Source organism: Lygodium microphyllum, chromosome 7, assembly GCF_053477565.2.
Source record: "Lygodium microphyllum isolate KBCC chromosome 7, Lygodium_microphyllum_v1.1.10, whole genome shotgun sequence".
NCBI lineage: Eukaryota > Viridiplantae > Streptophyta > Polypodiopsida > Schizaeales > Lygodiaceae > Lygodium > Lygodium microphyllum.
This window is the reverse complement of record NC_141141.1, coordinates 157,525,253-157,597,341: the sequence shown is the minus strand read 5'-3', so window position 1 is coordinate 157,597,341 and position 72,089 is coordinate 157,525,253. Positions and strand designations below refer to the sequence as shown.

Here is a 72,089-nt window from a genome sequence, read left to right as displayed (position 1 = left end):
AGCATGAGCAAGCGAAACCAATGGAGGAGTCAGCTATAGCAGATGAAGCAAGAGAGCAAGAGAGAGAGACTCAAGATGTGGAAAGTCCAATAGTCACAATGGGTGACTAGCATTCTCTTATTCAAATATCACTAAAAGAATAAAGAATGAAGTGATAGTGATGGGCGGCCACCACCTGGAATGTATAGGTATGTAGGTATTGTTAGTGTAGTAATACATAAGCAACGTAGGCGCAAGCGCCTTTACCCTAACAGTCGTTGGCCAGGTGTCGCCACATAATGAGTCACAACTCCCACTGCAAATGCTATGTCAAGTCTAGTGGCTATCATGGCATACATTAAGTTTCCCACATGGATACATATGAGATCTTGGCCATCTCAACCTTCTCATTATCTGACTGGGGACTAACTGGGGACAATTGACTTGACTTACCTTCACATGAGAAGGTAATGTGTAGAAACGCTATATATGGAATTTTTGGATAAGTAGAGCAATCCTTTAGAGCAATTGTGTGTAATCTACATACCAACTGTGTCAGACACATGCTCCATGCCCTTTATCTCAAAGCTTTTCTTGAGGTAAGTCTTCAAAGCATCTAGCTGAGCATGAGCACTCCGAGCAATTGGCATATCAACAATAAAGAGTACCAAAATGACAAGGCTACCATCACATGCCTTCTTCATATAAAGAAATGCATCTATAGTGTTGTAGGAATAACCTTACAAATGCATAGAAGCATGAATCAAATCAGCACACTAAGCAACAACTACATCTAGATAGCATCTTGAGAGCATAGACATAACTCAATCGAGTCCCACGGTCTCACTGAAGTAGGCTCAGCTGCATAAACCCAAAGCTATGCTCAAATGCAAAATAGCTAAGTAGCTTGAACGAATCCCATTAGAACAAAATTGAATGCCAATTGAGCAAGACAAGCTCAGTATATCATAGATATGACATCCGAGCATCCAAGATACATAAAGCATAAGCTATGAGTATAAATCCCACTAGAATCTTCAAGCTTGTAATTGTGTAAGTGATAGAAGTAATTGAAGCATAAAGCCTAAGTGCTAAAGCATCCAATGTAGCTCAAAATGAAGCCTCAAATGTCACCATAAACATTTCCAAGCCCATACATTAGTGCCAAGTAGTCACATAAGCATATGTCATACTCGAGAAGAATATAAGCCTTTAATGCATGTCTTCAAGTTAAATACTTACTGCTCATTGTGTATACATAAAAGAATCCTACTTCAAACTAAGGAAAGCAAGCTCAAACCTATCCAAGAAGCACCTCAAGACATGTACCAAGCATCCCAACGTCAATATATAAGCATATAAGCATCAATGGAGCTCAAATAATGAAGCGATGGTTGTCCTTGTTTATATTACAACAAAGTATTCTAAATGTGTAGGCAATGGTTGAGGTATAGACTTGCAAAGGATGCTCCAATAGGTCCCAAACAATGAAAGGGGAGTTGCCAAAGCTTGTTCAAGTGCTCGAGGAGCCACATGGGGTGCCAATGTTTGCAAGATTTCCAAGAGCAGAGGGTTGTAAACATGTGCAAATCACACTGGTAGACCATTGGTTTCTATTGTGGTTGTTGCTTAGTGTTGAGCCTTGGACAATGATAAACAAGGTGTCTCGAACTCCTAGAGTAGGCCTCATTGGGTGGAAATAAGTAGGGAAGAAGTGGGAGCAGGTTTCATACCTCAAGAAGAAGAGGGTTGTGAGCTGCCATCGAACCTTCAAGCTATAGCTTTGTCTCTCGAGTTGAAGTTAATGATGGGAAAGCTTTTCAAACTGATGCTTTGATACTAGTTGAAGGAAAAAGACTGAGTTAGAGCATGAGCAAGCGAAACCAATGGAGGAGTGAGCTATAGTAGATGAAGCAAGAAAGCAAGAGAGAGAGAGAGAGAGAGAGAGAGAGAGAGAGAGAGAGAGAGAGAGAGAGAGAGAGAGAGAGAGAGAGAGAGAGAGAGAGAGAGAGAGACTCAAGATGTGGAAAGTCCAATAGTCACACTGGGTGACTAGCCAATTTCCTCAGAGAGAGTCTCTATGGAATTAAGTAGACCCTATTCCTTAGGTGCCTACTTAATTCTATAGAGACTCCCAACTTGCACACCAAGTATTCCCTACCCTTTTCCACAAAGCCCTTAGGCTACATATAAATATCCTCATGGAAGTCCTTATGTAAGAAGGCATCTTCATATCCATTTGGTAAAGCTCCAGATCTAACTATGCAACCAAGGTTAAAACCAAGTACAATGTAGTCATCTTGAACATTGGTGAGAAGATCTCATTAAATTTAACTCCATTTTCGTATTTAAAAACATTTGTAATTAAACGAGCATGTATGCTAGCTTAGGGTGACCAAGGGTGCTCTTCAACTTATACATCCACTTACATGGCAATGCATTTTACCATCTAGCAAGGAAACCGAGTTCCATGTATGATTTTTTTGTAGTGAATCAAACTGAAACTATATGGCCCTCTCCCAAGAGTGACTATCACCTCTATGCATAGTCTCCTTATAAGTAAGGCCCCTCATTAGAATTTCTCACCAAGATATAATGCACAAAGGGATCAAAACAAGTAGGAGGATGTGAGGCTCTAATAGGGCATCTCAAAATCATATGTGGGACCTGTACTACATGTTCTATCTATCTAATGTCATGATCCTATACAACAAGTAGATTGTGAGCCACTATATTATGAGTAGCTATAGGTTGCCTGATTAGGGCTGCTTATACTATAATAGGAGGCTCCTCTTGAAAGATCACCATGTGCATCTCAACCACCTACTTTGATCTCATATGCATCTTATCCACATAAAACACAATATCATGACTGCGGATAACATTTTGAGCCTATGGATCCCAAAGGTAATAACCCATCTCACATGCATCACTATATCTAAGAAAGATGCATTTGACAGAGATCCAACTTGTTGCATTTATCTTTGGGCATATGGCAGAAAAGCCTCACATCCAAAGACTCACAAATGTGCATATGAGGGGGGAAATTTTAGCAGACCATACCTCCTCTAAAACTCTAACACCAAAAGTAGTGCATGGGGATCTATTAAACAAATAAACTATAGTATGAATTGCCTCAGCCCAAAATGTTGTGCTAAGCCTGCTTGATAAAGCATATTTCAAACTCTTTCCTTAATAGTTCTATTCATGCACTTTGCAACACCATTTTGGGGTGGGGTATAAGGGGTGATCAATTGGCACTTAATATCCCTCTTGTCACAAAACTTCTCAAATGTCTTAGTGACATGTTCACCCCATTGTCAGATCATATGCATTTTAGCCTTTTCCCAACAACCATAGTAAGAAAGCATTGAAACTAGACAAACTTCTGACTTCTGCTTTATGGGATAGGCCAGACCTTATGTGACTAATCATCAATGGATATAACAAAATAATTTGCACCATCTAATGGCTGACAAGACATGGGACCACAAACTTCTAAATGCACAAGAGCCAATGGCTCACCCGTACACATAGAACTAGAGCCAATTGAATCATGTGAGTTATGAGTCTGCTTGCCATATAAATAATGATCACATGAATCAAAACATGAGTACTCAAGAGACAGTAAATATTGCAAAACGAGTCAAGACTTTCATTCCTTTGAGGGACATATGCTCAAGGTAATGATGCCTAAAGAGATACATGTGGAAGATTGTAACGTGCCCACTTGTCTGCTTGCGGGACACGTCTTAGCAGCCCATCGGGAGGAGTGTCTAGAAGGCTCCGCCTGGCACTCATAGGGAATGACATAGGGTTTGCGATCTAGGTCTTCCCGAGTCTGCCCTGAGTAGAAGTGTCTAGCCGTTCCCACTTGGGATCGACATGGGGTCAGGGTTCCTTTCCTATCAGCAAAGTCTCTAGGAAGGAGCTAGCGTCGAGCTCCAGATGTACCACTTTGCATAGGAACAACAGAGTCGAAGCGGATTCATGCTGCACTTGGTTCATGGAGAATGGGAAATGAGAGGGATGCGAAGCTCAACCTCTCTGCCGTATGACATAGTCCCATTCCTTTCACCTAAAACAGAATAAATCAAAAATTCTACATCTACTGATACTAGGTCTCATTGTCTTATTATCTCATCATTTGAGAAAAGTTCCCATCTAACCAGGACTACCCTTCTGTAGGACGGACCTAAGTCATGTCCACCGCACTTTCCTCAGTTTGCTTTAGTTATCTAATTACCTAACACATTACATTTTGACATGCAAAATCAACTTCCTTAATTAAACGAATTAATCATGGGTTCCTTCACGTAACTTAGGCACTGATACAAAAACAATGCCAAGCAAGTTCCTTTTTCTCTAATAACTGCTCTTTATTTATAAAAATCCTGGAGTACATCCAATAAAATGCTCGAAGGCTATCCCAGCAATCTATAGGATTGCTGCTCCAAGTTCCACCCGTTGACTAGTACAAGGGCCTCGAGATCCCATCTCGAGTCACGTCGGCCTCTTGTGCGGGATCCGGAGGCAAGGGATTTACAGCCAGAGCCTCCTCTGGCACCCAAGCATCCTCCTGCTCCAAGTAGCACCCACGGAGAGACCTCTCGTGGCGAGGCTATCAACCCCCTTGGATAGGGCCAGGCAGACAGTCGGAGGTAACTGTCCCTGCCTCTCCCTCTAGGCTTTCAACCTGAAGCATTAAGTGTTTTCTTTGAATTAGTTCATTGAGCAGAGAGATCAAATAATGTACCTAAGTACAAGCACGAACATTTCGGAGGTCGTTTGTACGACTGACTGCTAAGGTGTGACTCCTTTTTCCCCTACATGCTCCCAGCATCTGATCTTGGGTCTTTTCGCGACTTGGCGAGATCCCAATACTTTCAAACAAGATATGCAAGCAAATGGTCCTGGTAACTTGACTTATACTTGCCCTTTTCCCTTGGGTTTTACCTTAGGGTATCTTAGTCCCTAACTCAAGCATTAGCTGGTTAGTCAAAGCAATGGACATGCATTATTTGCAACCCAACCAAGGATCTTTTAATCTCTAATTCCAACCAAGCTCAGTTAACACACATGGCAACACATGATTCTTCGTTTAGACTTTCAAGATGTAGTCTAGATGCATGCGATCCTTCCAATTCTCATAGTGTTGTTCTATGTAGGATTTCCCCAATCGGTCTTAACCATCATGCACATTGTGCGTTTAGTATAGTTGTACCTCCTAACAACTTTTATCTCTCTTTAATCCTGGCAACGAGTACTTATTTCTAATGCACCAGATCACATGTGACTTGTTTATATGAAAGTCTAGGGTTTTGTCTAACGATGCAAGTGTATCTCATGAACAGAAATTAACATTTCATGTGTTTCTTTTAACCATGATTGCGAAACGTGAATTCTAAATGACTATTCATGTACTGAACTGGTCAAAAAGCTATCATCTTATGTGAATTAAGGCGATCATTTTATATGTGTAAAAGCTATCATTTCATGTGAGGTAAAGCGATAACCTTATCATTTTATGTGAGTAAAAGCTATCATTTCATGTGAGGTAAGGTGATAACCTTATCATTTTATGTATAAAATCTTATGCGAATTCCAAAATCTACCGTTTCGTGCATGCAACTTAGTACTTAGAGTAAACAAAACCCTAAGACTCGTTCTTGTTCTATGCACGTCACAACCCATTTCATCTCTTCCACGAGAAATAATACCTAATTAATTTTAAAGCTTAGAACCTGGGTTTGATTCGTGTGTGCTGCATTGGTCATTCCGCTCGCCCCTCCAGCATTACCGGTGGCCTGCGCGCCTACACTTCCCGTGACTTTCTTCTTGGGAGCCATTCATCTCACGGAGAATGGGCAGTCCGGACCTTGATAGTTTTCGGGTTGACAGGTTTGGTAGAAAAGACCGCTGGATGGGGGTCCTTCGTCGAGAGGGTGGTTTGGGCGTGGCTCCTTGCAGTTACCAACTCTCACTTCTTCCTTTCTCCCTTCTCCCTTCTTCTTTCTCTTCTCTCCTTCTCCTTCTCTCCCTCTTCTTCCCTTCTCTCTCTCCCTCCTTCTTTCTCTTCTCTCCTTCTCCTTCTCTCCCTCTTCTTCCCTTCTCCCTCTCCCTTCTTCTTTCTCTTCTCTCCTTCTCCTTCTCTTCCTCTTCTTCCCTTCTCTTTCTCCCTCCTTCTTTCTCTTCTCTCCTTCTCCTTCTCTCCCTCTTCTTCCCTTCTCTCTCTCCCTCCTTTTTTCTCTTCTCTCCTTCTCCTTCTCTCCCTCTTCTTCCCTTCTCCCTCTCCCTTCTTCTTTCTCTTCTCTCCTTCTCTCCCACTTCTTCCCTTCTCTTCCCCACTCCTTCTTCTTCTCTCTCTCCTCACTCCTTCTCTTCTCACGAGCCGAATTGGATGGCGCTCACGGGAGGAGACAGCTTGTTTGGAGGTCCCAGGGAGGGTCCCACAGCATCAGCAAATAGGGGGGGTTGACTATAGCCAAAGGCCCAGGGCGCGATTTAGTAGAGCGACCGGGGGGGGGAACGCCTAGTCGAAAGGCCCAGGGAGGAGTATGCAGCGCCTGACGTACCAGGCGGTGGGGGGTGGCGTAAGGAAGGGGGCCGTAGCCTCAAACTGCCGTCAAGCGAGGAGGGAGAAGAGACTACAGTCGGAGGCCCCAACGCCCTTCGCACTAGCTGATGGGGGAGGGTGGCGATCGCAGCAGCTGATGGGGGGTGGAGAATGGCGACGTAGCCTCCTGTCCCTTTTTTTTTGGGAGGGGAGAAGCCTCCCCTTATATAGGGGAGGGGAGGAGGTAGTTTGCATAGCCACCCCTCCCACTTGGGGGCTGCATGCCCCCCACCACCATCACTCCCTCTCTCTCTCTCCTCGACGTGCTGTCGGTGGGGAGAGAGGGGAGAAAAAATTTTTGAACTTATGATATATTTTTTTTCATTTTCTTTTTAAATTCCAGGGGGAGGGTTCCTATGGCCCGTTACATTCTCTCCCCCTTAGAGGAATCGAGATGTCCTCATCTCGAGAGGACCTGGTTGAGAGTACCTTTGTCCATCCAGGTGGCATCCTCTTCGGGACAATTTTTCCACTGGACGAGGTATTCTCTCAAGGTCCTTGACCTCAAATGCTTCTCCCTGACATCTAGGACTTTATTATGCCATAGCTCAAGGACTCCTTGACTAGGCATTACAATTTGCTGATAATCAAGTACATGATTCAGATTAGGTAGATACTTTTTCAATAGGCTAACATGGAATACATTATGAACCTTTAGGGTTGTAGGCAGCTGTAGTCTGTAAGCATTAGGTCCTAGGCACTTAGTGATCTTATAAGGTCCACAATACCTTGGACTTAGCTTCTTGTATTCTCCCAAGGACAGTGAACTCTTTTTAGGGCATACGCAGATAAAGACCATATCACCTTCAACGAAGGATTTGTCTTGCCATTTCAAGTCCGCATAAGCCTTCTATCTATCCTTGGCGGCTTGGATGTCTTGTCTTATTGATTTGATTTGATCATCAAAGTCTTCCAGCATCTGCCTTGAAGCTTCTACCCTCATAGTTGAATCTGAGAAGCTCAAAGGGGTACGACAGTTGTGTCAAGATTGTGGGAGAGAAGGAAGGAGCCTCACTTGTAGCTTTCTTGCTTGCACAATGGGGGAATACACACAAGGGTGGAGGCTGAAAACAGTTTTCCTCTTCTTAGTTGTGTAAGCCAAAAGAACTCTGGTACATAGAAATAGAAGAACGCTATATATGGGTCTCAAACCAAACTCAACTAACTAAGATGGCATACTAACTGAGCCACGAACTAGAGTAGATAAGGATAGCTGTCATCTAGCTATTATTCATGGGTGGTGTACCAACTGCATCTGTAACTGACAAGTCGGTGACATAAATGCACAACGGTCACCCTAGCATATCACGAGTGGAGCTCGATATCTCAACACTCCCCCTCGAGCTCAATCCCAATTCCTGCACACCAAGCAGGCCTCTGAACTTGCGCAGCTTCTCGGTGCCTAATGCCTTCGTGAATATGTCAGCTACTACTGATCCTCTGTGCTGACATAAACTAGATCAATAAGACCTAGTAAAACCCTCTCCCGCACATAGTGATAATGCACCTCAATGTGCTTTGTTCTAGCATGATAGACTGGGTTATTTGCCAAGTGTATACTACTCGTGGTGTCACAATAAATGACAACTGGCCCATCTGTAGACTAATGCATATCATAAAGTAGCTTATGCAACCAAGCTACCTCACATGCAGCCTGCCTATGTACGGCTTGACACATGTACTAGTAGCTATCTATGAAAGTTTGGGACATGTATGACATGTATACCACTCAGTTTTGGGCTTGAAACCACTGCTGGTCACTCACAGAATTACAATTTTTAGACTGCATGTATGTACCCTGGCAATGAGGTTGCAGGAGTTCAAACCGAAGTAAATACATAGCATTTGGACTGACTGTTTTAGCCACAGGTTAAGCCACTTGTTTGTGGGTTGTTTTGGGTTGTCAGTGGGCTGAAATACCCTGGTTTTTTATTGCAGTTAATTGCAGAAAACTGTCATAAACAGTTTCAGGCTGAAATTGAACTGTTAAGAAGATCTTGGTTTGCAGGTTGTCAGGCAAGGTCTACAACATGGCAAATGCTGATAGAACTGATAATGTAACCCAGATTGTGGGAGAAAAGCTTGATAGCAACAATTATGCAATATGGAAGTTCCGCATGGAGAACTTTCTGATAGGCAAAGGATACTGGGACTTAGTGACAGGTGTTGAGGCTGAACCTGAAGTTCCAGAAAGGAATCCTATAGCTAATCAAAGACGAGCGCATCGAGCTTGGACGGAAAGAGCTCGCAAGGTTTTACATTGGTTGTCATTATCTATCTCGGATGCTATGGTGATGTAGATCATGAACTGTAAATCCCCAGCAGATGCATGGAATATATTGGTCAAATACTATGGCACAACCACAAGTGCTAGGAAGATACAATTGAAGTAGAAATCCAATAACATGGAGAGGAAGAACAGATCCATACAAGATTATGTCACAGAGGTTAAGACCATAGTAGATCAGCTGGCATCTATTGGTTCATAGGTTGAAGATGAAGATATGGTTGCAATGACTTTGAATGGCTTGGGTCCTGAATACAAGTCTTTTGGCACTTCAGTGTCAGTGCGGGCTAAAATGCCTGACTTTAATGAGCTGGTTGCATTATTGATTCATGAAGAGGTGAAGCTTGGCTTAGCTATAGGGTCAAGCAGTTCAAAGAATAAGGATGCAGTTTTTTACTCGAATCAGCGTGGCCGTGGCAGCTGTGGTAGGGGTTATGGATCTGGCAGAGGAGGCCAGCAGAATGCATCCTATGGTAATAGCAATCAGCCGTCATCAAATGCAAGAGGTAGTGGAAACTTTCGAGGCAGGGGGAGATCTAACTCCCGTGGTAGAGGCTCATGGCAGCAGCAGCGTCAGTCAGACAATCCAAATAAGGATAAGGATTGTCACTACTGCGGAAAGTATGGGCATATTACGAAGGACTGCTGGAAGAAGCAGGGAAACCAGAAGAGCAAGCAGCATGGACACTATGCTACGTCCAGTCAAGCAGATGACTCTGGTGATAGACTGTTTGCCATGCAATATGTCAAAGATAAGGCTGTTGAAAAATCATCTGATGATGCAGTGTGGTACATTGACTCAGGGGCATTGAATCACATGACCCCTCATGGTGACTGATTCACTGATATGGTGGTTGAAAAGCATGGCTATGTATGCACAGGTGATGACATGCAACATAGCATCGAGCATAAAGGCAAAGTGCCTCTTGTGGTTCATGATGGCAAGAAGAAAAATTTGCATGATGTATTGCATGTCCCTTCAATTATGAAGAACTTATTGTCTGTCGGCCGGAGCAGAACTTGTAGGTTAGATTTAATAAACATTGCTGCTTTATTGAAGAGTTTGGCAATGGATGCAAGTTGATAGCTCGTGGTCACAGGAATGGCCAAATGTTTACTCTTGATGCTTCTTTGCCAGAGCTGAATTCAGCTATGTTTGCTCATGGTTCTGGCAAGCACTGTTAGGGATTTGGAAATATGGCACAAGAGAGTGGGGCATGTCAATTTGCAAAGGCTGCAAATTAGGCAGAAAAAACAGCTGGTTATAGGTTTACCCAAGTTCCAATATTCAGATATTGGTCATGTATGCGATGCTTGCCAGTTCGGTAAGCAATCTAGATTGCCGTTTGTCAGGCATGTAAGGCAGAGCACACGTCCATTGTAGTTAGTGCACTCTGATGTTTGGGGGCCAGCTCATAATGCATCTATGGGAGGTTCCAGATATTATGTATCTTTCATTGATGACTACAGTCGCCACACCTGGCTTTAAATATTGAAAACAAAAGATGAGGTCTTTGCTGTTTTTCAACAATTTAAAGCATAGGTTGAGAAGGAGTTTCAATGCTACATCTCTTGCTTGAGATCTGACAATGGTGGGGAGTATGTATCAAATGAATTTGATGATTTCTTGGCTAGAAATGGCATTCGTAGGCAGCTAACCTGCAGCTACACTCCGAAGCAGAACAGAGTAGCTGAAAGAAAGAACAGGGTTCTGATGGAAGCTGCTAGGGCCATGATGAATGAAAAGCATATGCCGCTTTACTATTGGGCAGAGGCTCTTATGACAGCCGTATACATTCTGAACAGGACTCCCACTACAGGTATTCATGAGATGACACCGTTTGAGAAGCTGTATGGCTATAAGCCGGATGTAAGTCACATGAAAGTCTTTGGCTGTCTTGCTTATGTGCATATTCCAGATGAGAAAAGGAAGAAGCTGGATCCCAAAGCGCATAAGTGTGTTTTCATTGGATATTCGCAGGAGAAGAAGGCATACAAATGCTATGATCCCTCTACCAGGGAGACTTTGGTAAGCACGGATGTTATCTTTGATGAGATGGGCTCTTGGTATGTATCACCAGTGCAATGCCATCGGATATGCCTTCCACTCATGTCTCTACAGTTGATTTACAGCAGAGCACTGCTATGGTGGGACCTCGTAGTCAGACAGTATCCCCATGGACAGGGAGATTGAGGAGCTCGCCGTCCACTGACACCAGTATGTCAGTGAGGGGAAGACATGATGTCTTGGACAACAAAGGAAAAGAGAAAGTTATTGAGGATGCATCTGGTATGATGACACCTAGCAGAATGACTTCTGGCTATGAGTCTGCTGATACTTTAGACAGCGAACTTGGTATTCCGATTGTCTATACGCCTGGCACAAGGCAGAGCAGGTATATTCCGCCTCATGAGAGAGGGGAATCGAGTAGTGCACCATAGCTTAGATGCTCGCAGAGGGTCAGATACCCTGTTGACAGGTTGACATACAGTGGCTACTTCGCAAAGCATTATGCTTACATGACAAAAGTGATGGAGGTCAAAGAACCAGGTACATATGCTGAAGCAGTGAAAGATGAGAAGTGGTGTGTAGCCATGGATGAAGAAATGAATGCCTTGGCTGAAAATAAGACATGGGATTTAGTGCCACTGTCTGAAGGGAAAAAGACCATTGGTTGCAAATGGGTCTACAAAATCAAATGCAAGTCAGATGGCAGTGTGGAGAGATACAAAGCCATGCTGGTCGCAAAGGGGTATGCCCAAGAATATGGACTTGATTATGAGGAAACATTCAGACCTGTTGCCAAGATGGCAACCATTCGCACTGTGATTGCCTTGGCTGCTGCTAAAGGTTGGAAATTGCAACAGATGGACGTTAAGAATGCATTTCTTAACGGTGACCTAGTAGAGGATGTTTATATAGTTCAACCGGAAGGGTATGTTCACCCTGATTTTCAGTATTATGTATGCAGGCTGAAAAATGCATTGTACGGGCTGAAGTAGGCTCCGAGAGCTTGGCATGCTAGGATCAGTAACTACTTGCAAAGATTGGGTTTTGCTGTTGGCAGGGCTGATCACAGCCTATTTACAAAGAAGACTGACAGTGGCTTGGTAGTGCTGGTCATATATGTTGATGATTTGATAATCACTGGTGGTGATGACTTGGGCATACAGCATGTAATGAAGATGCTGAAATCTGAATTTGACATGAAAGACCTAGGAGAACTGAAGTATTTCTTGGGCATTGAGGTAGTTCCAGCTGACAATGGGTTATGGCTAATGCAGAAGCACTATGCCATGGAGATGCTGAAGAAGTATGGCATGGCTGAATGCAAACCGTTGGATACACCTCTTGATTAGAATGTCAAGCTAGACATGAACACTAGGGCTAAAGTAGAGGATGTGACTATGTACAGGTAGATGGTTGGTAGCTTGATTTACTTGACCATCACTAGGCCTGACTTGAGCTATGCTGTAGGGCTCATAAGCCAGTTTATGCAGAAGCCTAGAAAGCCGCATGGGTTGTTCTATGTCAGAGATAAGCCCTTGACATTGATTGGATACACGGATGCAGATTAGGCAGGTTGCTCATATGACCGTAGATATACGAGTGGATATGCATTTGGATTTGGTAGCGGCATGATTAGCTGGAGCAGCAAGAAGCAGCCTACGGTTGCTTTGTCGAGTACTGAGGCAGAGTACAGGGGTGCTGCATTGGCAGCATGTGAGATTTCATGGCTGCTCAAGCTTATGGCTGATTTGGACATACAGGTAGATGCTCCAGTGAAGTTACTATGTGATAATCTGAGTAGTGTACTCCTGGCTATGAATCTAGTCTATCATGCAGGACGAAACACATAGAGGTACACTACCATTTCATCAGAGAGATGATTCTTGCAGGACGAGTTGATATTATGCATGTAAAGACAAATGAACAGGTTGCGAATATCTTTACCAAGTCCTTGGATAAAGATAAGTTCTGTGGTTTTAGGTAGATGCTTGGAGTACAGATGCTGTCTTGAGCTTGAGGGGGAGTGTTAGAATATCAAGCTCTTTCATATGTGTTTGACCGGAGCTGGACACAGCTAGTCTAGCTATATTAGTCAAGTATATTAAATAAGTCGGTACTCTAGTCCTTATGGTTGGTGTGAATGGTCCTTTTGGACTTGTAAATACTTGACCTATGTCTTTTCAGAAAAATGAGTAGAAGAGAGAGGAAGCATGTTGCTTCATTCTATGTGTTGCTCTCTATTTGCATCCATGAAAGCTAACACCCAGGCGTCCCCAGATGCACACATAAATACATATACATAATACTAATGCACTTCCTCTTCTTAGAACTTAGTCCATCTTCATTTATGTGTAACTCCTTGGTTCTTGTGTACACTCTTACACTTGGCAGACACTTCTTTCCCCCTTCATAACTTGTATTGCCTGTACCAGATATCCTCGTCACAGTGCTCTGATCATCCCATTAAGTGATGCATTAGGAATATTGGTCTCTAAATGGTTCATGGCCATGCTAGATCATCATCAACACTTAAAGAAAAGCGAGTCATTAATTTATTGACATGAATTCATTAAATAGAGAATGTGTAATAATTAGCAATCAATTTAGTGACAATGATGGGGGAAAGTTTTGAGATATTTAGGAGCCCCCATAGGGTTAGCAATCATAGGCAAACAAAAGATAAAAATGGTCAATGAAGAAGATACACTAGAAGATGACAATTTATTCCAAGATTCCCTTGTCCTTCATAGACAAGGTATTGATAATTAACAAGGTGTTGATGCTAGCAATGATGTTTGTTGAAACTATTACCTTTTGTTTGAATATAGGAGGGAAGGTAGGGGAAGACACTAATAAAAGCTTTCTATGGTCATATGGATTAGAGGAGAAGTGGAATTCCATCTCTTAGAGCATGATAACCGAAGCCTTGGCTAATTGAGGCCTCGACATTACATCTCTTGGAGCATGATAACTAAATCCTTGGCTAATGGAAGCCTTGGGCTAGAAAAAATTGTAGACGGAACTAATCAAAGGGTTGAATAGGAAGAGCCATGGACGATCGTTACAAGAGGTTGTTAGCAAGGCAAAACTATAGGGCTATGAATGGGGTGAGCTAACATGGGAAGACAAGATCCTTGCATCTACTGGTAAGTTAGTAGTGAAGGGCTATGATATTTGTTAAAGGCTTCATAAGAGGCTTGAAAGAGGTCATAAAAGATATGCTCTGGAGGGAAGAGAAACCAAGGAGAGGGGATGGGACTCTTCTTCAATGGATTTGGACTTTCCCACATGCCTTTATGGATAATTTCTTGCCTATCAATAGCTGCCCCAAATTGGCCAAGAAAATAGCCAAGAAGAGACTACTAAGATGGAAAGATTTATGGAATATGCATCAAGAAGGTATTGCATGATAAAAGGGACACTTGGCTCCCATCTACTAAATTTGGTCCGATGAAAGTTTAGGGGTAAATCAATTGCCAAAATGAAAGGAAGGCAATATTTTCAAAAGGAGAGACTAGAGATTGCTCAAGAAAATCATGACAAGTGGAAACTCAATTACCCCCCATATGAGTCTGAGTACTTGGAGGATAAGACTTGCTAGAGCTTGGAGAGCTACTCCAAGTAGATAGCTTAACCTCATGCTTTGGAAAGTAGTTGCAAGAAAACTCCCTACCAAGGATAGAGTGGGCAGGCTGATGAGAATAAATGCAAATTGTATTTTTTGTGCCATGTAGAGGGAATGTGAAGCACCTCTTTTGGACCTCTAGGGAAACCATAGTCATATGGTTCAAAGCAACTGACCTCAATGAGATAGTGGGGATGACGACTGCCCTATTTAGGGAACTTGGCAAACTCGATGAAGCTTTGGAACATTGCCAGGGCTGTTCTCATCAAGCGTGTGTGGAGCTATAGAAACAAAGTCCTTATGAAGAAGGAGAATAGAAAACAATATTTATCAAGCAATTAGAAAAGACTATTTAGCCATATTTAGATTTTTGAGAAAGAAAGGGCAGGCCTTTAAGATGGGAGATAAGTGGCTTGCTAGATGTGGCTAAAGGTTTAGGTTAAAATGTTTTATGGTCTAGTGCTTGTGAGGTGTAAATATCCATGTAAAATTTTATTCTACTTTAATAAATTAGCACATTATTAAAAAAAGATTGGAATGAAGCACGATCAAACATTTCAAAAAATTGTTGCATTAAGAAAAAAAGTTTAGCTGCCGCCTTTTGGCAGTCCCACATGTGACAGAACCATTCTCGTGCTGGGAATCCCCCCCCCCTTCCCCCCCTCTCAACTGAGGCACACACACAACAGGAATCTCCACTAGAAATTTGAATGATAAATGATGAACATGTGCACCTCATCAACGACAACAAATAATGCCGTTTCCTGGTGTGGTGTCCGCCGCCGGGTTTTAGGTACCCCAAGCACAGTTTCTTAATACTTATAATATATGATAATATATATATATTCCGATTTTTGGAAGCGAAGGAAAAGATATATCAACGTCTCTTTTACGAAGGAGGCGTCGATTTACACCAGCCCTAGCAAGGTAGCTGGCAGGCGCTGTTCTCCTTTACTAGACCCGCCCTCCCCTTGCATTTAAACACCCGTACTCATCGTTGTGGAAGTGTTGTCTTTAACAGCAACACTTCGCTATAGCCTTCTTCTCCCTTTCATCAGCAGGTGTAGTGGTAGCTACCTTACCTGCGTAGTGGATGTGGCACGCCCAAGAAGTGAGAGAGAGAGAGAGAGAGAGAGACAGAGCGTAGGTACGCACCAGCAGCTCGGCTCCTTGTTCAGCAGCCAAGCTGAGTCGTGTTGTCGTTCCTGTTAGTCGGTTGCTTGAGCGAAAGAATTGTGGCGAAGTGGAGCTGGACAGTGCCAAAATCTCAGTCTAGCCTGGTGCAGGTGGATCTTCCTTCTACGATTTGAAGTAGAGGGGAAGCCGAGAGCAGCCAGACGATGGACAAGATGAACGTGCAGATATTGAACGAGATGTCGACGTTTCTGTGCTGCGTGCTGTTGTTGATGGGGGGCGGTGATAGTGTAGCTGTGATGGGCCAACCCATTCCGCCACCCATGGCAGGAGGGGACGAAGGCGGTGCATTCCCGCCAACAACAGCCAACCCTCCAGCAGTCGTTATAAGCACCCCACCTTCTACTACTGCATCTAGACCGGCCTCTCCTCCTCAGTCCACGCCGTCTGTTAGTTCTCCTCCTCCTACCAGTTTCAGCCCCGCCGCTACTCCCAGTTCTCCTAGTAACGATGGCGCACTCGTCCCCGCCGTCAGTCCACCGACAGCCCCGGCCTCCGCAGGTCCGTCTTCTGGGATTTCGTTCCCCCCTGCTACAAGCTCTGGTGTTCCTCCCAAGTCTTCTGGGATGTCCCCCTCTCCCACGAGTAGGTCTGGCATTCCTCCTTCCATGTCCGCCACTCCCCCTTCTGCAGCTGTATCACCCGCCAGTTCCCCTTCTTTCTCATCCCCTCCTCTGTCATCCGCTGCCGGTTCCCCTGTTTCTTTCTCACCTCATTCCTCAGTCGCTGCACCTCCTACAGCATCCCAGCCACCCGCTCGGTCTGCCTCACCTCCGGCTGCAGTAACTACTCCATCACCTCCTCCCAGCTCCAGCAAGACCTCCCCGGTCTCAGCCCCAGTTCCATCCACTGTAATGACGCCTCCTCCTACTTCCGCTTCTACGCCCACGCCTTCTGCTACTGTCCTTTCTCCCTCAACAGTTGTGATACCTCCCTCCCCTGCCGTCGCTCCTCACACCCCCCCTGCTACTACTCCTATCTCGACTCCCACTAGTGCTCCCAGAGCTCCTTCCCCATCGCCATCTCCGCCGTCTTCGTCTCCAGCGCCTTCTCCGTCCCTCGCTGGCCCTATTGCTAGCCCGCCTGCCCCGCCCTCTGGGGCTTCTCCATCGCAGTCCGTGGTGCCCGCACCGGTCCCAGCGTCTCCGGTAACACTGATTAACTCGATTCTGTTTGTTTTTTTTAAAAGCTTACATGTTTCATGTGCTTCTAATCTTACATCGTTGTGCCTCGTTAACGTGTAGAACGGAGCGGCTCGCCTGCCTGTCAAAGTTACCGCATCAGTTGTGGTTGCCCTTCTTGCTTTTGCAATTCTGTGAGTCTCGACTCTCTACGTATATTCACGTCAGATCCCCCTGCGGCCTTCATTATTTGAACCATATGATGTAATCACTTGATACTATTCTTTGACCTTGCTTTTCTCACTGAAGTGCGGAGTAGGAGGCTGGAGCTTGCCTGTCGTGGTTTCCTGGCACCGGGAAAATTGCCTTGTCCGCTAGCTGTTTTCCTCTTTTCTTTATTATTAATATTTGAAGTATCGGCTTTTCGAGAGCCTCGGAAGTCTCTATATTTCTCGCTAGCGGCGCTAGGGCGCCTTGCAAGTTGCAGCTTGTCGATAGATTGTTAGGTTATCTTTTAGATTGTTTTAAGTTATCCGCGGTTTAAAAACCTGTTTAAATGGATCGTCATCTAGCGGGAAAAATTGGAATATGTTATCAGTTTAAGCACGCGATTAGGACTATACTTTTTTAGAATTGGGGGCATTCTTCGGAATGCGACGAAATGCGCTCATCAGGAAGTGTACAATTGCTTGTTTTCAACTATATCCAGCAATAGTCCAATCGTTCGTCGCCATTTATAGGAGGTCGATGCATATTGAACCGATCCTAGTAATGCATTACTCAAAGTTTTTAGGTGACTTGAAATTAGATGGAAATCGACGCTTACGGTGAAGATTAGGAGATGGAAATCGACGCTCGAGTTTTGTGAAGCCAAGAGGCCTACCTCAATCAAGAGATTTTGCCTTTGAAAGATGACAAAAAGCGAGCACTGAATGGAGCTTATTGGATTACTAGGATGCCTATTGAATATTGAAAAGTTTTGGATTGGATCTTTAGTAGGGAGAAAAGAAGCTATATGATGATATGTAGTTGGTGAAGGTAAATCTTCCAAAGTACGCCACACCATATGTGACATTGGTAACATACATTGGCAACATAATCTTGGGTAACCTTTGAGAATTGTTGATCCTTCTTAGTGCATAGGTAAATATCCGTAATACCTTTAAGATGGTGGTGGATCTTAGAAAGTGCACACCACACCATATGTAACGTTTCTTGGTCAGTACTCATTATACGATCGACACAACTAACCCAACCCTCAACCCCTTGTATTGCATTAGTTGAATGTGTGAAGTGGAAAGGATTGTTTCAAAGGAAAATGGTGGTTCATTTTGACTTGGCTCAATCAATTATTACAATCTAGTTTTGATGATCTTTGAAGTGTAAGTATACTTATTATGATGTTTGTGTGGAGTGCTTTTAGTTGTGTGACACCAATGGCTAGTTCGTTTTATTAAAATGTAATGTGTATTCAATGCAATGCATGGAGCATGTGGAATGCTTGTTATCATCTTGTGCACAGCAAATGGCTAGTTTGTTCTAAAAATTTAGTGTATATTCAAAGATCATCCTATCAATTGTGGCAATATCAGCCATCTTTGTTAGATTATAGGCAATTTAATCTACGTAGCTATTGGCCAGTTTATTTTGTTAAAAATGTGTATTCAAGACTCTCTAGTGTATGTTTATTGCAACCACTATTGTTAGATTATAGGCATCTTATAGTTTATACTCGAGGATGAGTGTTATATGAATACCATACTTAAAGTACCAAGGTAAGCGCAAAGAAAAAAAACAATGGAAGAAATTCTCATGTAGACCATACTTGTAACTTCTTTGGATGCTTTGATTGGTTAAACAAGATTTGTCAAATTGGATAATGACTTTAAGTCTAGTGTGTCAATAGCAACCACTATTATTAGATTATGGGCATTTTGGCTTTATTTTTGGGGATTTCAGTGTTATATGATTATCATACTTGCATTGTTTGTTTATTTACCATAAAGGTGATTGAAATGACAGAGCAATGATTATGATGCCATGAAATAGGGTTTGTCAAATTGGATAATGACTTAAAGGCATTCGATTCTCTCAATGTTTTAGATGGTTAATGCCATATTCACCTTGGTGCTACCTTGTGAAATATCAATTACCAATGGGACCTTGTCTTGGCATGCTATACAATGTCTAACACTTGTAAGGGCAAAATAAAGGAAAATGACAAAGTGAGATTCTTGTGATAATTTTATATATGTAGTTTCTCTTGATGTTTTAGTTGGTTAAGGTTATATCTTATCGTTATGCTTTATGGCAATGTGATTAACCTTGTTTTTCATAATAATGACAAGTATAAGAATTCTTTCAAACTTCTTGACTTGATGAAGTACTTTTTACAATTCCAACCCATAAACATACATTTTTACATAGCACATATTGTGTTTCAATAATGATGGAAGATTTTTCTCATCGCAAGTCAATTGCCTTGTGGGTGGATATGGAAGTCCCCTTGCAAAGGTCCATGAGTTGCTTTGCCCAATATAAATACGTTTAAGATATCAAAATTCTTTCAAGTAACTTATTCGCTTAACGATGTATCCTCTATTTTTTACAATTCCAGTCCATAAATAAACATTTTACATAGCTCACGATGTCATAGTAATGATGGAAGATTTTATTGAAGTCAATTCCCTTGTGAAGAGGAATGGTTGACAATAGATAATGTATCCATTTACAATAGACCCTTGCAAGTATCTGAGTCATTGTCCAACCACACAAGACTGTTTATGAGTTCAAGTCTTAATCTTGAAACTTAATTCACTTGTGTGACATTCTATCTTCAACTCTATGTCTTCATGAGTTCACTATATGTGTCTTAATGTGTTCACTCTATTCTATGTCTTCAAGCCACCATAGCCATGCTCTAGATTCATGTTTCTCACATGATATCAAAGGTTAGTCGAGCATGGATGTCATAGTTATGATGGAAGATGGAAGATGTATTATTGGAAAGAGAGAAAAAGTGCTCAGAAATCGTACTCTTACTGAGTACCTCATTAAGTGGAAGAGCCTACCTATAGAGGAATCTTCTTGGTAACCATCCACTTATGCGAATGATTTTCCTTGGTTATTGCAGGATGATACATGATAGACCATGGAGGGACTGTGCAGGGACAACTTGCTGTGAGATATTAGCGTTAGCAATAAAACTATCTTGACTTTATCAAAAATTGATTTTGATGTTACGAGGTGATACTAGGGATTGTATACTTCATTTCTATACCCAGTTTGGTATACATAAAGGTCTCTCTTACATGAAAAGTGCTTTCCTATCATATCGGAGCTACATGGGCATGATTACTATCATCCTTGGTATGGATTTAGTCCACTTATACTAGGGATTGTATACTTCATTTCTATGCCTCATATGTGTCATTTGGACCACTCTATCAAAAGTTATGACAGTTTTTGTAAATCAGCCATATTTGGACAACAGTCAGTTTACTCACAGTTTGGTATACATAAAGATCTCTCTTACATGGAAAGTACTTTCCTATCATATCGGAGCTACATAGGCATGATTACTATAATCCTTGGCATGGATTTGGTCCACTTATCCTTGGTTTTGAAGACAAAACCATCTTAGGACAGGATGGTTTGTCATAAAGGAAAATACCTTGATATTTTTGTACTTTGGAATCATGCTAATTCCATACCTTGTAATTTCCAGCCCTTGTAAATTCAGCCCTTGCCTATGTAAGTGTGCCCTTAACTTTGGAGATGAGGGTTTACGATAAAGAAGGCAAGAGGTTAAGAGAATACATCTTTTGGCTCATTCATTAAGTTTGGTTGTTCACTTTCTTCTTGCTAGATGAAGCATTAGCCATGGTTATCATGTATCTTGGGAACTCTCATAATTAATACATGGCAAGATGTCTTGGTGCAATAGTTCTCTTGTTATTTTATGTCAATTCCAGTTTTAGTTAGATTTCTTTTCTTGGTTGAATGCTTCATTACACATTACAACAGCAATTTCAGGAGAGTGTTGAGCCTATGTTAGTCTTGGTGCAATAGTTCTCTTGTTATTTTATGTCAATTCCAGTTTTAGTTAGATTTCTTTTCTTGGTTGAATGCTTCATTACACATTACAACAGCAATTTCAGGAGAGTGTTGAGCCTATGTTAGTATATAATATGAGTCACTCACAGTCATGACCATTGAACATTCAACCATTCAGATTTTGTAGGAAATACCTATAGGCTATAGGCAATATAGTATAGGCTATTACCAATAGCTTATGTAGCCTATCAGGAGAGTTGCAGGGGTTGACACAACGAGGGGTAGTAGCCTGTAGTAGGAAGAGCCTATGTTAGTATATAATATGAGTCACTCACAGTCATGACCATTGAACATTCAACCATTCAGATTTTGTAGGAAATACCTATAGGCTATAGGCAATATAGTATAGGCTATTACCAATAGCTTATGTAGCCTATCAGGAGAGTTGCAGGGGTTGACACAACGAGGGGTAGTAGCCTGTAGTAGGAAGAGCCTAGAGGCCCCTTGCAATAATGTAGGAAGCTAGCAAATGCAATGTCTCTTGAGTCTTGCAATAATGCAAAGAGACAAACACAATGTTACTCGCTACCAGGGCAAGCCCCACAGGTAGAGGGCCAAGGCATCCACCAAAAGCCAAAGCACATGCCTTAGGATGTTTGGCAGTGCAAGTGCATAGGGAGAGAGGGTCGGGCCACCGAGGCACCTGCTAGGTAGCCACCTTGTTGCATAGTGCAGACCACAATGAGCCGCCAAGGCACTCGCTAGTGTCCACAGGGAGAGAGGGCTGAGCTACTGAGGCACCTGTTAGCGGCCCACAAGGAGAGAGGGTCGAGCCGTCCAGGCACCCCCCCTCCCCCCCCCCAGAAGCGGTCCCAAGCGGGGAGGGAAGAAGTATGGACTTTGAAGAAGAGAAGAGGCATGCTACATTGCGCGAATGCCAGGTTTGGAGAGAGAGAGAGAGAGAGAGAGAGTCGAGGCTACATGCTACTATCTACAAGTGTTGGGGCCTTGAGCAATGGGTGATAGGTATTACTAATTAGCCTATTAGGTAATAAAGAAGAGGGAAAAATTAGAATAAAGAGAGTCTAGTCTCTTGAGGACTAGAGAAATTAAATAAGAAAATGAAAATTTAGAAAAAATAAAAAAGAGAACAAGAGCCTAGAGGGACTTGAGACAACCCTCAAATTTGAAGGTTGCAAACCTTTCAAAGGGAGTTTTTAATTCAAAATTATATTTATAATTTTTAATTATATATTTTTACTACAAAACAATTAATTAAATTTTATGTGAAGGGTTTCACTTAAGCCTATAGCCTTCTTTTGACAAGTGAAAATTTATTTAGCCTTGCTTTTGAAAGGTGCAAATATTTAAGCATTTTTATGGTGAAGGTTGATCTTTGTTTTTAATTTTTTTTGAAAGTTAATAAAACTTTAACACTTCTATTGTAGAATGCTATTTCGATTAAAAACATTTCTTTTGAACGCTACGTAGGTTATTAGCCGTCTGGAGAAAGGTAAACTCCCTTTGAAGGGTACAGCCTTCAAATTTTAGGGCTGAGTAATGAGTTAGTTCCGGAATGGAAAGACGGGGACTCTCTCTCCGTCTCTCTCAACTTTGAAGTCCGGTAGGCTAGTGCCGGAATGTGACAGACGATCATGGTTGTCGATGCACTTTGCCACACATAGATAGTAATAACACGGATCGCCCCGTCGCCATTGTTCAGAGGGGGGTAACTAGTAGTAAGAGAGCAGGGCGTCCATCTTTCCATCCATCCATCCATGGGGAGTACCAGATCTCAGTGTCCATGGTGGGGCGCTGCCGCGCTTGGAGAGTTACTTCAAGCAGGCGGAGGCAGATCCCATTCATTAGTCCAGAGAGCCGTAGTAACGCCTCTGGGCCCCTGGGGGGCAGCCGTCAACATGAACAACATCAGAAGCTGTGTGAAGACCTGGTCTCGAATTCGTTGCAGCGGTTTGACTCCCCGCTGGCTAAGAGAAACCCTACCTATCCAGCAGTCGTCCACAAGAGCACAAAACAAAACCTTCGACTTGACGGTCATCATAACCCCCCTCGGGTCGCTGCTGGCCTTCGACAACAGGGTGAAAGTCTTTGTCGTCCATCCTTTGGAACCAAGTCGGCACCTGATGGCAAAGTACAATCTCTTTGTGCGAGCGGGCAGCTGAACTTGGCCATGGATGCTTTATTGCAAATGGATAGGCAGGGAATTGTGGCTGCTGAGCGTGTGTATCGAGCTTTCTTAAAGGCTTGCTGTGAGAGGAAGTCCTTAACTCATTGCAGGCAAGTGCGGGCTCATCTCGAGCAGCATAGGCCGCAGTGTATAGCTGCTTTGGGCGAATACTTGGTGTTCACCTTTGTCAAGTGTGGTTGCCTTGAAGAAGCATTGCAAGTGTTTAATGGCTTGCCACAGAGGTCTGTATACTCTTGGACTGTTGTTATTTCTGCGTTCGTAGAGTGTGGAGAAAGCCACAGGGCACTTCAATTGTATCAATCCATGTGTGATGATTGTATTGAACCAAATGCGTATACATTTGTGTGCCTTTTCAGGGCTTGCACCGGCATGCCCTATCTAAAACAGGGTGAGGCATTGCACATTGAAGCAAAAAGAAAAGGTCTGGATTCAGATGTCTTTGTCGGGAGTACCCTTTTAAGTATGTATGCAAAATGTGGAAGGATTGTGGAAGCAGAGAATGTGTTCTTGAAGATGTGTGAGCGGAATGTTGTCTCATGGAATGCAATGCTCACAGCTTATGTAGAACTTAGCAAACCGGAGAAGGCACTGAAGCTTTACAGACAAATGCGGGAGGAATCCTTGCACCCGGATGAGCTGACATTTATGGTGGCCCTTCAGGCATGTTGTTCACTTGCAGAATGTCTAGAGGAAGGACAGACAACCAGGGTAGTGCCTCTGGAAATTGGTCAAGGACTGCAAATTGATAGCATTAGGAGGGGTTACTGTGCAGATGTGCACATTGGGAGTACCCTTCTGCGATTGTATGGTAAATATGGAAGTATCAAGGAGGCTGAAAATGTGTTTCGGCGGCTCTACCAACATGATGCTGTGTCATGGACAACAATGGTCTCAGCTTATGTCGAACAAGGCAATGGGGAGCAGGCTCTGAATATGTATAGGCAAATGCAATTGGAGAGTGTGCAGCCTGAGAAGCAGACATATGTCATGGCCCTTCAGGCATGCTACGTGCTTACAGAGAAAGAAGGGCCTGCTGTTGTCAAAGCGCTAGGTAGTAGAGTGGAAGCTTTGAGGATTGGCCAGGCATTACATTCTGATGCTCGGCATATCGGTTTTGATTCCGATGTCTTTGTTGGTAGTGCCCTTATTAGGATGTATGGCAAGTATGGCAGCATTCTGGAAGCTGAGGATGTATTTTGCAATTTGTCAAAACGTGACACTGTGTCATGGAATGCTATGCTCTCAACATATGTTGAGCATGGACTTGGAGACAAAGCTCTACAACTATACGACTACATGCAAAAAGAGACCATTTGCCCAACTGACATTACTGTACTTTGTATCTTGCAAGCCTGTGATCAAGTAGGAAGTGTGGATTTCTGTAGGCAGGTTCATGCCAATGTTGTCTCTGCTGGGTGTGATATGATTGCTATTTTAGCTGCCTTAATTCGTGCTTATGGAAGTTGTGCAAGCATGACAGATGCACAAGCAGTATTTGATGTATTGGTCCAGCCTGATGTCATTTGTTGGAGTGCATTAATTGCTGGCTATGCAGGAGAAGGGGATTGTGCGGCATGTCTGCAAAATCTGGAGCTAATGCTGCTGGTAGATAACAAGCCAGACGGGGTCACATTTCTCTCTATCCTCTTAGCTTGTAGTCATGCTGGCCTAGTAGATATTGGCGTCAAATATTTTGAATCAATAACCAGAGATTTTGGTATACCTGCTGACTTCAAACACTATGTGAGTCTGTTTGACTTGCTTGGACGTGCAGGGGACTTCAATAAAATTGAAGATGTGCTGTCAAGAATGGCATTGGGCCCTGATATAGCTGTGTGGTTATGCTTGCTGGCTGCATGTCGGAACCATGGGAATGTGGAGCTGGGCAAGCGTGTGTATAACCTTGTGGTGCATCTGCAGCCTAAGGAGGCTGCTGCGTATGTCTTAATGTCAAACATTTATGCTGATGCTGGGCTGTATGAATTTGTTGACCAGATAGAAAGTGCAAGACAAAGAGAAGGTGCTGGAACCAGCTCAATCAAAGGTCAGCATGAATTCTTAGTCATGGTAGGCATCAATGAGAACACATACGACCAGCATTCTTAATCTGATGATGACAAAACAGATATCTGAGCATGAGTTTTATGATTTGCATGAGTACAGTCATCGCATCATGCGTGGACTTACAGAGAGTCAGCCCAACATTGAGTTTTGTGGTAGACAGCTTTAGATGCTACATTCAATGAATTGAGACTACAGCTACTTAAAAATCAGATACTGAAAGATCATTCTTGATTAAAGATTGGTATGGCCTAACTGGACAATCCACATTGAGTATGTTCACTTTTACATTGAGTACATCTATTGTCTACATTTTATTATTTTGAGCATAGTGGAGACTAGGTAGGATCCTTGGAGGCATATGTTAAGACTTCCATAAGTAAAAGGCAGTGGAGATAGGTGCAGATGAAAAGTGGGAGATGAAGAAAAGCCAGTTGCAAGACACTGACTTGCAGGTAAGATTACATTTAGTTAGATCAGTTGATATGACAACAAAAAGTAAGGAGCCAGAACATAACTGGAAGTTGGGACAGTTAGTAGTTGAATGACGCCACCATTTACTTTCACAAGATCAATATCGAACCTGACTTGTTATTCCATTCATCATATGTATGAAAGATGTGGCTATCCCTTCTCTTCGCCCCCTTTTGATGAAACAGGCTTATCAAACAACTATAGCATCAAGGAAGATGTTGAATTCAAGGAGCCTAGACTGCTAAGAATGCCATGCCCAGTGTTGCAAGATTGACATGAGCATACACTTAAGAAGATTGTCTCTCTCTATTAATTAAAGGTATAATACATTGTGTGCTATTTACTGCAAGATCTTTGCTATATTATGAAAATAGCCAGCCAAGATCATGCTTTCAGCCATCCATCCCTTGTCAAAATATATTCTTTAGACCTATGCTAAATAGTTGAAATAGGCAGGCGAAATCTCTCTTATTCCGAGCGAAAATCAAGATTAATTGTCATTGCAGGTACTATAAAAGGTAGAAAATATCATGAACTCACCAAGATAGAAACATAGATTGATACATTCTTTGAAGAAATTCTTGAATTATCTCAATAATATGTTCTTTTATTCCTCAGTGAAAAGTGGACTCCATGTGGAAAGCCTATGTTTTTTTATTTCTTAGTGAAAAGTAAACTCCAATCATGGATGCTTCGCAAGGGCTTAGAGTCACTACTATTTCCTTTATGTGTGTATCCGTAGGCAATAAATAGTAGGATATACTTGCAAAGCCCTTAACACTCACCCTTGCAAAATGGATTGTTGTTCTCAACAATCTAAGGCTTATTGCTTTTGACTCATTCCAGGATCTTCATATAACTCATGTTATCAAGTTGTTTAGTATTTGCTAGTCTAGGGTTTAACTCATTAGTAGAGTCTTAATGTAGCCTTTTCTATCAAGTTGGTCAATGTTTGCTGCTCTACGACTTGGGGGTCTTAACTTGGCTTTTTCTATTAAGCTAGCCAATATTGGCAATATACAGTTAGCTAAGAAATAAGTATTCCTTGCTAGGACAAAACACATTGAGATGCATTATTGTTTAGTGAGAGAGAAGGCACTTATAAGAGAGATCGACTTGGTATATGCTAACACATAAGATCGGATAGTTGACATTTTCACAAAGGCCTTGGGTGTAGAGAAGCTTCAAAAAATTTGAAGCTTACTTAGAGTTACAAAGATGCAATTGAGCTTGAGAGATGTTGAGATGACAAGCTTAACACGTACGAACATTGATAACGAACTGCCTAGTTAGATTGGTCCATACATCTACACTTGGCACATTGATGGTCATTATGATTCTCACATAGTCATTAACTTATCACTTGTTATATTTGGTTTGTTACACATATCTATAACTGGCATAGTTATGATATCACTCTAATAGTATACTCAGTTATGCACTGTTCGACTTAGCAGGCCCTTTTTCTTTATATTGTATCTCATCTATACTTTGTATACATTATACGAAGTATAACTAGCAAAAAAAAGTTTTAGCTTCCATCTCTCTTCTTGCGTTCTTGAGTGAGCTTCCTCGTGTGTGTATTGTGTATGTTCGACGTAGCAACTCAAGCAAATTTCTCCACCACATGATTCTTGACAAGCAAGCGATGCCAAGTGGAAGCTTAAGATTTTGGAATCATTCATCTCCACCCCAAATCCCTAGAACCATCTCTCCTTCCTAGTTTTAAGGCCATCTTTATAGAGAAGATTCTTGAGTTTTATTTTGGTAGATTAGTACTATTTCAATTGCTTCAAAAAAATAATGTATGTAAGGTGAAGGTCAACTAAGTTATACTTAACGTTTGAAGTGTTGTGATGGTCAAAAGCACTTCCTTTTAAAATATCATCATTGAGATGAGACAAGACAAGCCATTATGGTACCTAAAAAATGCCATAATTTTAGAAAATACCCAATAAAAGAGAAACCCATGAACGAGATAGTAGTAGTGGTACTATTAGTAGTAGTAGTGCGACAAGGGATATTTTCTAATGTATCACAAGAATGTTTGAAATCTTGAAGTTGGGATCACCATCCAAGTTCATGATGGGTTGCTTCTTGATAGTGATCACGACTAGCTCATAATGGGCTATTTTTAACAAAGAGCAAAATCTTGAAGTTGGGATCACCATCCAAGTTCATGATGGGTTGCTTCTTGATAGTGAGCACGACTAGCTCATAATGGGCTATTTTTAACAAATAGCAAAATTGACATCCATATTTGTAATGGGTTATTTCTTGAGAGACAGTGGAACCATCTCCTAGTCCGAGCTTACATAAAGGGACACTTTGGAAATTTGATTGAAGGTAGGAAATCCATGGCCATGTATGCTTATATACATTGCTAATAGGATGGCAAGCTACTATGACTCTTATCTAGTTTTAGGAGTTGGTATGATCAACATCGATATCAGGTTCTCTCCGATACATCTTAGTGGTGGCTTAATCCACCATTGCTTGGGTATCCAAGGTTCTATTCTGATGGTCATTGTTACATATACTATGATGAGTCATTATCATTGTATCATTGTATTATCTCTTTTGAGTTCTTCTCTTATAGCATTCTTTCTTTCTTTTGTATTCATTCTTCTTTCTCGTGTTATTTAGTATATTGCAACAGATTCTCATTCTTCCATCCTTGCACCCACCCACTTTTGACAGTAATAATCAATCAGAGTCGAGTTGATACTAAAAATGGAAGGACAATGGGCTGAAAATCAAATCCAACAATTCAAAATACTAAATTTGATAAATGCAACACTGCCTAAACATGGAAGCAATTGATTACCAACAATAGTGCAAAGTAAAGTCCTAATTAGTAAAAGTGGTCTTTGAATCCACACAATCTAATGAGTAGATTGTGTGTTATTCCTTTGATGGGATCCACCTTTGGTGTCTATTAGGGTGAGATAGTATTAGGTGGTGTCTTTGAATCCACAGAATCTAATGAGTAGATTGTGTGTTATTCCCTTGATGGGATCCACCTTTGGTGTCTATTAGGGTGAGATAGTATTAGGTGTAACTAGCTATGTTATGGATTTGACAACACTTGATTTGGCTCCTTTGTATGAATTCAAGAGGCAAGTTAGGTTTGTTCGATCAACATGGCTATAGGAGCCAGTCAATGCGATTGGAAGTTACTCTCCTATAATTGTTTATAGGTCTAATAGTGGTGTTTGAGATAATGAGCCTATACTATCATTAGTCTAGCCCATTTAGATTTAGATGGTGTATTAATCAAAGTCTCGACTAGGATTCGAAATACGATTCCTCAGATAGGTCTCTATGAGTCTTGAATATCCAAAAAAGGGTCACAAATTTACCAGACATAATTTAAAGATTGTACCTTTGTTGTAGGATATGGTCTGTTTAGGTAGTTTGAACTTGCAATAGCATAATAGGAATAGTCTAGGCTATCTAGAATAGGCACTCGTGAAATTGACCACTCAAAGAGGATTTTGGAGAACTTTTTATAAAGTCACTCCTGAGCTAACATACTCAATTTAAGAGTTTTAGCCCTTTCCAATGGGATGCTCTTCTATTATTGAGCTAATTGATCTATTAATCACTCTTTAAGAAGTCAAGTGTAGTATGTGAGCCATGTATGTGCTCTAGAGGTGATTTATGGATCAATCTAAGTATTTTTGGTCAAACTTGAGTTTAGCTAAGGCATTTTTTGAGTATAACTTTCGACACTCCTTTTGACTCATAGTCATGAGCTTGACATCTCTTTATAGACAAGTCCTTGAGCACATTGAAATTGTTCTTCTTAGTATCATCAAGATTTGTAAACCAACTCTTGCCCTTCTCTCCCAGGCATGGCTCAAAAGCTTGTGCTCTTTTATTAGTGTCTTGGAGATTGTTAGCCTTGCAAACCTACTGGAATTGTTTGTGATAAACAGACACCTAATTTTGGTTGCCCATACACACCCCTTACACCATTGAGATTCTGGCGGGGGACTTCACACCCCTTACACCATTGAGATTTAGATATGACAAAGTGCTAATCCCAGAGGGATAACTTATAAGAAAATGAAGGGGATTTTGTATATTCCTCTCCATAAATCTGAGGAGGATAAGGTCATTGAGGTAATGGAGGGGCTATCCCACTCTTGCATTACAAGATTAAGTCTACAAGAAATGAACCAAGGTTAAGTCTACAAAGAATGAACCAAGAAGAATACTTGAGATGTGAGATAGAGAGTAGGATTCTCCATGAGAGGCACATTAGTATGCATGAGGAGAAACACGAGGCCCTAGAAATGCTATGCCTACATTTTGATGTCGTTCTACCTCTACAAACACACACCAATAGTAGATAATTGAGTGCTATTCATTTCAGTGGAGAAGTTAATCCTTGCAAAGCTCTGCAAGAAGGTTAATGATTATATAATCAAGTCTATTTTAAGGTATAGTTAAGTCTTAATACTTCAAAAGTTTTACATGCTTTTCCTTGTAAGCATATGATTTGACACTCAGTGTTATTTGTTGGGGGATAGAGGTGCCTGTGCCTAGCCGCTCGTATATTAGTTACACTGACAATACCCGCATAGTATACTAGTTACCCACACACTTATACATTGTAAGTGGAAGGTGCCTATCACTGTTACTTCATTCTTTATTTTTTCAGTGACATTTGAAAAAAGGAAAGGCCGTTCACACATTGTGATTATTGGAGTTCCTACATCCTTGTGGATCTCTCTCTCTCTTGCTCTTGCTCCTTCCACCACAGCTCTTGCTTCTGCTCCGTGGTTCCACTTTAGGGCTCACTCCCTTCAAATAGTATCAAACCCATTGCATGGGCATTGAGGAGCTCTTGGCTTCAATTTTCTTCAATTGGAGAAAAGCTTCAATTTGAAGGTAGTTCAACCCTCTTCTTCCTGAGGTATGAATCTTGCTCCCGCTTGTTCCCTGATTTCTCCCTCCACTTGAAGCTTGTTCCACAGGTTCAAGACCCTTTCTTGAGCCTCAATAAGTACTCATTATTAATCATTGCAAGTAGTAGGGCTAATAGCATTATTAGTGTGAATTGCATTAGTTTTTTAGCTCCTGCTCATGTCACTATAGTAGACATTGGCACCTCTTGTAGCTCCTACAACAATCTGACAAAGGTTTAGCACCTCTCTTGGCATTGTTTGGGACCCATTGGAGCCTCCTTTCCAAGTGCATACCTCATCCATTGTCTGTACATTCAGGAAAGTTTGCTATAATACACGTATGTGCAACCATTACTTCACTGTTTGAGATTCATTGATGCTCATATACCTATGCATTGATACGAAGATGCTCGGTACATGTCTTGAGATGCTTCTTGGATAGGTTTGAGCTTTCTTTGCTTAGTTTGAAGCAAGGTTCATTGTTTTATATACAATGAACAACAAGTATTTCACTTGCATTGAAGGCCTATATGCTTCTTGGGCCTAACAAATGCTAATGTACAGACTTGGCACTGATGTATGGGCTTAGACATGTCTATGATGACATTTGAGGCTCTGTTTTGATCCACATTGATGCTTTGGCACCTTGGTATTATGCTTCCATTGCTTCTGTCCTTGCTATTACAATCTTGAAGACTACATATTAGGCTTTATGCTACTTGACGTCTGTTACTTGGATCTTGGATGTATGGATGCTACTCACATGAGATTTTGAGCTTTGCTTGCTTGTCTAGCATTTTATTTTTGTTCCAATGGGAGTCGCTACGTGACACTTGGATATTACATAGAGTATTGGTTATGTAGTTGAGCTTGAGGATCTTATAATGAGACCATGGGACTTGGTGACATGTACATGCTCTCGTCATGCTTTTGTACATAGTTAATGCTTAGTGGGCTGATCTAACATTGCTTTTGGGCTGACACGTATCTTTATCATGTTGTTGTCAGTGATCTATACATCTTGGTTGGCTATGTATTGAGGTTCGATTATATTGCTTAGTCCGTTGTGCCTTTGGCTGGCCTCTTCTATTACTTGTGAGACCTACTCTATGTATGATGGTTATGCCTATGGGATATATCTTAGTCTGACACATCGATCCTTTGACAATTCTCGATGCCAGTGCATATTCACTCATTGCTAGTTGAATCTATTCCTTGGTAGTTGCAATTTGACTTGTATAAGTGATTGCCCCTCTTTGGCATTGGTTTCTTTTTGATGTACTTCATTTTCAACATGCTGTAATTGTAGTTTATTGCATTGTTTATGTGAGTAGTCATATCCATTTGACAGTTTTTCGCATTGAGTTTGTGGATTACTCATTACTTGGTTAGTACCCCTTGTTTTCAGCTTGATTTGGTAGTGATTTTGGGGGCTGATCGGGCTCAAGGGTATTATGCAGGCAACCGATGGATTTGGGTGCCAAAACCCCTTGCTAAACCTCCGTGGTCGACTGAAGGCCAGATCGTATCAAGAGCAAGGAAGCGTAGGAGGAGATCTAAGCGACAAACCAAGTCTCAAGTCAACAACAGTGGAATGACCGAGCCCCTCATAATCGAAATCAATAAACCAAACGGGACCAATCGGAGGGTAGATCCTCGGCCTACCGTGCTCGACAAGCAGATACGAGATGCAATCGTTGAGGATACGCAGAAGCCGTTGGTGCCCGAGGAACCTTTGATTCCCCAAGAGGATAGCAAGCATCATAGGCATAGCATTGCTCAGGGCAAGGTTGAGCGCTCAACAAAGCAAATAGCACAATTATCTAATAGCCACGAGCAAATATCCAAGCCAGTGTCAAAGCCACTTAGGAGTCCTAAGTCTCCTGCACCCTCTTCCCCTACACGGACACAAGAAGCACAACACTTGTCAGGTGCGGCTATTCAATCCCAATCTTGACCTACATCAAAGCTTCCAAATGTCCAAGAGGCAGGACACGACACCATCCGTGGCTCTCGGCCCAAGGATATGCCTATGCAACCTAAGGTGGCTAGCTCAACTGATACTCGGCCTACACAAGGGAATGCTCTAAGAGCAACGACCACTTCTAATTGCCCTAAAGACTTGACACCGCAATCCACCAAGGGTAGCCAGCCCACTAAACTAGTTGCTCCGACTTCCAATCAGGAATCACAGCAGTCACAGCCCCTAGCCATGACAAGACCCCTTGCGGACGGTGTCCTTAGTAGTTTACCTATGGAAGAGGTGTCGCAACCAACTTCCTCGAAAACTCCAGCACTTTCAGAGTGCCTAAAGCCTAGGCTGGAGGAGTTAAACTCAAGAGAGTTGGCTGAAGAGCTAGACTCTCCAAAAAGGGAGGTAATTGTGCTCTCACAACCTAGCAAGGCTATTCAGCAGGCCACGGCCATGTCCCGTGACGACACACTAGAGGAAGAGAATGCTGAGGCCCAACCAAGCACATCAACGGTTGATCTAGCCCAAGGTCCTGAGCCGTTAGATGCACCTGCACTGACCAAGAAAAAGAGGAGAAAACAACAAAAACAACAACAATTGTAGATGGTTGTGGACCCCAAGAACATTGAGACCAAGGGCGTTGGAGAGCCGATGAATAAAGCATCGAGTCCATCCACCAATGAGCCCACTGATGCCTCTCCTAATAGCGGTGAACCCTCAGACACATCTGTGTGCTCTGAAAAAGCAAAGCAACCGTTGCCATTAACAGTTGCTTGCAACACTCTATCCACGGACAATAGAACTCACATTGACCAATCAAGAGTGGATACAACGTCGTCACAACAGGGTGACAAATCTATACCAGTCACATCTGAGAAGAACCATGACAAAATGGCAGCAAAACCTCAGGAGAAATGTGAGAACCCCAAGAGCATAAGAAATCCTAGCGCTGACCAATCTTGCTCATCTAGGCCTGAGCCCCAGGCCATGTTAAAGCCTAAGGAAATTCTTAGAACTTTGCATGAGATAGCAATCGCGCAAGCCCTGGATGAACATAGAAGTGTCACAGAATGGTTAACTGAGTTGGATGCTAAGCTCAAAGTGGTTGCACGTGTCTATGTCCTTGCGGACATGGGCACAATCCCCAAGGAGCAGCTTGGATATTACTTGACCTTTCCTCTATCATGGGAAGAGCAAGAACATCTTAACTAGCACTACGACATGCTCCTGCATGAACGCATGCGACTCATCTCTGACGAGGAGGCTGACGAACTGCGCTTAACCGTCACGTTCCAATGAAATGCTTTGCCGACCGAATCTCATAGACATAGAGCAACTAAAGCGACTGTCAGCAGGTTAGAGTCAATTTGAGCAGCGTTGGTGTGAAAGCCGCGTTGTAATGGCCGAACTCAATTCCTCCTCCTTTTCAACAGCGTCTCTTTGTCTCTCCTCTTTGGCTTTTCTTGATTCTTTGTCCAATCTCTTAGACTCTTCTTTCTCTTTCTTCTTCCTTTGCTCTTCTTCTTTCTTCTTCGCTTTTTGTAAGTTTGCCTTCTCCTACGTCGTCTTTTTCTTGGGCTTTTTTGGTTTCCTTGTGCTAGACCAAGGTTCCGATTCTCCTTGGGGAGGTGACCTTCCAAGCATTTCATTGGCTCCTTCCTCTCCATACTACACCTCCTTTACTACTTCCTGGATGAGAGCAGTCCAAAATCCCCCATACCCAATGAATGAGGCTTTGGATGATAGTTTCTTCCTCTCAGCTCCCTTTGATGTCGGGGATTCCCCACCAGCCGGCTTACTTCCCAGGGCTAGTGCCTTAACAGATTGATCAATGGTTTTTTGCACATAGCCATTCCAGTCTATTTCATCCAACCCATGAGCTGCCAAGCTCTCCAACATGGGCACACTAATTCTGTGCATGAGGGAGTTGTATCATTGGTTGGAGAAGAGGGAATGGACGACTTTTTCCTACATTCTGTAATAAAGAAATTTTCATGTTGCTTTAATTAGAAAAGTAGCCTAATTTGGATGGATTTTAAAAGGCAAGAGGGTGCCAATGTAAATCATCTTTTGATCTTTTTGTCATTTCAAGCAATACATGCTTTGAGGTTCCTTCCTCCCACCAACTAAGAGGGTGCATGCTCTTAGACACCAATATATGGGGTGCCTACCATGTCCCACCTTGACATGAGGTGAGTATTCATGTTGCAGCTTACATCTATGATTCTTAGCCTTCTATGGCAATACTATTTCATGCCTAGCTACCTTGGCTATGGCTTCCTTGCAAACATGGTGTATTTCTTGTATTTCTTTGCAAGCATGGTGTCATTCATTAATTTCTAGTTATTTGACTTGCTGTGAGAACTAGTATATTACATTGGTATTAGAGCTTTACTTTGATCCAAGGCAAGCTTTAATTCCATCATTTTCATGATTATGATCTGGTTGGGGAGGTCATTTTCATGGAAGATCTGATTACAAGCATCATTTCTGTGTAAATGGAGTTGAAGACACAGTTACATGGTTTGGTTTCTTCTTGATAGTAACTAGATAGGTTGTACTAATTCAAACCATGTTAAAGATGGTGGATCTTGGCAATATCTAGTGGGCAATGGCAGGCTCCAACCAATTTTAGCAGGTCATGGCTCAATTTTGGCCCAAAAATAAAGAGAGATGGACAAAATGCATGTTAACTTAGGTTGAGGTTGAGTTTGGTGGGGGTTACTTTTGAGAGGGAAGGGTTTGCTTTTCAGACATAGTCTTTCTCTCTCCCGTATCAAGCTCACTTCATACTCCATAGCCAATCTCTTGCTAAAATCTCCCAACCATTACTCCTACAACCATAATGGATACCATAGTTTGATTCTATGGATTGTTAGTTTTGCATAAAGTAGTGGTTTGGCATAGTATTGCTTCCTTCCTTGCTTCAAGATCCATGAAGGCATCAACGTAAACTGCACCTGCAATCCATACACGATTACTCCACAAAAACAACTCCATAGCCTTCTTCTTAGTGTGAGTTCTGCTTTGAGATTCTCCACCTATCAAGCCATAGAGACAATATTCTTCATCACAGCATCCATTTTCTCCAACATTTCAGGCTCTTTTTCAAACTCTAAAGCAATCCCTGCACGTTGAGTTTCTTGCAACAGACCATCAACCTGAGCTTTCAACGTCGGAATCTGTTTAGTATTTGTGCGAACCCTCAATATTTCTTGATTTAACTATTGTAATTGAGTTGCAAGCTCATGGCAAATACCAAAGGGCTTTTGATATTAGATTGTGCCTTTGCAAATCAATTTGGAGGGGTTCAAGAGCACGAAGTATAGCTTCCATCTTTGCAGATCCAACCTTTGATTCTCAATCTCAGAAGCTTCTGGATCCTTGCCTAGTGTCCATGGACTTTGATAACCAGACAATGATTCTCCATCAGCTGCAATGGATATTGACTTGCTGACTGGGGATTGCAATAATAAGAACAAGCACATCGCTTCAAGGACAACGTCTACTTGAAGCTTGTTGTTAAGCATTACAGGAAAAGGAAGACAAGATTGGTGTCCTAGTTGATACTGGAAGTTCGGAAGGCTGAAGGGATCTCATCTCAGCCAACACTGGAGGAGCAGTAGCGGCGGTTTGAGATATGAAGGCCTGAGCTTCATCCATGATAGCTGGACTATCATCAGCTACACACAGAATACATTAAATAGCCATGACCACCAGCATGTGCTCCAGGCTATTAATAGAGTGTTTGAGCTCTGTCACATGCTCGTGAACAACATCAACTTGAGATGCATGCACCATGGGGACAATAGGATTTGCGGAAGTAGTTTTTGTACTTGGAATAGGAAATACTTTGGCATTCTTATTGGTTCTTGCAAACATTTAGATGGTGCTCCTCCATTAGACGAAATCAATGTCGTCTTCTTGTTTCTATCTTTACATCCCTGCAAATACATTTCTTCAATCTAGGACAAGATTTCTCCCTAACTACAGAGCTCTTGAGGATTTGGATGAACAAAAATCAAGGGTTAACAGGAAGCTCACTGAAGGTGTCAACTAGCATGCATTGCTTTGCTCCCAAAGGCTTCAGAGGGTCGCATGATAGGTTACTTGTCTTGTTTAAACGAGTTTAGTTTTCTATTCATCTGGCTTTTTGGTATGAGAATTTTAATCTGAAGCACAAGGAGCACATTGTTGCTTGAAATGAATTGGAGGCAAGAAATCACAATATCTCCAAAGGCTAATTGTTTTTTGCAACCATCAAAGGGTGTATCTCTATGTCAATCATGATTCTGAGTCGCTTATGTGACCAAGAAATCTGTGTGCATGTTCAGATCTCTATGTGAATGCTTAGGCTCAAGCCTATCATTTGATGGTGATTGAAGGCTTGACTAACCACTATACCGATTCATGTCTGTGTATGAGCAGAGAGTGCAGCGTCAGGAAAAGAACCAATTCGTTATGTGCTTGATCATAGTCAACACAAGTTTAATCTTCTCTTCCATAATTCTACAATGCTATGAATAGACAATCAACACAAGCTTAAGCTTCTACATCAGTGGCCCTCAAGAATTTAGCTCAAACGTAAACTGCGTTGATCTATGTTACTAGAAAAAAACCTCTACACTTTTGTGCATTTTCAATGTGCTCAAGTTTGGTAGTTGGAAAGTGAATGAGAAGCTCATTCTTGTGTATGACCAAAAGTAGCTCTCCTCCTCCTCCTTCTCTTCTTCTTCTTCTTCTTCTTCTTCTTCTTCTTCTTCTTCTTGTGCTTGAGAGAGGGAGTGTGAGAGTGTGAGGGAGTGAGTGTGTGAGGGTGAGGGACCATGGTGGAGAAGCTCTCCATCTTCTCTTCTTCTCTTCTCTTCTCTTCTCTTCTCTTCTTTTGCTCGCGACAATGGATCTTGGAGCGTGAAGCTTGAGGATCGAGCTTGCTTGAAGCTTGCACTTGGATCATGGAGCTACCAAAGTGCTCGAGAGAGGAGGCAACTCAATTCGGCATGGAGGTAAGCTCACCACACTTGTAGAGAGAGATAGCATGTCGGCTATGTGAGAGGTAACCATTAGTGCTCGATTTGAAACACTTGAAAGAATAAGTGGTTTGTGGGTTTTGGCAATTGATTGTGACGTCTCTACCTTTTGGTTCCATTGTTGGGACCAATGGATTTAAGTCTTGAGTACTTGCGTGCTCCGAATTGAGCATTGAAGTAGGGTTTTCCCCAAACCGATGCTTGAGCTAGATAGGTAGGAAGCGAGGGAGTTTGAAGAGGTATTCGATCTCCTTAGCAAGGAAGTTTTTGGGTTTTTGGATTTGAAAAGTTGGTTGGAGTAGTGTAGGTGTTTGCTTTGTAATTTGGATGCATTAGGCTAGAAAAAAACAAAGAAAAAAAGGAAAACAAGCATTACGGTTTCTATTGTCATAACAAGGCAAGAGGGTTTGATTTGTTTACTGATTTGTATTTTTGAGTTTATGTGCTATTCCAAGTATATACAATCCTTCGTTAGGGTCTATTCTTACATTCTGAAAGTTTGTGTGACCTCTCATAACCAAAATCATTAGAATCAAGTTGATTTTTGTCATCCCTGGAAACTCGTCCACAGGAATCGGACACTGTCACTGGAATCCGATTCCCAGAATGGGACTCGGAGTCCAATTTCCAAAATCGGACATTCTAATTTTCAAACTCAAACCAACCCATCCTGTCCGATCAGACTTACCTTGACCAATTCCAAAAATTGGACATCCCATAATCGGACACGAAAATCGAACCATCTAGAATTAGACACCTGTCAAATCGGATGTCCGATTTCTAGAATCGGACTATCCAGAATCGAACAGCCCAGAATCGGACTCGGACAAGTCCAATTCTTAGAATTAGACGCTTAGAATCAGACTACCTGGGAATTGGATACATGAAAATTGGACCAATCCATAAGCAGATCACTAGAATTAAAAAAAAAAATCGGACCACTCGGAGTCCCACTCGGAGTTGGACCCCGTTTGATTGGTCAATCGGACCAACCTAAAATCAGACGTTCGATTTTGACAATCAAACTCCTGAGAATTAGACCTCTGAGAATTGAACAGAAAACTGTCAAAATTAGACATGTGAACAAAATACAAATTTAACACATCTAACCCCTAAAACTAACCTAGAGACCATATAGAGTTGAAAGCACATCATAGATTTATCATCGGGCTGAAATCTAGAGCAAGTAGTTCAAAAGTTGGCTATGAATGTCCTTCAAATCATGCAAGATATTTAGTGTAATAGCCCTGTGGGCCGGGGGGAGACCCCTGCAGGGGGGCTTTGCCCCCTCTACACTCCCCCAAGTAGACTGGAGAGAAAACGCGTGCCATGACAAGTCCTCCAAATTAGATCCTAGTGTTGTAATGGCTCTGCACAAGCATAGATTCTCACTTGCAAAACAGCAACCAAAAGCCAATACCCAAACAAAGACAAAGAGAGACCCTAGAACCTCAATGGGCCAATCTAGCCAACAAGGGCAAAAAGGCCACACCACAAAAACATATATATGTTGCATTCAGACTGCATCTAGTCAAAGCAAAATGCAACCGCGAGGATAACTACTAGATATGACAGTCCTGACGATAGATGCACCTTGAATGGGCGTGCTTAGATGACCCAAGACATCAGTAGAGAATCCACATCTGGTTGTGCAACGGGGATTGAAAGGCATGTATAAGAAGGCTTGAACTTATAATCCAAGACCGGGAAGATGAAGACATAGTAGCACCTGCTTATCTTAGGGTCAAACTCACTACAAAAAGAGAGCACAGTGTTGATGCTCTCATCGATGAAGGAGTAGATTTTAATATCTTGACCTATGAAGCATGGACTCAACTAGGCAAGCCAAAGCTCACATTGACTAATGCAACTCTTAATCCTTATGGGGGACACCCACAAGCACTTATAGGGAAGTGTAGAATCCTTGTAACTATTGAAATGGAAAGCTTGCCTATCATATTCTATGTTCCTTCAAATAGTGCAAATTGTGGAAAGGAAACCCTCCTAGGAAGACCCTTTAAAAGGGAAATTAAGTGTGAGACCGATTATGTAGCATAGAGGATACACTTGACACTACTTCTCATGAGTTGCCAAGTGAATACAAGATGACACAGGTCTCTATATGAAAGTGTTCAATGTCCAAGTCACCACAAGACCACCAACCCCACAAAGAACCATTACGGAGAAAACAATAGAAATACCAAGAACAAAGAGCCATGACGAAAACCCCACTTGCTTGGAAGAGAAAATCACCCTTGCAGAAAGCACACATTGCATTTGAGCATAGTCCAAAGCATAATCATTGGCTACTCTCTCTTTCTTGGCCAAACTCTACATTTGGGGCAAGATTAAGGTGGCAAGATCCCATTTACGACAAAAGAGCAAGCAAAGTATGGCTTGATAGAACAAGGGGTTTCAGCCAATTTACATTTGAGCTTACCCTAAATCTAGAAGATGCCATCATGGAGAAGCCAGCTGTAAAACAACTCCTAGACCAGTGCAGTCTATAGAAGTATATAGAGAAGGTCAAGCAGGTTGTCGATTACAGCAAGTGTGCAGAATTTCTAAGGAGATTCGATGCCAAAAGAAACTGTGACATGGCGACGGTAAGAAGAGGAGAAGAAGATCGCCAAGTAGAGGTGGAGTTGAGCCCTGCAATGGTGGAGAAGGCCCTGGGTTTAGCCAGTAGTAGGACTGAGAAACACCCAAGGAGGGATGTGTATAACATGCTGGGGGTGAATTGTCACCAATTTGGGAACAAGAGGGAGATAAAATCCACAAGGAACAACAAGACAACATGGAGAGAGTTACTAATAAAAAGGAGAATGACCAACCTTCTCAACAGCAAGAGAGTGAGAGGACAATCCGTGAGCAGTAAGGCTAAAAAATTGTCAAGTCAAGTGGAAAGAAAAGATCACACTCTCAAAATCCCCATAAGAAGAACTCGATCCACCTCCAAAGAAAACAGAGAGATGCAAAAAGGGTGGAGGAGGAATCGAAGAGATTACAAGAAGAGGACAAGCAAACGCCAGAAGAGGAGGAAGAACGACCAAGGTAAAAGGGAGGAGGAGATTACTCTAATGAAAATGGAATCAAAGATTTAGCCTACAACCTGGCACATCACTGCAACATAGACTCCATGCCATGACACCTAAGCCTAACACTAGCTTAGGAGTAGAGGAACAATGTGTTCCCTACTCTCAATTAGCTGAACCTCATAGGAACTCTCCTTGCTAGGGCTTGAGGAGCCAAAACAACAAATGCGCCCGTCTCAATAGGAGCCACTGGAGTCCACGAAGAAGTGTGTGACTCTAAATCAAATCAACAAAAGAAATAATGAGTGCAGGAACCAAGCCCCCTTTGTGACCACAAGAAGTGTAGTCAGAACAGCAAAGGGCTCCATGCCAAGCCATGCATTCCTTGGTAAATCTCTTATGCCCCCTCCAAATGTAACTACTGTAGAGCATCGGGATGATGTCTAGCATGCCCCCTCCCAATGCATCTCCAAAATATAAAGAAAAAGAAAAAGATTTAAAAAAAAGAAAAAGAAAAGAGAAAACCAACAAAAGACCCACACAAAGAAAAATGAAAGAAACAATGTGCTTTTCCATGTATATCACAGTGCCACAAACACTGCACCTAGGAATCCTCAAGTTAGGCATGGTGGCCTTAGTCAGCCGGCTCCGTGCCTAACCCCCTAGCCCTTCATGTCCCCCCACTTCACACTTAGGGCACATCAAGGGCAGGACACACCTAGGGAGTCTTTGTGCTCGTTAGATCTATCTCCCTAAGTGACACCCACAACACTTCTCCTGTACACAAAATGGGTCCTCAAGTGTGGGACAACACCACAGGCTTCCCACCCAACTCCCAGTTTCACTAGCATGGATACCATGCAACACTGCATAGTGAGGTAGACACACTCCTAGGTAGTGCACTGCCTTTTTCTTTTTTCAGATATACTCAACAATGGCAATCAACAACCCTATCACTATCACTTGTTGATTTATGCCCACTTGATGTCGGTTATGCTTTGAGAGTCAGTGGTTGACTTGGTGCATTCATTTTGTCTATAGTTTTCTCTCATTGTACCTGACTATAATTTATTATAGCAAGTAGTTATGCATGGATTGTGATGTATGTTTCATGCTGAATCATCTTGATTTTATGTACTTTTGATAGTACTTAGTGGGCAGCATCATTAGCTATAAATTCATGGTCATTTTGCCTTAGTTTTGGTGGTATTTTGGCTGTTTACAACAGAAAATAGCAAGCAGTTTTGAACTGTCTGCACCGTTTTGGACTGCAATATAGCATCTTCTTTCACAAACAGTGCTATCTTCAACATCATTAAGCTTGATGGTACGAATTATGCCTATTGGAAGAGCCAAGTTTGGCATGTATTGGTGTAAAAATCGCTTAAAATGGTCAAGGCCTTGCTGAAATGGTGGCATCACAATGAAGATATGCTTAGCATAAGAACTCAGAATGTATTGCATGGTTTGCTACAGCTTCAAAAATGACCATTAAAGTCTACATGTTTTGGAGCTGATCCTCATCTTTGGGAAGACGAGCAAGCTGCTAAGCAATAGTTGATTGATTAAGTTCAGTTTCCCTAAGCATGTTATTAAGGATTGAAATCTGAGATTCTATTGTGGTTTATCATCAGATCACAAGGACCAGAACCCGATTCATCATTCAAGCATAACATAACCAAAGAAGACATAGAGCAAGGGAGATTTTGAGAATTTTGATAGTCTTAGTACCTATATTGGCATTGAACCAGGGCATCAGATCTTGGCTCAATTTGGTATCAGCTTGATGCAATGGTCTAAGGTAGAAATAGTTCTGCCAAATCCGGTGATGAAGCCCTCATATTTGTAAGTTCAAACATTGCAACAAACAGAGAGAAATTATGCTTGCAATATGAGAGGATTCATGAAGAAAAAAGACTCTCAGACAAGCTTTTCTTAAAGATGTTATCTTCAACCAAGGTTGAAGAGGAGGGCACAAGTGAAGATTCAACAAAGTCTTATGCCATTTGATTCCTCTTTATCAAGCTACCTTGTATGGAAGACCAATGGAGCTTTATCATCATTTCCACCTACTTCAACATTCTATAGCTCCTTCCTACTCACTGAAGTGACTTGGTATTGGGTATTAGCTCAAATTGGATAAGAAGTACCAAAAACATTTGCAACATGGCATAAATAGGGTGCAATCTAAATAGGGATAGATTTGGAAAAATTGCTACAGAAATTAGTAGCTTCATTCTAATGACAAAGAAACAATTGGGCTTGGTACTAAACATTACAAGTTTGGATTGGAGCTAACAAATGCTTCATTTGGTACATATTTCTCAAGTTAGAGCCTAGTTTGTTCCAATAGTTCATTAGCAGTTTACTGTGGACAAACCTAGAGAATCATTTCCAAAATGGGGTGTAGGTACAAAATAATGTAGACCAGAATTCCTAATTGAAGGTAGACATTGTGAGCTTCGAGTGAAGCTATCAAACACCTCATTCTGATCAGAATTTCTCAAGTTATGGTCAAAACAATGCAACTAGGTACTTGGGACAGGGTGCTATCTATTGTGGACAGTTCTGGAATTTCTTAAACAGAGAGAGGAATTGCTACTCCTAAATTCAAATCAGGGTTTCTAATTGATGTTAGACATCCTAAGATCCATGTCAAGCTATCATACACCTTATTTGAACTCATATTTTTCAAGATAGAGTTGATTTTGTACAAGCAGGTCACTATGGACAGCATGTACTATAGGGGTGACAGACATGAAAATTTTTATGGTTATGATTAGACATGAATATGTAGAACAAGATGGAATGTATGGACATAGTTCTTATAAGCAGCTGCAATCAAATGCTCCTACAGAAATTCAGGTCCCTATGCATAGACAAGAAGTATATGAGCATACCTATGTTATGGATACTTCTTCTTCTCAGCCACAAGTGTTTTATCATCAGCCACAAAGGATTGGAAATGCTTATGTGCAGCCTTATACAGTAAACCATGGACAACAAGCTCATGATTATGGTTATCATTTGATAGATGGGGAAAATGTCCATCAATTTTCTTTCAATGGTGTACATGGCATCTACTTGTCAAGTCGTATCTTGGACATCATAACTTCCAAGGGCCTATGTTATATAAATTCAATGAGAAGAACACTCTTGGGCATGTCAAAGTATACAAGGCAAAGCATATTAATGTATCAATTGTTCTTGAGTTCCATACTCCTCATGGCATTAGAAGAAAGCTTATTCCTCATCAACAACTGATGGAAATGCAAAGGCAGCTGATATGCTACACGTGTAATGAGCATTAGTCACCTCATCATGAGGGTTATTGTAGGAACAAACATTTTGCTACAGCCTTTGTCTTGGAAGAACCAATGAAAGATGTATATGTGGGGCAAGGACATGATAGTCATGGGCAGAAAGAAGATGATGCCTATGTTGAAGATGTGACTGGGTAGCAAGGGCAAATTGCTCTAAATGACATACATGTAACACATGTAGTTGATGAGCAATCATGTATAGAAGAACAAGAAGAAGAAAATGTTTTTAGTGACCAAGATGAAGAACCAAGAGATGCAACTGTAAATGAAGAACAAGAGCATGTATATGTCAGTGAGGATCAAGAGGACTATGCAATCAACCAAGATGATGCATATGACAATGGATCTAATGCTGAAGATGAAAGGGCTGAAGAATATTCAATTGACCAAACAAGCATTGAGGATATGGAATCATTACATGATGATTTTTAGCAGCTCATACCTCATGTAGATGATGACTTTCAGCAGCCTATTGATTATGATAATGATTCAGCATGCTTTCTTCATGATTATGGGGATGATATCTTGCATTATGGAGGTGTTGACGATAATGCTATTGATCTTTCATTTCCATATGATCCAGGGACATACATGAATGCATCTATGGATTATGGATGGGATTTATCACATCTTTTTGATCTTGGAGGTGACAATAACTTTTATACAGAATACCTCACTTATGAAAGCTTTGATGATGGTTTTTCATTTTATTCGGGTGAGTTAGCAGTGCTTTGATGGATGACAACCATTTTTTGGGGATTTCTTATGATCCGAGTTTATTTTGGGATGATTTCATGTGTCTTGGAATAGGAGACAGCTTGTTGTCTAGAAATTTTGTGATGAATTAAATTGCCCTGACACAAACAAAAATATGGGTTTGAGGGTATAGGTTGATGCCTTGGGTTATGTTTTTCGTATCTACATCTCAAACACCAAATTTGGACATTTTAGTCCAAAGTTATGGGTCATTTACTATCACTACCCTGTTCAGGACAGCATTCCAGATTTCCATTATTTTGAGCTTACTTTGGAGATTCTTCTCAATGGCAGATTATCTTCTTCAATGGACAACTTCAACAAGGATATTCAGAATTGGTGTCTCATTTCTTCACAATTATCATTCATTTGTCGTTTCACTCTTCAAAGTTTTGAGGACAAAACTTTTGGGCATGGATGGATTGTAATAAAGCAATTTTCATGTTGCTTTTATTAGGAAATTAGCCTAGTTTTGACTAGAGTATAAAAGGCAAGAGGGTGCCAATGTAAATCATCTTTTGATCTTTTTTCCATTTCAAGAAATACATGCTTTGAGGTTCCTTCATCCCACCACCTAAGAGGGTGCATGCTCTTAGCCACCAAGATATGGGGTGCATACCATGTCCCACCTTGACATGAGGTGAGTATTCATGTTGCAGCTTACATCTATGATTCTCAGCCTTCTATGGCAATACTTTTTCATTCCTAGCTACCTTGGATATGGCTTCCTCGCAAACATGGTGTATTTCTTGTATTTCTTTGCAAACATGGTGTAATTCATTAATTTCTAGTTATTTGACTTGCGGTGAGAACTAGTATATTACACATATTGATTTCTGGGTTGGGGATGTCTTGAATGCTTATGCCATCATTTGTCAAGACTTGCTCCTTCTTCATGTTCAACATGGCATAGATGTCCCGCTTCTGTGTCCTTTCCACCTTGGATCCAAAACCAGCACCTTCTCCACCAATGCCTTATTGATCTGAATTTGAACTTGCTTAGATCCTTCTCCCCTCCCCACAGCCACCATCCCACATTCCCTGTTAGGGTTGTAGGTCCTCAAAAATTCCACACATTTGGTGTGGTTGGGCTCCTGTCCAAACTTCTCAAGATACTTGGCTAGGTTGCATTGCTCCAAAACCCTTTTTGCAACCTCCTCCTTAGCCACCACCTCTACAATATTTTAGGATGCTTCGGAACTTGAGCTGGTTGTAGGCATAATTTTCCAGGAAAAGGTCATACTTTGCTCTTTCCTCATCCATGAATGAAAGATGGTGGGCACGATCCTATTGTGCTACCATCTTCAACTCCTGTCATAAAACCATGGTTCACCATTAGCATTCTTAAGACACTTTCTTGCTAGAAGATAAACAAGAGTTGATCATGCTTTTATGGAAAGAACATGCTTAAGCATAAAAAGAGAATTTTCCTTCAAGAAATTCTATTCATTTCCAAAATTTTATGACACTTTTTCTTAATCACGAGTTAATTTTCATCTATTTTGGACGTTGATGATTGAGACTTTAATTTCTTCATGTGTGTTTCATTTCCCTTACATATTTGATTTCACATGTTGATTTCACCTTACTTCACCTTACCCTTTCCCCCCTTGGGAATGAGAAGAATCCTTCATAGGATTAGAGGTTGAGAGATCAAGGGCATTCAACGCGTGTTCTTGAGGCATAGTGGTCCATGTCGAAAGGATGGATGCCTACTTGAGTGATGTAGGTGAAAACATCCATGAGGAAGTCACTAAAGTTTACTCTACTAGCAATGTGTAAGTCCTCCTCATTCAAAATTTGATCTAAATACGGGTGGATCAAGAGGTGCTCTTCTAGGGGTTGGTTATAGATGGTGATCAACACCCTATAGGAGGTTGGAGCTACATAAGTAGGGTCATACTCTGAGGTTTTGATGGCACCTCATTGCTCAGCGTTAGTCATGATTTGGTAGCCGTCTAGCTCCCATTGAAGTCGGAGAGTATACCATTTCCTCAAGAAAGAGGAGTTGATGTTAGCGAGCTATTTTAACTCCTTGATTTCTTTGTCAGTGTGGCAAGGACAGTGCTTCTTGCCATAGGACATAATGAGGCTATTCTCTAGAGATCTTGGTGGCAATTAGATCCTTCATTGCTTTGGCAACCTTAATGGATCCCCAAGAGGAACACCAAGGAAAAGGGGATTCTACTGCAAGAAAATCTATCTTGTAACATCAACAAGCTTTTATTTCATTCTTTTGATGACTAAAACAAGGAAAACAATAAATCTTCACACAATAACATAGTAGATATCTCCCATGGATTTGATAGGATCAACCATAATCTTCAATTTCTTCATAGAATCCATCATAACAAGCAAGAATACAAAGGAATACACCACTTTTGAATGGAAATAAATCACATAATATTCATCTTCAATTTCTTCATAGTTTTCTCTCTCAATCTCTCATAGAAAGATACATTGTTTTAATAGAATTGGCTATCTTTGACTCTCTCTCTCTCTCCTATATATATATATATATATATATATATATATATATATATATATATATATATATATATATATATCAATAGTACATCATCTCCTCACTACAATACTCAATAATGGCACTCAATAATCCTTCTTAGGTCATGGATATCCCTTCCAAAAGCTATGTTTGATGCAAAGAGACATCATAGACATCATAGTGTCATGTGAGATCTGGCTTCTGTCACTGTTCTACTGTAACCTTCTGTGAATCTTTAGCAGCTACTTCTTCACTTCAATTAGCTTGAATAGATCTTTCATTCATCATTTTCCTAAGACAAAAACACTTCCCAAAACATCCATACGTCCAACATAACACTCAACAGAAACAAACAGAACAGACCACATAGCAACAGGACAACAGAATAACAGGACTACAGAAGCTACAGAACCTTACAAAAGATCAACAAAGACCTTAAAAACCATAAAAACCAAACCAAAACCAATTCCATCTTTCATAAACCTTTTAACACCACCTTAGCCATCTCTCAAAACATCCATCCAACCATCTCAACTACCAAAACAGAAACAAAACAAAACAAAACAGAAGAAAATCAAACCTTACAAAACCAAACATAGAAAATCACAGAAACCTTAAAAAAATCATATCCTCGTCAAAAACCAACACAAACCCTTCAAACATACTCAAATCATTTCAAACACTTCAAAACATCTTCAAATTCAAACAATCCATCAGCAAAAACAGCCATTCAACAACAAAAACAACAAAAAATCACCCCAAAAAAACATATTATTTCAGCACTCAACATATATCCCCACACTTAGAAAGGAAGTGCCCTCGTGACCTAAGGGAAAAAATGAATAAAAGCTCTAATATCTACTAAAACGAATTTGCAATCCAGCCAAATCACCAGCCACTATCACAACCCTAACATATTAGCTTCATAGAACCTGTATCTAAAACACATATGAAATAAAAACCAATAATACCAAAAACCATTCCAATACCATAAAACCAAAATAATTCAAACTATGAAAGGACATGAGAGTTTAGCATCCAAATCTTCAACTGCAACTATGTTATAACCATCATCAACAATCTTCACAGCTTCATCTTCATCAGCTCCTCACAATATAAAAAACAAACAAAACCCAACACAAAAAATACCCATATACAAATATAGTCTAAATGGCACAAATCCCCAAAAAAGAAGTTTCCATTGAGAAAGAGAGGACACAACCATGGAAAGCCCTTCTACAAAGTAGGGTGAAGGTATTTCTTCTTAAATTGCATACTAAATTTAAGACGGTCTAAGGCTTTGTTCTCATCTACAAAGTTCTGAGGTACATTTTGAAGGAACTGTAGACAACACATCCTTTCCAGTAAAATTATGAACTTGGTAGGGAAGGCCTGTGCAAAGTAATACAGAACATCCATGTGAGCAACAACTACATCCTCATTTGGATTAATCAATAACTGTGGGAAACTCTTTCGAGTATTCAGGGTGGACTGCTGATGCATGAAAGCAAGATACCAGCAAAAATGAGCTGCAAGGCGAACAGTGATATCCCCAGAAGTAACATGTACTCTAGTGTAATATTTTCGCACGAAATATCAATAACCCTAGAACCGCACATCCCACGCAAGAGAAATTTTGAGTGGTCCCAGCATAGAAGAACCTTGGGCAAAATGCTCCACCCTCACACGTTAATAAACTCCAACCACATTGTGCAAAAGAGGCCGATACTAAAAAACCGTAGGCCGCATGGGAACACCTCTTCAAGGGGGAAAAAGGAGATAATGGTTAAATTTTGTGCAATTTTTTTTATTATTAACCCCCTCCCCTCAACCGATGCATGGCGGGGAGAGGGAGTGTGGGAAGAGCATGAGTTGAGTTGTGGAAAGCATGGGGGAGGGAGGAGGCATGTAGAGCCACGTGTGTGGCTATCTCCCCCCCCCTTATTCTATATAACCTCCCCCTTAAGCTTGGGGGAGGAATGGAGAGGGAGCTGTCATGTTGTCGTGAAGGGCTACCACGCCATGCCGACACGTCACGTTGCCGCTGCACCAGGCCGCCTCACCCCCACCTGCCATCACCATCATCACCATAATCATCATTATTATCATCTTCATCTCCATCATCATCGCCTTCACCCTCCCAATCATTTCCACCCCCCACGTCATTCTGTCCTGAACAAGAAGCATAGAAGCTTCTAAATAGAAGCTTCTAAATAAGGCTTCCATAAAAAGCCTTGTTTACACGGCCTTCCCCGGTTTTTTTTTAAAAACCATGTCTTGTAAAGGCAATTTCTACAGATTTGACCATTGCAAATGCCACAAACAAACCAAATTTTGGAAAATAGGGAAATCTAAGAAGTGGATTATTCAAACAAATCTATGAGACAAATAATACAAGGGATTGCCATCCAATTGAATACACCATTTGTTGAATATATGCTTCAATCTTATCACAACTAGATCATGAATCTAAAAGAGAGTATTTTTCTTGCTTTGGCAGATTTTAGGTTATTCAGAGTAAAGCATGATCACAAATTTGAGGCTTGATAATTACATAGGAGCATTTGAATACGGTAACCACCATCATTTGATCAACTGAAAATGAATGGCAGTGAACCACTATCTCTCTATGCATTTGGAGCAGCTATGTAGGAACAACAAGTATACCATGCAAATATGTAACGTGCTTATCATGAATATCATGAAGCATATACAGGGCATGGACATCGTCCTCATGCTCAATAGTATTATGAGCAAAAATCTTCTTGTCATGGATATTATGGATAGCAATATCACTATGATCCACAGTTGTACTATGAACATGGATACAATGAGCATTGGTATGCCCAACAACATGCACATGATTGTGATGCAAATTCTATTGAGCAATAGCATGCTTACTCTCATGAGGAGCAACATGCGTACTATGGATAGAAACATGTATATGATCATGATCATGGACATGCGCAACATTATGCTAGTGTGTATGGACATAGTCTTGGACATGGCTAGCATTATGCTAGCAAATATGACCAATCATGTAGTAATGCTAGTTCTTTTAAGTAACACACATACCATGCACCATGTCATGATGATGAAGACAAGAGCACATTAAATGCTCAAAATAGTCATCAAGAAGATGAAGCAGTGCTTGTGTCTCAAGCATCCAATGATTATCATCAATTATCCAAGGAAATACATAGCATGAATGTTGTGATTCTTGAGAGAATACACTTGCTGAATGAGTCAGTGGGCAGTAGGTTTGATGACCCTATTCCACACCCACATGATCCATTTCCAACTCCACTATAAGATGAGGATGAACCATGCCAAAAACCAAGTAAATGACGAAATTGAAGAAGCACATGTTAAGGAGTTCAATGAAGATCTATACCAATCTATGGAAGCACATGACATGTTTTCATTTGATGACTTTATGTTACCATTCAATCCAAGGGTTTATGAGAATGCTTCTTTGTTTCCATTTGACTTGGGAGGCAATGATAGGATGTATCTTTTTGCAATGGGTACTTATGGATGTGATGACTATTTTGATGGCTATTCACTTGATCTTGGACAAGTATTTGGCTTTCGTGACATCATTGTTAGTAGGTTATAAATAAAGATTGTGATACCTATCCCTCAGGATATTCAATCTGTCACTAAATTGATTTCTTATTACAAATTCTCTATTTAATAAATTCATGTCAATAAATTAATGACTCACTTTTATTTAAGTGTTGTTGATGATCTAGCATGGCCATGAGACCATTTAGAGACCAGTATTCCTAGTGCATCACTTAATATGACGTGATCAGAGCATTGTGACAGGGATGTCTGGTACAGGCAATACAAGTTATGAAGGGGAAAAGAAGTGTCTGCCAAATGTAAGAGTGTACACAAGAACCAAGGAGTTACACATAAATGAAGATGGATTGAGTTCTAAGAAGAGGAAGTGCATTAGCATTGTGTTATGTATTTATCTGTGCATCCAGGAATGTTTTACTTGTGTGTAATGAGCATTGCCTTCATTTGGGGTCATCCTCTCCCCTACAAGTCAAGGTTTAAAGGTCTTATCTTTCATTAAGAAAGACAAGAGAGGGAATTCTCTCACTAAGAAAGACGAGAGAACATGATCCTTTGGAAGTGAGGAGAGAAGTGATTTTCTCTTTCTAAGTTCTAAAATGACACAAGCTTTTGTGTGGAATTCAATCTTAAGGTTGAGGCCCAAGGCAATCTAATGAACTCTCCTTATCTATGACTCAAAGTGGTTGCATGGACCACAAGTTAAGAGTACAGTTTGAAAATCTGTTTTTTTGGAAAATCCATTTTTAAAATATCTCGCAATAGAAAAATGATCTCTAAAAACGGACTGCGAGGGTTATCGAAAACAGCGAGATCTACAACTTTCATGTTGGATGTTTTTTCATCCAAACAACACACAAAGAGATATCTCGAAATTACCGCTGCAGAGTGGAACAACCACATCTTGCATGAAGAACAACTCAACTCTCTCTCCAAGAAGAGAAGCTCTTGAAAGCCTATAAAAGAGGAGGCTCTCTTTGGGTGTGAGAGGAGGGGTGAAGGAAGCATCACTTTGCAAGTTCCAAGAGGAGAAGAGAAGGTGCAAGTGCTGCGAAAGCTCTAGTGAAATCAAGTTCCAAGAGAAGAAGAGAAGATGCAAGTGTTGCGGAAGCTCTGCTGAAATCAAGCACCAAGAGGAGAGCCCTACACATATTGTGTAGGAGAGAAGGAGACTCAAGAAGGATCAAAAGGTGTCAACTTCCAAGTTGTGCAAGTGTTAGCCGGTTGTATACTGTGCAAGGAACCGTGATCTTGTTTCCAAGATCTACAAGTAAGAACTGGCTTATGTGTAACAGAGGAGCTTGCTCCTTGTCAATAATATAACTCCACAAGGAGGGGGGGACTGGCCCACCTTCCAGTCCCTAGTGTGTTGCCAATTTCTCTATCTCTCTCTCTCTCTCTACATCTTTCTTTTCTCTCATCTATTCTCCCTCTGTGCCAACATAATATTTTCCATATATATTTTAAGTATATAAGAAAGTCGAGAGTGTATCTCGGATCTTATAAAGGTGATATCAGAGTAGGTCTCTTTGCTTTTCTCAAAGTAAAAGTGATTCTTGCAAGAAGAAGGTACATATGGCAACTGATGAAGCACCTATAAGTGAGAAATTACAGGCTCACTTGACAAAGTATCGTAGCTCGTTGGAGATTCCCGAAGTATGTCAATTTATTGACAGCTTAAGGGCAAGGGAAGAAGCTGCTTATGAAGGACCGAATCCTCCAAAAGATGGTGATACTAGAGGAAACACCATTGCACAAATTGATGGTGAAGTTGCAAAGCATCCAATTGCTGAGAAGCTTCCTAGAAGCAAGAAGGATTCTCGGGTCAAGAAGAGTAAAAAGACCTCACCTCGAGTGAGGCGGGTAAGGAGGGAGTCATCTTCCTCGACCACCAGCTACTCCCATGATTACTCAAGTTCCTCCTCCTCATCATCATCTTCTAGTTTCTACTCTCTTGGTTCTAAGTCTCGTGCAATCCACAAACGGACAAAGAGGGTCCATAAGAGGAGCAAGCTTAAGAAGACTAAGACTTTCAAGTCTGGGGATAAGGACATAAAGTTTGACTCTTACTCTAGTAAGAGAGATCTTGCTAAGGTGTTAGCCTTTGTCAGGCAATTTAAAGTTGCTTTTTCTGATGGTAATTCTCAGAAAAGTCCAAGCTAAGGCATCTAGGTATGCACTTGAAAGACACCGCTAGCAATTGGTGGTTGACTCTCATTTTGGAGGGAAGAAACCTACGACTTGGAAAAAGTTCAAGAATAAGTTTTATGCTCAATTATTGCCTCTTGATTTTGAGAATGATGTCAAGAAGGAGTGGGATTGGCTAGGCCAGAAAAAGTATGAAAAGGTCACTAGTTATGTGGACAAGTTTTGGTCTACTCTTCTCACGGTTACTCCTTTCATGGAGATCAGCAATGAAGAGAAGAAAAGGAAGTTTGAAGCTGGCCTACTCCCTCATTTACACAGAACCATGAAGGTGTATCCACATGAAACCTTATCTCGCATGATGGAGTCTGCCATCATAGCTGAAAGTTTGCATACACTTGGTACATCTCGAAAGTTGGAGATGAGTTCTTATAGAGCTAGACAAGAGCAGCTCTATGATCAACTAAGAGACAGGACTAATTGAAGAAGACCTGCCTTTACCCATGACCAATATTCAAAGCAAGAGGGTAACAAGAAGAAGTGCAAGTATCTCTCACCCTTTGAGATACAAAAGTACAAAGAGGAAGCAGAAGCATTCTGGCTGTTCCCAATTAGGACCAACCTGAATCAGGGTTTCCCTAACTGTCAAGTTTCCTAGAAGGTAACTAGTGTCGAGCCCCAGATGAACTACTTTGCACAGAAACTTCAGGGTCAAAGCAGATTTATACTACACTTGGTTCAAGGAGAATGGGAAACAAGAGGGATGCGAAGCTCGACCTCTCTGCCTGTAAGGCATAGTCCCATTCCATTCCCCTAAAATAGCACAAATCGAGACTCTAGCTCTAAAGATTCTAGGTCATCATTTACCTTGCTATCAATTCCTTTGAGAAAAGTTCCCAGTCAACCGGGACCACCCTTCCGTAGGACGGAGCCAGGGTCACGTCCATTGCACTTTCCTCAGGTTGCTTTAGTTATCTAATTACCTACCACATTTAGTTTGACAAGCAAAAATAGCTTCTTTAATTAACCAATTAATCACTGATTCCCTCACGTAACTTAGGCACTGACATAGAAAAACAATGTCAAGCAAGTTCCTTTTCAACATTTGATCTCTATTTATCAGTCTTTGGAATAGATCATATAATCCGTCCGAAGGCTATTCCAGCAATCCTCAGGGATCGCTATTCCAAGTTCCACCCTTTGACTAGTATGCGGGCCTCGAGATCCCATCTCGAGTCACGTCGGCCTCTTGTGCAGGATTCGGAGGCAAAGGATTTACGGCCAGAGCCCCCACTGGCACCCAAGCATCCTCCTGCTCCAAGTAGCACCTATGAAGAGACCTCTCGCGGCAGATTCGGTCCACGTACCCGGCACAGCTAACAACCCTCTTAGATAGGGTTAGGCAGACAGTCGGAGGTAACTGGTGCTGCCTCTCCCTCCAGGCTTTCAACTTGAAGCATTAGTTATTTTTCCAGTATTAGTTCCTTGAGCAAAGAAGTACAAACAATGCTCCTAAGTGTACAAACACAAGCACTCTAGTGGTCGTTTATACGGCCAACTACTAAGGTGTGAATCCTTCTCTCCGAATACATCCAGCATTCGATCCGGGATCAATTGCGACTTGGCAAGATCCCAAGGGCTTCGTAAGCTGATTTGCTTGTTTACCCTTTTTCCTTGGGTTAGGGTTTATACCCTGTTAACCCAAATTGTCAATACCTTAGGTTTCCATATATTATGGTCAATAAATCCTGGACAACCCCGTTGTCCTTACTTGATTGGTCAATTGCTTGCTAGGCAATTCATAATTACCCTAACTTGGCAAATCAACCCCAAGGAAGGATGATGTAGCAGGATGACTACTCATCCTCTAGAAAATTAGACTTGTACTTAGAACTCGCCAAACTTGGTCTAAGGAGTAACAATTCTATTTGGTGATTTAGACACAAGACCATATGACGTTGCAAATTGTTGCACGATATAGGTGTCAATACCAACTTGTGGGGTTTACATCTTTCTTTGTATGGTATTTCTTTATCAAGAATATCTTTGATCGAGAAAATGGGTTTGGAAGTCCTCTTAACCCAACCCAACCTTAACCCTACTAGGCCGATAACGCTTTGGCCCTAGGGTTCCTAAATTCATACGGAAGTCTAGTATTTGGTCAATTGATCCTTAGGGTGAGAACCCTAGATCATTCTTGCATGGGCGTTTAGCTAACCCTAACATTCCGTGAATGTGGGTAGGACCTTTAAGATTGGAAATATTAAGTTGGCAACCAAAGTGCGATACTAGGCAGAATTTTATCATAGCTTAACCCTACCTAGCACATTGAGGTGATCATCATATGCAATCTAATCGTACCATTATGATTTTCATGTAAGCTACTCAACTATATGCGGATTACTTAGTTGATCCAACCAACCCACGAGTAAAGATGATCTTTACTTTAAAGATGCAAATACTTTCTTCTAAATTAGCAAGTACTTTCCCCCAAAAAATGTAAGTAACTGTAAGATGTAACATTCCATGCAAATATGCGGCTTCAAGACCATAGACCTTTTCCTTCTATGCAGCTATAAGATCTACAATGATCGTTACTTTCCTTGCCCTAAATTATAATGATTGACAATTCAAAGCTAACTCCTATAAACCTTACGTTGATGCAACGAAATCAAAGCTTTAATGTTTTTAATGAAGATGCATTCAAGCTTTGATAAAAGAACCCCATGCATGAGTGAATGCCATGAGTCCTTCATTGATTTAATCCTTCCTTTCATCACTTAACCCGACCTAAAATGTAACCATTTTCGCACGCAATTTTCCATGCATTGCGACTATTTAGACATCATTCAATGGGCATCTAAGATTATCTCATATACGAGTCACAACTAGGAAATTATTACCTAAGTGCATTATGTGTTATATGTGTTGTTCTTTTCACGAGGCAACAAGGATGCCTTTAGACAAATCCACCTTTTAACTTATGCAATATGCGTTCAAGAATGCAACTATCCTTGACCATGCAAGTACTCGTCATGCAACTTAACTTGGTAATTCGATGCGAGTATATGAATTTTTCAATGTATTCAAACTTGTCTACGAGAATTAAAGACATGCTTAATGCATCCTTTCATATGAATGAAAGGGATGAGAGGATCGAAAGACCATGCAGGAGCTATGGCGGAGAGCAAGAGCAAGAAAAGAGAGAGAGAGACAAATGGGAACTCCAACAGTCACAATGTGTGACCGGGCCTTCCTTTATTCACTAGTCACTGAAAGAATAAAGAATAAGTGTGATGGTGACGGGCGCCCACCACCTACAGTGTGCAGTGGCGGGTATTGTCAGTGTAGTAATACACGGAGTGGCACAGTGGAGGCACCTTTACCCCAACAACCTCCCACTTAAAGGTGAATCTGCCCTAGTGAGAGAGAAAAGAAAAGAAAAGACAGTACAAATGTATATAGGTACAAGGGACAAGGAAAGGCAACATCTCATCCAACGCCTATCAATCTCCTAAGGAAGGCAAAGCGCTCAGTAGTGAGGCTTTTCGTGAGCAGATCTGCAGGATTGATGTCAATGGAGATCTTGACAAGGTCAACAGACCTGTCTTCCATGACACCCCGAATAAAGTGATATCTCACCTCAATATGTTTTGTCTTCGCATGGAAGACCGGATTCTTAGCCAACTGAATGGCACTCATAGAATCCGAATGCAGTGTAGGAACAGCATCAATCCCAAGGTCAGAAATAAGACGGCCTAGCCAGATAGCCTCCTAAATAAGTGAGTAGAAGATTGCTATGTATTTCTAGCAAGTACTTTTTATGCATTGCAATGAATTGAAATTAGATTAATGTCCATTTTTACAAAACGGAATTATGATAGTACACGTTGATTAAGCATGGAAGAAATAAACCGCATATTGCATTATTGAACATCTTTTTCGAAATGATTCCTAAAGAAAGTTGCTAGCAACCGTAGGAGATTGCTAGGGATGCATGAAGAAGATTTAACTCTAGGCAAGTGGCCTAAAAACTTAAATCAACGAAAGGATGTGTAAGTTCAGCATACGACAAATTCATTCGGAAAAGAAAGTAGAAAAAGGCTGCATGTTTTAAGCATGAATCTTGTTTGCATGTTATAGGATGATCAATTAGAATTAGGCTATAACTAAAAACTATGCTTTGACCTTAAACCAAAAAGTTAGGGTTTGTAAATCAACTTATACGTAGACAATGAATCATGTTTAAGACCAGACAAGTTAAACTAGTTTAAACCTAAACTCCTAAAACCGTGAAGTACTCATTTAGAAAGGGTTAATTCAATGCAACATGTCCCGTGAAGTACTCATTTAGAAAGGGTTAATTCAATGCAACATGTCCCAAAGAGCTAACTAGGGTTAGCATGTTGGGGATATTACCTAGTCGCTCGTTTTACCAAAGCTGAAACTCTGATACCCTAAAGACTTGCCCACATTCACGTAACGTAGGGACATTGGAACATACTTGTGAGAAGTGATCTAGGGTTTTCCTAAGGATCTCTCGCTAAAAAGATGAAACTCGGAACCCTAGGACCGACAGTGTCGGCCTAATGCAATCAGGGACGGATTGTTATATCTAATCATGATACCGTGATTAGAAGACACTGTTGTTGGATAGAATAGTCCCATAGTTTAATGCGACACTTGTGCAACAAGTTACAGAGTCACATAATCTTGTGATTGGATCACAAGGGAATGGCCAATTCCTCAGAATGAGGTTGGCAGATTCTTACGCAAATTATCTTGCAAGAGGATGAATACTCGTCCTAATATAGTATCTTTCTTGGGTAAAGATAATTGCTTGGAAGCAAAAGACCAACCGATAAATTGGAATAACATATGAACTTAAGGTATTTATCAAGTCGGGTTAATAGGGTATGGCCCTAACCCAGGATATAGGGGATCTTGCCAAGTCGAAATTAATCCCGGATCGAGTATTGGATGCATTCGGAAAGAAGGATTCACTCCTTAGTAGTTAGCCAAAAATAACGACCAATGGAAATGATTATGCTTGTAACAGATTTAAAAGCACTATTTTGCTTTGTTTGATCAAAGAATTAAAGGATAAATGGATATCTAATGCTTCAAGTTGAAGGCCTGAAGGGAGAGGCAGCTTCAGTTACCCCCAACTGCCTGCCTGACCCTAACCAAGGGGGTTGTTAACCGTGCCGGGAAGGTGGACCGAACCCGCCGCGAGAGGTCTCTCCGTTGAGTGCTACTTGGAGCAGGAGGACGCTTGGGTGCCAGGGGGGCTCAGGTCATAAATCCCTCGCCTTCCGGGCCCTACACAAGAGGCCAACGTGACTTGAGATTGGATCTTGAGGCCCGCATACTAGTCTACGGGCGAAATCTTGGATTAGTAATCCCTGTGGATTGCTGGATAGCCTTCGGATAGATTATGGATAAGCCTACAGGCTGGACTTTATGTATTTCAAAGATAAATATGATAACCTGTTGAAAAGGAACTCGTTTGACATTGTTTTTCTATGTCAAGTGCTATGATTACGTGAAGGAACCAGTGCCTAACGGGCTAATTAAGGAAGCTGATTGTTACATGTACAACTAAATATGTTAGGTAATTAAATAACTAAAACAACCTGAGGAAAGTGCGGAGGATGTGGCCATAGGTCCGTCCTACGGATGGGTGGTCTCGGTTGGCCGAGAACTTTTCTCAATCAAGATGGACAACTGGAAGACCATTCAAAGAACACGAACATCAAGAGTGTTGACCTAGAGTCTAAGTTATAAATGATCCTGATTTACATTGTTGTAGGGGAACGGAATGGGACTATGCCTTATGGCAGAGAGGTTGAGCTTTGCATCCCTCTCGTTTCCCATTCTCCTTAAACCAAGTGCAGCGTGAATCCGCTTCGGACCTGGCGTTTCTACGTAAAGTAGTTCTCTCGGGTTCGACACTAGTTGCCATTAGGAAATGACCAATAGGGAAAACCCTAATTCAGGTCGGTCCTAAGTGGGAATGGCCGGAATACTTCCGGTACATGGCAGACGCGGAAAGTCCTAGATCGCAAACCCCGTAACATTCCATGGGAGTGCCGGGCGAAGCTTTTTAGACATCCTTTTCGATGGACTGCTAAGATGTGTCCTGAAGATAACAGGTGGACACGTTACATATTTCTTTTGGCCCACTCTTAGAGCTGACATTGAAAGATATGTCCGCTAGTGCAAGATATGCCAAAAAAGTAAAGTATGACAGACATAAACCACCTGGTCTACTGAAGCCATTACCTATTCCCAATGAGCCTTGGGAAAGTATAGCCATGGACTTTATCATGGAGCTTCCTCACACACAAGCATGCAATGATGCAATATGGACTATCATTGATAGATTCAGTAAGCAAGGTCACTTTATACGTGTGTGAAAGATAATCAAAGCCGATCATATGGCTAAGCTATTCATTGCTCATATTTTCAAGCATCATGGCATGCCTAAGTCCATTATAAGTGATCGAGATCCCTACATGACTAGCCTCTTTTGGCAAGCTCTCTTTGAGAACCTCGGGACAAAGTTAAAGTTTTCATCCTCTTATCATCCTCAAACGAATGGGTAGAGTGAAAGTGCTAATTCTACTATTTTGGACCTTTTGAAACCCTATGTCTTTGATAATCAAAGAGAATGGGAAAAGTATTTGCCTTTAGTAGAGTTTGCATACAATAATACGGTGCACTCTAGTACTTGTAAGGCACCCTTTGAGATCATCTATGGTAAGCTTTATTTACTACCCATCCTTCTTACGAAGGATAAGATCTTTGCAACAGATGAGTTTTTTAGAGACATTGATACAACTTTCACTCAAGTAAAAGCTGCTATCCAAAGGACACAAGAGAAGCATAAACGCAAAGCAGATAAGCATCGTCGTAATTTAGATCTCAAGTTGGGACAGTATGTTCTTCTTAAGTTTGAGAAGGCTAGCTTGAAGAAGTAGAAAGGTCAAAAGGCTAAAGTGGTAAAGCTTTCTAATCGCTATTGTGGCCCTTTCAAGATCACAAATAAGATAAACGATGTGACTTTTTGTTTGGATCTACCAAGTCATTGGAACATTCATAATGCTTTCCATATAAGTTTGATATGTCCCTATATTGGAGAACCTCCAATGGAACCAATCAAGAAAGATTTACCTGACATAAAAAAAACAAAAGAGGTCCTTATGCCTCATAGAATTTTACACCATCAGGACAATACTCTAAGGTCAAGTAGGGTATTACGAAAGTATCTAGTTAAGTTTAAGAATTATCCCCCATTGGACGCTCAGTTTAGGAGTGAGAGAGAACTACAAGACTTTCCAGATCTTCCTAAGGACTATGTATCCCCTCTATAGTTGAGGTCAATTGTTTAGAAGCTAGAGAGATGTCACTAAATTGATTGCTTATTATGCATTCTCTATTTAATAAATTCATGTCAATAAATTAATGACTCGCTTTTATTTAAGTGTTGTTGATGATCTAGCATGTCCATGAGACCATTTAGAGACCAGTATTCCTAGTGCATCACTTAATGGGGTAATCAGAGCACACCAAGGAGTTACACATAAATGAAGATGGATTGAGTTCTAAGAAGAGGAAGTGCATTAGCATTGTGTTATGTATTTATGTGTGCATCCAGGGATGCTTGGGAATGTTTTACTTGTCTGTAATGAGCATTGCCTTCATTTGGGGTCATCCTCTCCCCTACAAGTCAAGGTTTAAAGGTCTTTTCTTTCATTAAGAAAGACAAGAGAGGGAATTCTCTCACTAAGAAAGACAAGAGAACGTGATCCTCTGGAAGTGAGGAGAGAAGTGATTTTCTCTTTCTAAAGTCTAAAATGACACAAGCTTTTGTGTGGAATTCAATCTTAAGGTTGAGGCCCAAGGCAATCTAATGAACTCTCCTTATCTATGACTCAAAGTGGTTGCATGGACCACAAGTTAAGAGTACAGTTTAAAAATTTGTTTTTTTGGAAAATCCATTTTTAAAATATCTCACGATAGAAAAACGATCTCTAAAAATGGGCCGCATGGGTTATTGGAAATAGTGAGATCTTCAACTTTCATGTTGGACGTTTTTTCATCCAAACAACGCACAAAGAGATATCTCGAAATTAGTGCTACAGAGTGCAACAACCACATCTTGCATGAAGAACAACTGAACTCTCTCTCCAAGAAGAGAAGCTCCTGAAAGCCTGTAAAAGAGGAGGCTCTCTTTGGTGTGAGAGGAGGGGTGAAGGAAGCATCACTTTGCAAGTTCCAAGAGGAGAAGAGAAGGTGCGAGTGGTGTGGAAGCTCTACTAAAATCAAGTTCCAAGAGGAGAAGAGAAGATGCAAGTGTTGCGGAAGCTCTGCTGAAATCAAGCGCTAAGAGGAGAGCCCTACACATATTGTGTAGGAGAGAAGGAGACTCAAGAAGGATCAAAAGGTGCCAACTTCCAAGTTGTGCAAGTGTTAGCTGGTTGTATACCGTGCAAGGAACCGTGATCTTGTTTCCAAGATCTACAAGTAAGAACTGGCTTATGTATAACGGAGGAGCTTGCTCCTTGTCAATAATATAACTCCACAAGGGGGGGACTGGCCCATCTTCTAGTCCCCAATGTGTTGCCAATTTCTCTACCTCTCTCTCTACATTTTTCTTTTCTCTCATCTATTCTCCCTCTGTGCCAACATAATATTCACCATATATATTTTAAGTATATAAGAAAGTCAAGCGTGTATCTCAAATTTTATAACACAATCATCCTTTCTAAGGCATCATGAATCCTTACAGGACAATGGACAACTTGCTATGTGAATTTTCTGTCACTAATTAAATGTTCCTTTTGGCAACAATGATTGAATTATATGTGATGCACAAGTTTCTTATGGCCTTTTCTTTACAACAACATTTCATTCATGTCATTTGGACTTCTTCATGACAAGTTATGGGCAAACTTTTGATGGTATCCATGCTTTGACAGTCTACAGCAATCCATTAGATTCTCTTACTTGTTTCCATACCTTGAGAGCATCCTCTTTGGCGTGAAGACTTCTATTTCAATCTCAACTTATACTTTGCCATGGGTTTACATGCCACCAAGCTATCCTCAACATATTCATTGTACATTTTGTTGGGGGTAAAGGCGCCTCCGCCTAGCCGCCCGTGTATTACTACACTGACAGTCACTGCCACTGCACACTGCAGGTGGTGGGCGCCCATCACCATCACTTTATTCTTTATTCTTTTAGTGATAGTTTGAATAAAGGAAGGCCCGGTCACACATTGTGACTGTTGCAGTTCCCATTTCTTGTCTCTCTCTTTCTTACTCTTGCTCTCCCACCATAGCTCTTGAGTCCAAGCTTTGATCCTTCTCACCTTTCAACTGGTATAAGAGCTCGGCTTCCCGACTCTTGAGCTTGGTTCGTGGCATTCTCAGCTTCCCATCGACTCCCCACTCGCATTGGGTCTCCTTCCCGGCAAACATATTCGACTCCTTCGAGCTCCCGTCACTCCCCGACTTCCCGAACACCTTCTCGGCATTGTTGGGCACCTTCAAGGCATTACATCAGAGGTATTGCTTCATTCTCCAACACAGGGTTTTACTTCATCTTTCAGTTTGCAGGTGTGAGAAGAGGAATGGGCAGCCACCATTGAAGCTCTAATGCTTCATATGCCACTCTATATCCCTTGTGGCTACTTATGGCCTTACGTAGGCCTTGCCCCTCCTCAACCCTTAGCTGCCACGTTTTGCAGCAACCCCTCCAGGAACATTCATGCTGTTTGCGCCAACTGTACAGACCTTTTTTTATCAGCATTTTGATAGCCATACTTCATGATCGGTGGCTTATACACTAAGTTGGGGGCACAGTCTTGATGCTTGGTATGTTCTAAACCCTTGGGAAGGCTGGGAGCACTCATTCAAGCTCTTCTTTGCTGGAATACACAGCAGACCTGTTGTTCACAGGTCTGGGTAGACTTTTGCAGGTACATTCAAGCTCATACATACACCCCATAATGCATGTATGCTATCAGACGACTACATATGCTTGGTGGATGTTATGGTAATCCTTTGCCATCATTTTGGTGATGATTTGGACCTGCAAATACTCAGTTTGGAACAGTAAATCATTGTTGTAATAAAAGTGGGCTGAAGCTATTCTACATGCTTTGGGTTATGCCTATTGGTTCCGGATTATGTATTGGATATATGCCATGAAGTATTGATCTTTGGGGTACGACTTCGAGCTTGGATTTCATTCCGGATGCTTTTGGAAGAGCTTTGACATTACACACTCATTGACATGGTTCATTCTTGACAATGGTATATGCTTTGACAGTGATGCTCCTTGGGTTTATGCATACCCGTTGCCTACGGCTTGATGCTCATGTCCCGGTTGATTACCCTATGCATACATTGAGCTTGAGTGCTCATTGAAGCTCTACCTTGGATGCATTTTTTGATTATCTGGAGTTGTCTTGGATGTTACTTGGCTTGTCAGAGTTTGGATTGGGATATACTTGATGTCTTACATGCTTATGGATGCTACATAATACGGATGCTCTACCACCTACATGTTCGGGATGTACTATTGATGTATTGTCTTGGACTTATGTCATTGGCACTGTGTCTTGCCTTGGTTTGAGCTCTTGAGCTCGTACATATGGCTTTTGTGCCAGTGGGAGCATTCTTGAATGCTTATCAGACATTGAGCAGGCGACGGTGCTTTTATGCATTAAGCAGTTACATGCTATTGAGCAATCACAGACACTTGAGACTTTGGAATTTCTTACCCTTTGGGATGATGCATGGTTTATATGTCTTGGTTCACTGTATGCTTATGAGCTGAGCCCCAGATTTGGATCCGTATCTTTATGAGCTGACACCTACTTGTGTCAAGTTTTGGTAGTGGCAGTAATACTTTGCCCCGTTGACTAGACTTATCCTGCACTTTGTCTTTCCCCTCATCTTTGTGCCTTTCATTGTGCAGTTCATGGCATTGTGGCCTAATATGGCCATTTTTCCCACAATGGTGACAAGTAACATCTGCATTCCTGCCACAGGATTTACTACGTGACTTCCCACAAGACTTGGACCGAGATTTCTGAGAATCCCATCCACGGCCATTGCCTTTGCCATGCTTTCCATATCCATCATTCCTGCCTCTAACTTTCATATCATGCGACACACGAGAGGCATCCAAATTCTTATGGTTAACCTCTTCTTGTAGAAGAGCACTCTCAACATCAGATAATTTCAAGGTAGCAGTAGAGGTACATAATGCAGTGCGGAATACATCCCATGACTCATTAAGAGTACCAAGCAAGAAAAGAGGAGTGACATCCTCTGCAAAAGTGATGTCCTGCGAAGTCAAGTTCTTGAGTATAGCATGGAACTGCCTCAAGTGAGCAGACATAGTCACATTCTCCTTCATGCGTAGATCCATAAGCTGCTTCAGCCAATACATCTGACTCGCTGGACTTTTCTTGTCATAGAGATTCTTGATTTTATCCCACAATTGCCATACACTCTGTTCTTCCTCAAATACATTGTAATGAACCTGTTCTGTGAGAGATAATACAATAGTGGACTTGCATAACTCATCAAGCTCAAGCCATTCCTCATCTGGCATAGTTGCAGGCAGATGCCCACTCAACCTCAAAGGTTTGATATGTGATTTTTGCACCAACACCTGCCAAATCTGGCTCTTCCAATAAGAGTAATTCATACCATCAAGCTTAATGATGTTGAAAATAGTATGATCAGTGGACAAACTCGCCATAATGTAGGCTGGAAGACTATAGACAGTTCAAAACTGCTTGCTGTTTATTGCAGAAAATGACCAAAAATCACCAAAAAATGAGAGAAAATGGTGAGAAAAGTGTAACCAAAGTTGATGCCCACCAAGTATTAGTGAAAGTACATCATTTCATAATGTTTCAGCATGAAAAATCCATGTCAGTCCATACATATATGCTTGCTGTAATAAATTACAGATTTCAGTAAATGAGAGCTAATAGTGCCAAAATCGGATCCCAAGGCAATCAGATACTGCCAAGACCAAAGCCGGCATCATGCAGGCATAACGTAAGCATATGACGGTCGATAAGCATGAATCCAACACCCAAGCATGTCATAAAAAAATCTGCCAGTGAGTAGGTGCACCCATTGGTGATGTTAGGCTGCAGTTTCCTTCTGCCAGCAGTTTGATTATGCAAGATGTATGTCATGTACCTACCTTGACACGCAGTCTCATGTCAGCGCTGGACAGCTTGATGACACAGGATATCATGTATGTTTTGGAGACTCTGCATGGAAGATCACTCGTGGCAGACTTGTGATTGCGAGAGGTGCTAAGGCTGGCAGCCTCTATCCCTTGATTGTATCAGCTTCTTCCCTTGATCATGTTTTGTCTATGGGTTCTATCCCACATGTATCTCTTTGGCATGCCCATTTGGGCCATATGTCTTTGAAGGGAATGAAAATGTTTTCTAGTTTGCAGTACTTACCGCCCCTTGATTATGCATGTTTTGATTCATGTGAGCATTGTCTTTATGGCAGGAAGACTAGGACTACGCATAAGAAGTCTAGTAGGCCACGCATGAGTGAGCCCTTGGCATTGGTACATTCGGATGTTTGTGGGCCCATGCCTTGTCAGTCTATGGGTGGTGCAAAGTATTTTGTTACGTTCATAGATGATTTTTCACGGAAAGTTTGGGCTTATCCCATTAAGCTGAAATTCGATGTCTTAGCTATGTTTCAGAGATGGCTTGCATTGGTTGAGAACCAGTCTGGGTATAGGCTAAAATGCCTACAGACAGATAATGGGGGTGAGTATGTCTCACGTGCTTTTGAGCAGTTATGTGATGAGAGGGGTATTAAGAGTCAATTGACCGCCCCCTACACCCCCCCAGAATGGTTTGGCTGAGCGGATGAATAGAACCATGTAGAAGTGTGTCCGTAGTATGCTTAGCCACGCAGGCCTACCACAGAGCTTTTGGACTGAGGCAGTTAGTACAGTTGTGCATGTCATAAATAGATCACCTTCTAGTGGTTTGGATTTTCAGGTTGCAGAGGAGGTATGGACTGGAAAACCTCCCTCTTATGCGCATCTCCGTGTCTTTGAATGTGAGGCATTTTGCCATGTGCCCAGGGATAAGAGAAGTAAGCTGGATCCTAAGAGTGTCAAATGCATTTTCCTTGGTTATGGGGATGTAGGCGAGATGGGTTACCGTCTCTGGGATCCGCAGGCGCGAAAAGTCATCCGCAGTCATGATGTAGTCTTCCATGAACACAAGATGCATCGATAGCCTGAGAGAGTTGTTGAGATCCACAGGGTCATATTTCAGGAGGATCTGAGAGCTCTTGCACAGCTAGTTGGACAGCCTATAGCAGATGCTCATGGTCAGGCAGTTGGGTAGGCAGCAGAGCCTGCCGTGAGACGGTCTACTAGAGACAGACGTCCACCTAATAGATTTCAACCCTCGATGCATTATGTCTTGGTTACAGATGCAGGAGAGCCTTTTGCTTATGATGAGGCTATGCATAGGGGTGACAATCACTCCTCGGAGAGAGCTATGCAGTCTGAGATAGACTCCTTGCATAAGAATGACACTTGGGATTTGGTTTCCTTATCTACGGGCAAGAAGGCTTTGCCATGCAAGTGGGTGTACAAACTGAAAAGTACCCCTGGACACCCCAAGCCGGCATACAAGGCTAGATTGGTAGCAAAGGGTTTTAAGCAGGAGCATGGTGCGGACATTGATGAGGTCTTTTCTCCTGTGGTTAAGATGACCACCCTGCGGTTAGTCTTGGCTTTGGTTGCTCAACTTGACTTGGATTTATACCTGATGGATGTCAAGATGGCTTTCTTACATGGGACTTGCATGATGAGATTTATATGGAGTAGCCTAAGGGCTTTGCAGAACCTGGCAGGAAGCACCTAGTGTGCAAATTGAAGAAAAGTCTTTATGGCTTGAAACAGGCACCTAGGGAGTGGTATCATAAGTTTGATGATTTTATGCAGTCACAGGGCTACAATACGAGTGCTATGGATCCGTGTCTTTACACGAAGAAAGCCCGTGATGGTTCTTTATTGATTTTGTTCCTCTGTGGATGATATGCTGATAGCAGGGAAAGCTCATGATGAGCTAGATGCTCTTGAGGCTCAGCTCAAGAAGAGCTTTGAGATGAAAGATCTGGGACAGGACGCTCACATACTTGGTATGTGCATTAGATGCGACAGGCATCAAGGACTCCTCTATTTGTCACACAGAGGGAGTACATTCATAAAGTCCTTGAGCGCTTCCGCATGCAGGATGTAAAGCCTATTGGCTGTCCATTGCCTTCTTATGTGAAGGTATCACACGCTGATTGTCCACAGACAGATGAGCAGAGGGCTGAGATGGCCAAGATCCCCTATGCATCCGCAGTGGGCAGTCTTATGTATGCCATGATAGCCACTCGTCCAGATAATGCCTTTGCAATTGGTGTTGTGGCACGCTATATGGCTACACCTGGCAAGAAGCATTGGGATGTCGTGAAGGGTATCATGAGGTACCTGAAGGGCACTGCAGATATGTGCATATGCTATGGCAGCTAGGATACAGGAGTCATGGGGTACACTGACTCTGATTATGCAGGACATACAGATAGTAGGAAGTCCACTTCCGACTATGTATTCACATTTGCTGGAGGTGCTGTTTCTTGGATGTCCAAGGTGCAGAAATGCACGGCCCTTTCTTTTACAGAGGCCGAGTATGTTGTAGCCAACCACTGAGGCTTGCAAGGAGGCCATTTGGTTGGGTCATTTGGTTGCTGACCTTGGTATTGATGCTATCCCTACACTGCATTCAGATTCTATGAGTGCTATTCAGTTAGCCAAGAATCTGGTCTTCGAAGACGAAACACATTGAGGTGAGGTATCACTTCATACGTGGGATCGTTGAGGACAAGTCTGTTGACCTTGTCAAGATCTCGACTAACCAGAATCTTGCAAATCTTCTCACGAAAAGCCTTTCTACAGAGCGCTTTGCCTTCCTCAAGAGGTTGATGGGCATGGGATGAGATGACGTCTTTCCTCATCCTGTTGTACATGTGTACATGTTGTACTGTTTTTTTCTCTCTTTTTCTTTTCACTCCTCACTAGGGCAGATTCCCCTTTGAGTGGGAGGTTGTTGGGGGTAAAGGCGCCTCCGCCTAGCCGCCCGTGTATTACTACATTGACAATCACCGCTACTGCACACTACAAGTGGCGAGTGCCCGTCACCGTCACTTTATTCTTTATTCTTTTAGTGACAGTTTGAATAAAGGAAGGCCCGGTCACACATTGTGACTGTTGGAGTTCCCATTTCTTGTCTCTCTCTTTCTTGCTCTTGCTCTCCCGCCATAGCTCTCGAGTCCAAGCTTCGATCCTTCTCACCTTTCACATTTTCTAACAAATTTCAAGCTTTGGGGACAAAGCCTCTTTAGAAGGGGATGGTTTGTAATAGAGAAAATAAATAACTTGGGATAGGTTTAGCATAATGTTAGGGGGAATATAAAAGGTTGAGTTGTAATTGTGCACAAAATCTTTTTTCTGTTGATCAAATCATCTTATTAAAGACTCCTTCTCTTGGACCTCCCACCATTATAAGGGATGTGTACCTTGCACCACCATTGCAAGGGGTGTGTGCCTTGATGCTTGTTACATTTCTTTCTTCCATGAAATCAAATATTATAGCTATGGTTGCTTTGACCATGGATTATTCATGCTTCTTATTCATTTTATATGTTTTCTTGGAACTTTGTAACTAGCTCTTTTACAATTCATGCCAATGGGATTAAAACTATTAATGAGTTGTGATGAATTCATGCATAAGTAATCTCTCAACCAACCCATTAAATCTATAGAGAATTCATTACCTTGAGCAATGTTTCCCTATCGTAGAGTAATGTGCTTCTAATGCTAGTAGAAGGTGAACCACCCAATGGTATTTAGCATCCAAAAAACGACTAAGTAGAAAGCATCCCATGCTAATATACCACAAGTAGCTTCCCCTACTCAGCACATCATAGGGAAATTTTTGGAAAATTTTTGAAATTGTCAAAGAGTTTTTTGCAAATAAAATAGTTGAATCTCCCAATTTGGATTCTTCTAGGTTCCAGCAATACAAACATTATGTTATCTCCTCCTAACGTTTTCTTAAAAGTATCTCTAGGCCACTCTCCCAGTGTCCAATGCTAAAATCTAGATTAAACCCAACTTTAAGGGGAAAATGCATTGTTTCTCTTCTTCCTTCAATTGAGTGGCTAAACTTTGTTGTTGATAACAACCATGCAACACATACAAATTTTTCCATTGTCTTGTTTTAAGAACAAGTACACTAGTTCATATGGCAAATGTTCATATACCAAGTGTTTCTATGTCACGAGGTAGTAAGTTTCTGCACATTGTAGAACTAAGCCACATGCTCCATTGCTTGTACAAGCCCTTGTTAATTCCTTTGAGTTTCAATCTTACGATTGTATTCCCTAGGCACAATATTTAACATGTTAGTTGAACATTCAATCCACTGACCAAAAATGAAGACATTGTTTATGGTGGCATGGACTACTGAGGTATCTAATCCCATTTTTTGCCCAATATTTTGCACCTTAACGTTAGTACCCAAAGAGCTACATGAAATTTCACTATTCTCTATCTCATTCAAGTAAATTGGTTTCATAAGCATATTACAAGTTGGACTATCATCTTTAACCTTCAATCTAACTTACTACCCACATGCCTTTTACGCTTGGAATGCATGTTATGCATTATTCATGTATCAAAAAAGGACATGTATGCCATATTTGAATCCCATTTCAAAATCATTGAACCAAGTTATGCATAGGCTTTCAATATCTCTAACTAGAATGCTCATGCATGGTCATGGAGAGAATGTTTATGGATACTTTTCCTTGGTGTTTTGTCTAAGTGACCCAAACTTCACAATTTGTTCTTGATCACAGTGCTTTCCAAGCTTGGAGACATTGGAAATATGTGAAAGTTTTTTATTACTTAATGTCTACAATGGCTATGGATCATCATATGGCTATTAAGGATTAAACAAATTTATCATGTATAATGGAAAATGATATGGAAGGCCAATAATACATGTGCACATATGAGAATGAAAAATTTGCTAGTAGTAGTTGGAGTCATGACAATGCACGTTAACATAAAGGACAAATTTAATCGTGAGAACAAAAGGTGGATTCCTATGACCATCTCTATTGGTATTTGGGTTATGTTGCAGACAAGGCACAAGAAAAGACATGGAAATGAACTCATTGACACTTAAAAGGGGCGAATTAAAGTTTTCAATTTCAAAGGACCAAGGAAAAAAATCAAGAAAGTGCTTATACAACGTGCATATATACACTAAATTGTGCTTAGACAATTGACCCATTGACATAGCACGCCATAGACTAAATTGTAAGTTATAGTATATTAACAAGCTTGAGATTTGGGTTATACGTTTTAAAAGTTGCTAAAGTTTATATATATATATATATATATATATATATATATATATACCCATCCATCCATCCATCCATCCATCTGGTATATATCCTCTGTAGTGGATCCCTCTTTTGATTCATCACTTGATGAAGTCTCACTGCCAGATGGTTCCTATAATGATATACCCAGTGCAAAGAATCTTTTTAAATTATTTACGCACTCCTAGAGATAACTTGATCAATTGCAAGAGATTCACATCAAGCTCATGATAATTAGCAATGGTTCTTTTCTCTCGCCAGACCATTCTCTCCTTTCGCCTTTGAACTGCCTTTGGCGCCTTCTTCTTGGCTTTTACCCTTCTTCTTTGGCAACTTGTTTTGAGGGTCAGCTTTGCCATCGGTAATTTTTAGAGGATTGGCTTCTACATTAGGGTTAAGACTTGCGTCCCTTTATCATCCTATTTAGGATTTACCTCAATAGGTTTTACATTATCCCTATTTCCTTCTTTAGCCTTTTTCCCTCTTATAATGGCTTGCAAATTAGCCGCGAATGATCCAGGATCAAATGCTAGAAGTATTCGGGGAGAAGGAATCACACCTTAGCAGTTGGCCGTACGAACGACCACTGGAATGCTCGTGATTGTACACATAGGTGCACTGTTTGTACTTCTTTGCTCAAGAAACTAATTTAGGAAAAATAACTAATGCTTTAGGTTAAAAGCCTGGAGGGAGAGGCAGTTCCAATTACCTTCGATTGTCTGCCCGACCCTATCCAAGGAGATTGTTAGCCACGCTGAGTACGTGGACCGAACCCACCGCAAGAGGTCTCTCCGTGGGTGCTACTTGGAGTAGGAGGATGCTTGGGCGCCAGGGGAGACTCAGGCCATAAATTCCTTTCCTCCGGATCCTGCACAAGAGATTGACGTGACTCGAGATGGGATCTCGAAGTCCGTATACTAGTCAACGGGCGAAACTTGGAATAGCGATCCCTGAGGATTGCTGGGATAGCCTTCGGGCAGGTTATTTGATGTATTCCAAAGACTATGATAAATAAAGATCAAATGTTGAAAAAGGAACTTGATTGACATTGTTTTTCTGTGTTAGTGCCTAAGTTACATGAAGGAACCAATGATTAATTGGTTAATTAAGGAAGCTTTTTTTGCTTGTCAAACTAAATGTGGTAGGTAATTAGATAACTAAGCAACCCGAGGAAAGTGCAGTGGACGTACGGAAGGGTGGTCCCGGTTGGCGGGGAACTTTTCTCAAAGGAATTGATAGTGAAGCAGCAATGACCTAGAATCAAGAGAGTTAGAGTCCCGATCTATGCTGGCTTAGGGGAACGGAATGGGACTATGCCTTATAGATAGAGAGGTTGAGCTTCACATCCCTCTCGTTTCCCATTCTCCTTGAACCAAGTGCAGTATAAATCTGCTTCGACCCCAATGTTTCTGCGCAAAGTGGTTCGTCTGGGGCTCGACGCTAGCTACTTCCTAGGAACTTGACTATTAGGAAAACCCTGATTCAAGTCGGTCCTAAGTGGGAATGGCCAGATGCTTCCGCTTTGTGGCAGACTCGAGAAGACCTTGATCGCAAACCCTGTGACATTCCTTGTGAGTGTCAGGTGGCGCTTTCTAGACTCTCTTCCCGATGGGCTGCTAAGACGTGTCCTACAAGTGGACAGGGGGACATGTTACAACAGGAGGCC

The 72,089-nt window shown here is 41.5% G+C and overlaps 2 protein-coding genes across 2 annotated transcripts; both read left to right on the top strand.

The window, feature by feature from the left end:
* The first annotated feature begins 15,491 nt into the window (after positions 1-15,491).
* Positions 15,492-17,263, top strand: LOC148034134 (uncharacterized). The gene is made up of 2 exons (XM_087682168.1): positions 15,492-16,860; positions 16,957-17,263. The coding sequence occupies exons 1-2, from the start codon at positions 15,859-15,861 to the stop codon at positions 17,029-17,031; spliced, it is 1,077 nt and encodes a 358-aa protein (XP_087538294.1). The 5' UTR covers positions 15,492-15,858; the 3' UTR covers positions 17,032-17,263.
* A 5,134-nt stretch (positions 17,264-22,397) lies between these two features.
* Positions 22,398-26,154, top strand: LOC148034133 (putative pentatricopeptide repeat-containing protein At3g01580). The gene is made up of 2 exons (XM_087682167.1): positions 22,398-23,319; positions 23,455-26,154. Exons 1-2 carry the CDS (start codon positions 22,694-22,696, stop codon positions 25,202-25,204), a joined length of 2,376 nt encoding a protein of 791 aa, XP_087538293.1. The 5' UTR covers positions 22,398-22,693; the 3' UTR covers positions 25,205-26,154.
* The last annotated feature ends 45,935 nt before the right edge of the window (positions 26,155-72,089 follow it).

Coding starts and splice junctions, on each gene's coding strand:
- LOC148034134 (XM_087682168.1), top strand. CDS start 15,859: ATGGACAAGATGAACGTGCAGATATTGAACGAGATGTCGACGTTTCTG. Junction 16,861..16,956: donor CACCGGTCCCAGCGTCTCCG/GTAACACTGATT, acceptor GTTAACGTGTAG/AACGGAGCGGCTCGCCTGCC.
- LOC148034133 (XM_087682167.1), top strand. CDS start 22,694: ATGGTGGGGCGCTGCCGCGCTTGGAGAGTTACTTCAAGCAGGCGGAGG. Junction 23,320..23,454: donor TTTAATGGCTTGCCACAGAG/GTCTGTATACTC, acceptor GTGCCTTTTCAG/GGCTTGCACCGGCATGCCCT.